Here is a 71,607-nt window from a genome sequence, read left to right on the forward strand (position 1 = left end):
AGAAGGTAGCGCAACTCCAAGCAAGGATTAAGAAGCTAATAACTCAACTAAGTAACCTTGGAGAAGAAGTAACGAACCGGGACTCGATTCGATATGCGCTCAACGCCTTCCCCAGAACTCCAGAATGAGCGTCTTTAGTAGATGCATACTACATCTCTAAGGACATTGAGGTAAGTACTTTAGAAAATTTGTTTTATACTTTTGAACTTCACGAATCTCGAGTTGCAGAGCCCAATGGAGTAGAGAAGACTAGTCAAAACATTGCCCTAAATGCAAGAATAAACGGTTCTAACTCCGAAGCCTCAATCGACGAATCTGAAGATGCATTAATAGTAAGATGATTTAATAAGTTTTTTAAATCTAACAAATTTAGATCACAGTCGAGTAAACATCATCAAAAGATAAGGACAGTCCGTTGCTACAATTGCAACGAAGAAGGACACATCAAGGATGACTGCCCGAAATTGAAGAGCAAGCAGAAAGAGAAGGAAAAGGTAAAGTACAAGAAGCCAGAATCCTCCAGATACAAGACCCTGAAGGCCACGTTCTCAGACTCATCCTCCGAGTCGGACATCGAAGAATTCTCGGGGTTAGCGCTAATAGCTAACCATCAGCTGGAAGAAGAGTCAAGCTCAGAAATGAGCATAGATCAAGGGGGAGGAACATCAGAGGAAGAAAGCTGCAGTGAAGGGGGAGCATCACCAAGTCAGGTAAGTAAGGTACGTAATCTAACCCCGACTCAGTCCTTTCAATTTATTAAGTCTCTTTCTAAAGATTTATTCAAATTAGAGAAAGAGAATGCTGACTTAAATAGAATTTTAGATAAATTAAAATAAGAAAATGATAATTTAAAATTAAAAATTGAAAATTTGAAAACTGATGCATGTTTTAAAACAAATATTTTTCAAAAGTCAAAACTTAGGATTTATGGAAAATTAAACTGGTATGTTAAACATCATCAAGGTCAACTTAGGAAAATTCCCAAGAATTATATACCCCCTAAGTTTCTAATTAATCCTGTAGGAAGGAACCTCTATTGGGTTCCAAAAGCTTTATTAGACTAAATTCCTTTTATTATTAAAGCTTCCAGCAAGAAAATTAAACGTTAAAATTTCTCTATGAGGCTTTGTCTAAGGAAGTGGTTGTTACTCCAATAATCAAGTAGGCCTAGTGTCTCGTCGCGATTTGGAAGCTGAAATATTGAAATAAAATATTCAATTAACTTTCTGAAAAAGTATTAAACTAGAATTAAATAATGCTTTGAAAGTTTTTCAAATATTGTCTTTGAAAATCTTCAAAATTTTTACTTAAATTTTTTTTCAAAATTCTAAAAATTCATTTTATTTAGAAATTTTTTCTGATAAATTCTAAAAAGTCATTTAACTTAGAATTTTTTTTTAAAATTCAAATAATTCGTTTTAGTTAGAATTTTTTTTGAAAAATTCTAAAGATTCTTTTTGCTCAGAAATTTTTCTAACTTAAGAATTTGCTAAATATTTTTTAAATAAATATCATATTCTCTTATTATTATCCCGTTTTTTGCTGTGATCAAAGGGGGAGAGAATTTTTTTCTGAGTTTTAAAAATATTTTTGAAAAATTCTGTTTAAACTCTTAATTAAATAGTTGTAATTTATTTTAATTGTAAATTTATGCTTAAAAATGTTAGTTTAGTAATTTCCTTAAAATTACTGTTTGTTTATTTTTACCCTAACCTAAACTTGTGTTGATGCACATCAAAAAGGGGGAGATTGTTAGACCCCGTGGTTGTTTTAATGTGATCAACCAAGTTGGTTAGGTCCTGCTTTGTGTTTGATCCCTGTGTCTGAGTGTGCAGGAGCCTAGGAGCGCAAGAAGTCGAGCAGAAGACGCAGCTGGCGAGAAGGACGGCACGAGAAGGGAGCCGACGGGCTCGGTGCGTCCGAAAGACGAGAGAGCTGCGGAAGAGTACACTGGTGGGCGAGAAGAACGTGCGCGACGTTCGAGGGGCGTTAAGCCGGGGAGGAAGGCTACTCGAGACGAAGGTCAGAAATTGGGTTCGGGTGAGCCCTTGGCCGAATCACCCAAGCTATCGAAGCATCGGAAGCCAAAGCAAAGGAACTGGAAAAGAAGCAAAAGCTAGAAAACCAGCTTGAAGGCGCCTTCATGAAGCATGAAGGCGCCCTCAACATGAAGGCACCTTCATGACTTGATGAAGGCGCCTTCAACAGGTCAAATGTGACCGTTTGCGCTTTGGATAAAGTTTTATCGGCCTACTCGATGGAGGCGCCTTAGACCTCTGTTGGAGGCGCCTTGAACATCCGAGATAAAATTTTCAGGAGCTATAAAAGGACCCCTAATCAACTCTTTAATCATTTCCTAGCAATAGTTCTGAGCCGTTAGAGTGTAAAAGGCTTCTCCGCTTCAGTAAAGGAGACTTTTTTCTAGTGCGCTTTTCATCGCCCTGGATTAACAACCTTCTTGGTTGTAACCAGGTTAACTGCTGAGTCTCTGTTTCATTTCTGTTTCTTTATTTCTGTGATTTTATTATTGCTATTGCACTTTTGAGTTGAAAATTTTGAGGAGGGTATAGTTTTTATTTTTCAGGCAATTCATCCCTCTCTTGTCGGCCTCCACTGCACCTACATTATACTCTACAATGTTAGGGTCGTTTGGTGCTAGAGGGGGGTGAATAGCTCGTCACACGTCTCATTGCTTACTTCTTAGTGATGATATGCAGCGGAATGAATAAGAAACAAAACTTACAACGCTAACACAAGGATTTACTTGGTATCCACCTCAAGATAAGGTGACTAATCCAAGGATCCACACACACGAGTACTCTTCACTAAGAAAATATTCATTCTTGGTAACTACCGGAGGTGGAGAAACCTCGTACAACACTCACACATACAACACTCAACACAAGAAGAAAAATACAATGAATACAAGTGTAAAACTCTCTCTTCTTGTTTACTTGTTGCTTATTGTTGCCTCTTGAACCTTGGAAGTGCACCAGCACTTGTCCCCAAGAGTCTCCAAGAACTGGTTGTGAGAGTCGAGGAAGAGCATGTGAAGATCAGGAGAAGTATTGCGGAGAAGAAGTTCTCCAACGGCTATATACCTCACGCTCCTAAGGCTCCCAATCGATTGCCACGTCAGATCTGCGTCACCCCAACCGTCCATCACTCACTTCCTGCGCAACGGTCGAATCTCAATTGATCGGTTGATCGATTGGAGAGGCCTGAATCGATCGACCGATCGATTCAGAGCGTCTCTGTGCTCTTTGCAGAAAATCCGGAATCGATTAACCAATCGATTCCATCTGCCTCGCGTTCTCGCGATAAAAACTGAGCCCAATCAATCGGCTAATCAATTGGCAGCTTTCAATCGATCAACTGATCAATTCAAAAGCTCATTGTTCGCTCAGAAACTCTCCCAATCGATTGGGAAAATTTTGATCGATTACTCAATCGATCAAGACAGTTTCTGCACTAAATCACGTCAACCAATCGATTAGCTGATCGATTGACCCCCCCCCCCCCCCCAATCAATTGGGCAATCAATTGGCAAGTAGAAAAATGTGTAGAGCTTGAAACGCGCTTCGTTTCTCATCCGAGATTATCTCATTCCGATATCTGAGTCAAAAGTTATGACCTTCGGAAGTTTACTATATCTGAACTTCCTAGTTCCATGCCAACTCCCTATTGGACTTACGACCGCTAAGACTTCGGTCAACTTTTGATCCATTTGGACTTTCTCTTTGCCAATTTATCGTTGGACTTTTGATCATCAAGTGTGATTCTTCTTGACCCACTTAGATTTACCGTCTCGTGCTAAGTGTCTGGTCCTCCATGACCCACTTGGACTTCCTTCCACCAGATGTCCGGTCACCCTTGACCTATCTGGATTTCCTTGTGCCAAGTATCCGGTCAATCCTTTGATCTACTTGGACTTCTCAATACCATGTGTCTGGTCAACCTTGACCCACCTGGATTTCCACGTGCTTGGCTTCACTCACCAGGTCTTTCCATCTGCCTAGCTTCACTCATTAGGACTTCTCATCTGCTTAGCTTCACTCGCCAGGACTTTCACCTAGCTTCACTTACTAGAGTTTTCACCTGACTTCACTCACTAGGTTTTCCTACTGCCCGGCTTCACTCACCGGGACTTCCACCTGCCTGGCTTTACTCACCAGGACTTTCACATCAAACTGGTCAAACCTTGACCAGAGGGGAATTGCTCCAACAATCTCCCCAATAGGACGATTACACCTGCAATCTCCACGTATTGTCAGTCTCCATATATTGTCAAGTATCGAAACCCAAACGTTAAGACTCAAGCTTGCGCCAACTCAAGCTTAGTCAACCTGATCAACCTTGACCAAAAGGATATTGCACCAATATACAATTAGTTGCTCATTCCTCTAACAAATAGGCAAGGACATCCGAATTAGGGGAAAATACTTCAACATCAAATCTAGACACTACAAAAAAACTGTAAATTAGGGACAAATTTAGGGACGAATTTTTCCAAAATTTTCGTCGCAAAATTTTTTGCGACGAATTTTGTGACGAAAATATATTCGTCGCAAATTAGTCGTTGCCACATTTTGCAACGAAAATAAAATATTCGTCCCAAATTTTGCAACGAACTAAAATTTTCGTCACAAATTTTGTTGCAAATCTACACTGCATAGTGTCTTCAAATTTGGGACGAAATTAGATTTTCGTCCCAAATTAGGGACAAATTCTGGTTTGTTCCAAATTTGGGACGAATTTCAGTTCGTCCCAAAATTCAAGCTCCCGTTTCATTCAATTTCGGGACGAAATTATTCGTCCCGAATTCGGGACGAACAGATATTCGTCCCGAATTAGGGACGAACCAAATTCGTCCCGAATTCGGGACGATTTTGGTTCGTCCCGAATTCGGGACGAAAAAATTCGTCCCGAATTAGGGACGAAAAAATTTCGTCCCGAATTCGGGACGAACCAAAATCGTCCCGAATTCGGGACGAATTTGGTTCGTCCCGAATTATCCCTAAAATATAGTAAATCAGAATAAATTAGATTTTGGAACGAACCTAAATTTCGTCCCAAATTAGGGACGAACTTTAGATTCGTCCCAAATTAGGGACGAAATCGGATTCGTCCCAAATGTGGAACGAACTCAAATTCGTCCCAAAATTTGTCCCAAAATACAATATCCAGCAACCAAACATTTTTCATTTCTTCATCCTATTTTACATATCAAATACATTCAAATATCTATACACATCCAAACAAACATTCAAACAACTTCATATCCAAACAAACATTCAAACAACTTCACATTCACACAACTTCACATCCAAACATTCAAATATTTATACCAAACTTCAACACACATCATATTTATACACATCCAAACTACATACAAATATATCAACTCATAATATTTACACATCCAAACTAACATTCAAATATATCAATTCAACAAACATCATATTTACACATGAAAACAAGAACTAGTTTGGTTCAACAACTCATAATCCAAATAACAAATACATCTAAGCATAAAATAAAATACTAATCGTCATGCTCCGAGAGCTTCATGCACCTTCTTCCATGCTTCGTTCTCCTTTTCCTACATCAAATTACAAATGAATAACTAACATTTATAACAATATATATATAGATCTAAAACATACATCAATGATATCATATTGAAATAAGACATCTAAAACTTATGCAACTAACAAGTAAAATATTGTCTTGTTTTAAAAAAAACTAAGAAAATTAACGATTCTATAATAAAGAAAATTAACTACAACATAAATGAAAATTAGAAATACAATTGGTAATACAATTTCGACCTGTACCTACATGTGCATATCTAGTGCTTCATCCTATCATATGTGCTCACATCTACATATATATACTTTCACATATTTTAATTTCTAACTGGGTTTGGATACCAAGCTAGTTGATCACTTTAATCCAACTTATGGTATGTTTCACTGATCTAGTTTATGTTTAATCCATGCAAACATAAACATTTACAATTAATGCTTAGGACATAAACAAGTCATACTTTGTTCATGCTAGAATCTTCCTGGAGCTAATGAGTTATTTCTTATCTATTAACTAAGGCAATCTAGATTCACTATATGCCTAATAAAAGCTAGTACAATTTTCACAACATAGCTCAAATGAAAGAAGGGGAATGATCATTATGAGGAGTTTATTGATTATTTTCCATTTTGAAGATGTTTATTATACAAACTTGCACTTCATTTATTTTGGATCTCCCTCCCTCACGTACATCTCTTTTACTATCAACTCAAAGAGTAAAGCATTGTTCACATGGAAAATAGGAAATTCTAATGAGTAATGGATTCTAATTAATATAATTAATAAAATTAAACTAAAGTTATTATAAATTTGTATAATAAATGTTAATCCTACTGATAATTAGTAAGTAGCTATATAGTGTTTGAATTTATCACATAAATGGTAGATTTGAATTTTGATTTTAGATTATAATTTAAAAAAAAAATTAAAAATAGATTGGAGTCTCTCAATGAAAACACAAGACGGCATAAGAAAAACAAGGAAATCTTTACTTTTATCTTTGCTCGTCTCATTCTTTAAATATCCTTGTGATTCCTAATGGCTACAAGGAAATCTTGATCATTCTCTTAAAGATAATAGAGGGGTAAACAAATTAACCAAAGTGGGAAATAAGTTTACTTACATTATGACATTACCTTTTCTTTCATCTCTTCAAGGCAAGCTTCAACTTTGCACAAAACCCAATAAATATTAGAAGATCACTTCAACATAAACAGTGGAGTTTCATAGCTAGAAGAAGTAAGAAAATAAAATAAGATTAACCAAATAAATCTAGAGATATGGTCTTAATACATAGTTATCATAATAGATCAAAGACTTAGATAGCAAAAAATTCCTTATGTAATCAAAAATACATGTATCAAATGTTTATGACATAATAAAATTATTGACACGTATATAACTAAATTGCATAGATTAGTAATAGACAGATAAAAAATATAAAACATGGCATAAAATGCAAAGTAGCAAGGTAAAGTAAAAATTTAAAAGAAACTATAACAATAAGTGTAAAAAAAAAATCTAATATAAAACTTACAATAATTTAACTAAGATTCACCACCATCGCCATCATCATGATCACCATCGTCACCGTCACCGGGAGGATTCTCACTTGGAGCAGAAATTAACTTGAAATGTCGTAAAATCAATTCTTAAAATTTTACCTTTCAAATGGATACATCCATCGAAAATGGACAGGTCCTCCAACTCTAGCCTCATATGGCAAGTGAACCAAAAGATGTTCCATGGAATCAAAAAATGAGGGTGGAAATATCCTTTCCAAATTACATAAAATAATTGGAATGTCTCTCTCTAACGTCTCCATGTGTGAGTGTCTCAAAACAGTTGAGCAAATATCGTGTAGAAAAATACTTAACTCTGTAATTGTACCCCATACAAAATTTGGTAATACTTCTTTAAAAGCAATAGGAATAAGCCTTTGCATAAATATATGACAGTCATGACTTTTCATACCAATCAATTTGTATTCTGTCATATCAACACATCTTCCAAGATTAGAAACAAAACCGTCTGGAAATTTTAAAAATTTCAGCCATTCACAAACAACACGCCTTTGATCTTTATTCAATGTATAAACTGCTTTTGGCTTTGGTCCCCTAATATTTTCATCGACATCAAGAGTGGGTCTTTTACAAATCAATCGCATATCTTTTCTAGCATTGAGATTGTCTTTGGTTTTCCCATTGATATCCATCACTGTATTTATCAGATTATCAAAAACATTCTTCTCAATATGCATTACATCAAGATTATGATGTATTAAATGACTATACCAATATGGCAAATCCCAAAAAATACTCCGTTTTGTCCATTTATGTGTACTTCCATAATCATATGTTGTACCATGTGGGTCTTCAATAACAGATGAAAAGTGTAGCACTCTGTACCAAATATCTTGACCTGTCAATCTTATTGGAGGAGGTGTTCTTTCAATTCTATTCCTAGTAAATTCATCTTTATTCCTTCTGAACTTATGATTTAGTGGTAAAAATTGTCTATGACAATCAAAATAACTCGGCTTCTTCCCATGTTTCAATCTAATTGATTTTGATCTCTCCATACATATTGGGCATCCTAAGATCCCAGCAGTACTCCAACCTGATAGCATACCATAAGCTGGAAAGTCATTTATGGTCCAAAGAAGAGCAGCTTTCATTATAAACATCTGATTAGTATGCACATCGTATGTAGGAGAACCTTCATCCCATAATTGTTTCAATTCTGCAATCAAAGGTTGCAAATAAACATCTATTAACTTCTTCGGATTTTGCGGCCCAGGTACAACCAATGTTAAAAACATATAAGGTGTTTTCATGCACATCCCAGGAGGAAGATTATACGGAGTTAAAATAACTGGCCAACATGAATAATTTTTCCCTGATTTGCCAAATGGAGCAAATCCATCTGCACAAAGACCTAATCTAATATTTCGAGTCTCCTTTGCAAATTCCGGATATGTTCTATCAAAATTTTTCCACGCCTCTGCATCTGATGGATGACACATTAGTCCATCTTTTGTTTGATGATTTGCATGCCACGTCATATGTTCAGCAGTTGTCTTTGATGCATAAAGTCTTTGTAACCTAGGAGTTAAAGGCAAATAAAACAATTGACTGTATGATTTACGTCGTTGTTGACTTCTTCTGATGATCTTGTACCTATCTTGATTACAGAATTTACAAACATCTGCATCTGCATCATCTCCCCAATATAACATACAACCATCTCTGCATACATCAATTCTTTCCACTGGAAGACCTAATTCTTTAATAAGTTTTTTCATATTGTAAAAATCATTAGGCAATATATTATCACGCGGCAATGCCTCTTCAAAAGTTTGAACAAACCTATTAAAACAATATTCTGACACATTACACTCAGCCTTGACATTCAACAGTTTTGCAGTGAGAGATAATTTGGTGTGAGTGTTACAACCAGCCCATAATGGTTCATCAGCAGCACTCAACACTTCTTGAAATTTAGTATATGTTTCATTAACACCTGGTACTTCTGCCTCCTCCAAAGGTGATGTATAAGTAGTAAACATTTGTTCAACTGGTGGAGGATAACTAGAACTTGTACCATGCATGTCAGGATTGAAATTATGACCTGCTGCATCAAGAACCATCCTCTGATATGGATTTAATTGATCATAATAACTCTGCTCACCACTAATTGAGACTTGTATGTTTCGTGCATAATCATCATCAGATATGAACGGTTCACCATGAGATGTCCAATTATAGTACTTCGGAGTAAATCCAAATCTACAAAGATGTTCTTCAACTTTATCGCAGAGTAAAAATTTTCCATTGTGACACTTTTTACAAGGACATCTTATCTTATTGCCATCCATATAATCAACTTGACTAGATGCAAAATTCAAAAAATATCGCAAGCCCGTGATAAATTCATCCGTTAAACCGCGACGATTAGGCAAGTTCTTGTTATACATCCAACTTCTTTCATTCTGCATTTTGTCTATTTCAAATAAACAATATTACTAATGATAATAAACTAATGATGAATATGTACTTAGTGTACATACAAATGAAATAATATATAACAAAGAAAACAATAACATCAAATATTATAATAAACACATTAATTTCATCCTTACACTAATGCTATAATGATTAAATTAAAATAACATATATAGATACATATACCTCACAACGAAGAACAAAGATGAGCGTCTATCCAAGCCACGTCAAATACAAATTAACCTGCATAAACAATAATATATTAGAGTACACAAGTAACTATATTATTTGACATCCACAAATAACATTAATTACTACACTATGGGGCTGCAAGCAGCAGCCCTAGAGGCCAACAGTGGCTGCTAGGGCGCGGCTGCCAACAACCAGCTAGGGCAGCGACTGCTAGCAGCCAGTAAGGCCTAGATCCGGCAAGGTGCAGCTGCAAGCGGGCTACCAGCGGCTGCCAACGGCCAGGAAGGGCGGATCCGGCAGCCACCAGCTACCAGCGACTGCGCCCTCGGCGCCCGGATCCGGTGGTTCCCAGTGGCTGCCTGCGCCAAGCAAGGCCCTCGGCGCCCGGATCCGGCGGTTCCCAGTGGCTGCCAGCGCCGAGCAAGGCCCGGATCCGGCGGCTTGCGGCTGCCGTGCATGGGTAGCCTCGACAACGAGGAACCCTAGCTGGCGATCGTAGTCAGCCGCACGATAAGGCGAGGCCGCAGCTGTCGAGCGAGGGGAAAGAAGTGAGAATACACGCCGGAGATGAGGACCCGAAGCTTACCTGCCGGAGAGCGTGGAATCGTGGCCGGAGAGGAACGTCCACTGTCGCCGCGCGTGAAAAGAAGGAAGAAGAGGCTGCTCGCGTGAAAGAGGGAAGAAAAAGTTAGCTCGTGACAAGAAGGAAGAGGAATAATCGGATCTGTAATTAGGGCAAATTTGGGGACGAATTTTATTTCGTCCCCTGGTTCGTCCCTATTCTGGGACGAACTCCAAAGTTCGTCCCAGATCTGGGACGAATTTGGAGTTCGTCCCAGATCTCATATTTTATTAAAATACAAAAGTAAACAATAAAAATACGGATGCATGACCTAGACACCTCAGAATGACACGAAACCAGTTCCTATGCGTTCGTATCGATCTCCTGATCGTAATGAAGGCCCCAAACATTTTTTCCACTCTATATTTTGGGGTTCATAAATTTTTTTATCAAAAATTTAAATAATCAATTTCAAAAATTAAAAAACCCGAAAATATTAGCTAAAAAAATAATATCGTGTCCTCATTATGATCATAAGATCGATACGAGCGCATAGAAATTTGTTCCGCGCCAATCCGAGTTCTATAGGTCAAGTTTTCATTTTTTGAAAGATTTTTTTCCTAATTTTCAAATATTCACAGTTTGGGACGAACTCCAAAGTTCGTCCCAGATCTGGGACGAATTTTGGAGTTCGTCCCAGATCTCTATTTTCTTAAAAATTCAAAATAAATTATTTCGAAAATAAAAAACTAACCTAGAGATCTCGGAATGACATGGAACAAATTTTCATGTGCTCTTATTGATCTCATGAACGCATTAGTGGCCTCAAACATTTTTTCAAAATCTTAACAAATATAGATCAGAAATTTTCTAATATCAAAATGACTTTACCTTATTCAAAACAACTCTTATTTTTACCAAGTCAGAGGTTCTATCAAATTTATATTTTTAATTTAATCTTCACTAACTATATTGGGTTTTTGAGTTCACCAATGTGGTCATGAGATCGATACGAGCGCATAGAAATTTGTTCCGCGCCATTCGGAGCTCTATAGGTCAAGTTTTTATTTTTTAAAAGATTTTTTTTACACTTTTCATATATTCACAGTTTGGGACGAACTCCAAAGTTCGTCCCAGATCTGGGACGAAATTTGGAGTTCGTCCCAGATCTCATATTTTATTAAAATACAAAAGAAAAAAATAAAAATACGGATGCATGACCTAGACACCTCAGAATGACACGAAACCAGTTCCTATGCGTTCGTATCGATCTTCTGATCGTAAGGAAGGCCCCAAACATTTTTTCCACTCTATATTTTGGGGTTCATAAATTTTTTTATCAAAAATTTAAATAATCAATTTCAAAAATTAAAAAACCCGAAAATATTAGCTAAAAAAAATATATCGTGTCCTCATTATGATCATAAGATCGATACGAGCGCATAGAAATTTGTTCCACGCCAATCTGAGTTCTATAGGTCAAGTTTTCATTTTTTGAAAGATTTTTTTCCTAATTTTCAAATATTCACAGTTTGGGACGAACTCCAAAGTTCGTCCCAGATCTGGGACGAATTTGGAGTTCGTCCCAGATCTCATATTTTATTAAAATACAAAAGTAAACAATAAAAATACGGATGCATGACCTAGACACCTCAGAATGACACGAAACCAGTTCCTATGCGTTCGTATCGATCTCCTGATCGTAATGAAGGCCCCAAACATTTTTTCCACTCTATATTTTGGGGTTCATAAATTTTTTTATCAAAAATTTAAATAATCAATTTCAAAAATTAAAAAACCCGAAAATATTAGCTAAAAAAATAATATCGTGTCCTCATTATGATCATAAGATCGATACGAGCGCATAGAAATTTGTTCCGCGCCAATCCGAGTTCTATAGGTCAAGTTTTCATTTTTTGAAAGATTTTTTTCCTAATTTTCAAATATTCACAGTTTGGGACGAACTCCAAAGTTCGTCCCAGATCTGGGACGAATTTTGGAGTTCGTCCCAGATCTCTATTTTCTTAAAAATTCAAAATAAATTATTTCGAAAATAAAAAACTAACCTAGAGATCTCGGAATGACATGGAACAAATTTTCATGTGCTCCTATTGATCTCATGAACGCATTAGTGGCCTCAAACATTTTTTCAAAATCTTAACAAATATAGATCAGAAATTTTCTAATATCAAAATGACTTTACCTTATTCAAAACAACTCTTATTTTTACCAAGTCATAGGTTCTATCAAATTTATATTTTTAATTTAATCTTCACTAACTATATTGGGTTTTCGAGTTCACCAATGTGGTCATGAGATCGATACGAGCGCATAGAAATTTGTTCCGCGCCATTCGGAGCTCTATAGGTCAAGTTTTTATTTTTTAAAAGATTTTTTTTACAATTTTCATATATTCACAGTTTGGGACGAACTCCAAAGTTCGTCCCAGATCTGGGACGAATTCTGGAGTTCGTCCCAGATCTGGGACGAATTCTGGAGTTCGTCCCAGATCTCATATTTTATTAAAATACAAAAGTAAACAATAAAAATACGGATGCATGACCCAGACACCTCAGAATGACACAAAACCAGTTCCTATGCGTTCATATCGATCTCCTGATCGTAATGAAGACCCCAAACATTTTTTCCACTCTATATTTTGGGGTTCATAAATTTTTTTATCAAAAATTTAAATAATCAATTTCAAAAATTAAAAAACCCGAAAATATTAGCTAAAAAAATAATATCGTGTCCTCATTATGATCATAAGATCGATACGAGCGCATAGAAATTTGTTCCGCGCCAATCCGAGTTCTATAGGTCAAGTTTTCATTTTTTGAAAGATTTTTTTCCTAATTTTCAAATATTCACAGTTTGGGACGAACTCCAAAGTTCGTCCCAGATCTGGGACGAATTTTGGAGTTCGTCCCAGATCTCTATTTTCTTAAAAATTCAAAATAAATTATTTTGAAAATAAAAAACTAACCTAGAGATCTCGGAATGACATGGAACAAATTTTCATGTGCTCTTATTGATCTCATGAACGCATTAGTGGCCTCAAACATTTTTTCAAAATCTTAACAAATATAGATCAGAAATTTTCTAATATCAAAATGACTTTACCTTATTCAAAACAACTCTTATTTTTACCAAGTCAGAGGTTCTATCAAATTTATATTTTTAATTTAATCTTCACTAACTATATTGGGTTTTCGAGTTCACCAATGTGGTCATGAGATCGATACGAGCGCATAGAAATTTGTTCCGCGCCATTCGGAGCTCTATAGGTCAAGTTTTTATTTTTTAAAAGATTTTTTTTACACTTTTCATATATTCACAGTTTGGGACGAACTCCAAAGTTCGTCCCAGATCTGGGACGAAATTTGGAGTTCGTCCCAGATCTCATATTTTATTAAAATACAAAAGAAAAAAATAAAAATACGGATGCATGACCTAGACACCTCAGAATGACACGAAACCAGTTCCTATGCGTTCGTATCGATCTTCTGATCGTAAGGAAGGCCCCAAACATTTTTTCCACTCTATATTTTGGGGTTCATAAATTTTTTTATCAAAAATTTAAATAATCAATTTCAAAAATTAAAAAACCCGAAAATATTAGCTAAAAAAATAATATCGTGTCCTCATTATGATCATAAGATCGATACGAGCGCATAGAAATTTGTTCCACGCCAATCTGAGTTCTATAGGTCAAGTTTTCATTTTTTGAAAGATTTTTTTCCTAATTTTCAAATATTCACAGTTTGGGACGAACTCCAAAGTTCGTCCCAGATCTGGGACGAATTTGGAGTTCGTCCCAGATCTCATATTTTATTAAAATACAAAAGTAAACAATAAAAATACGGATGCATGACCTAGACACCTCAGAATGACACGAAACCAGTTCCTATGCGTTCGTATCGATCTCCTGATCGTAATGAAGGCCCCAAACATTTTTTCCACTCTATATTTTGGGGTTCATAAATTTTTTTATCAAAAATTTAAATAATCAATTTCAAAAATTAAAAAACCCGAAAATATTAGCTAAAAAAATAATATCGTGTCCTCATTATGATCATAAGATCGATACGAGCGCATAGAAATTTGTTCCGCGCCAATCCGAGTTCTATAGGTCAAGTTTTCATTTTTTGAAAGATTTTTTTCCTAATTTTCAAATATTCACAGTTTGGGACGAACTCCAAAGTTCGTCCCAGATCTGGGACGAATTTTGGAGTTCGTCCCAGATCTCTATTTTCTTAAAAATTCAAAATAAATTATTTTGAAAATAAAAAACTAACCTAGAGATCTCGGAATGACATGGAACAAATTTTCATGTGCTCTTATTGATCTCATGAACGCATTAGTGGCCTCAAACATTTTTTCAAAATCTTAACAAATATAGATCAGAAATTTTCTAATATCAAAATGACTTTACCTTATTCAAAACAACTCTTATTTTTACCAAGTCAGAGGTTCTATCAAATTTATATTTTTAATTTAATCTTCACTAACTATATTGGGTTTTCGAGTTCACCAATGTGGTCATGAGATCGATACGAGCGCATAGAAATTTGTTCCGCGCCATTCGGAGCTCTATAGGTCAAGTTTTTATTTTTTAAAAGATTTTTTTTTCACTTTTCATATATTCACAGTTTGGGACGAACTCCAAAGTTCGTCCCAGATCTGGGACGAAATTTGGAGTTCGTCCCAGATCTCATATTTTATTAAAATACAAAAGAAAAAAATAAAAATACGGATGCATGACCTAGACACCTCAGAATGACACGAAACCAGTTCCTATGCGTTCGTATCGATCTTCTGATCGTAAGGAAGGCCCCAAACATTTTTTCCACTCTATATTTTGGGGTTCATAAATTTTTTTATCAAAAATTTAAATAATCAATTTCAAAAATTAAAAAACCCGAAAATATTAGCTAAAAAAATAATATCGTGTCCTCATTATGATCATAAGATCGATACGAGCGCATAGAAATTTGTTCCACGCCAATCTGAGTTCTATAGGTCAAGTTTTCATTTTTTGAAAGATTTTTTTCCTAATTTTCAAATATTCACAGTTTGGGACGAACTCCAAAGTTCGTCCCAGATCTGGGACGAATTTGGAGTTCGTCCCAGATCTCATATTTTATTAAAATACAAAAGTAAACAATAAAAATACGGATGCATGACCTAGACACCTCAGAATGACACGAAACCAGTTCCTATGCGTTCGTATCGATCTCCTGATCGTAATGAAGGCCCCAAACATTTTTTCCACTCTATATTTTGGGGTTCATAAATTTTTTTATCAAAAATTTAAATAATCAATTTCAAAAATTAAAAAACCCGAAAATATTAGCTAAAAAAATAATATCGTGTCCTCATTATGATCATAAGATCGATACGAGCGCATAGAAATTTGTTCCGTGCCAATCCGAGTTCTATAGGTCAAGTTTTCATTTTTTGAAAGATTTTTTTCCTAATTTTCAAATATTCACAGTTTGGGACGAACTCCAAAGTTCGTCCCAGATCTGGGACGAATTTTGGAGTTCGTCCCAGATCTCTATTTTCTTAAAAATTCAAAATAAATTATTTCGAAAATAAAAAACTAACCTAGAGATCTCGGAATGACATAGAACAAATTTTCATGTGCTCTTATTGATCTCATGAACGCATTAGTGGCCTCAAACATTTTTTCAAAATCTTAACAAATATAGATCAGAAATTTTCTAATATCAAAATGACTTTACCTTATTCAAAACAACTCTTATTTTTACCAAGTCATAGGTTCTATCAAATTTATATTTTTAATTTAATCTTCACTAACTATATTGGGTTTTCGAGTTCACCAATGTGGTCATGAGATCGATACGAGCGCATAGAAATTTGTTCCGCGCCATTCGGAGCTCTATAGGTCAAGTTTTTATTTTTTAAAAATTTTTTTTTACAATTTTCATGTATTCACAGTTTGGGACGAACTCCAAAGTTCGTCCTAGATCTGGGACGAAATTTGGAGTTCGTCCCAGATCTGGGACGAATTTTGGAGTTCGTCCCAGATCTCATATTTTATTAAAATACAGAAGAAAACAATAAAAATACGGATGCATGACCTAGACACCTCAGAATGAGACAAAACCAGTTCCTATGCGTTCGTATCGATCTCCTGATCGTAATGAAGGCCCCAAACATTTTTTCCACTCTATATTTTGGGGTTCATAAATTTTTTTATCAAAAATTTAAATAATCAATTTCAAAAATTAAAAAACCCGAAAATATTAGCTAAAAAAATAATATCGTGTCCTCATTATGATCATAAGATCGATACGAGCGCATAGAAATTTGTTCCGTGCCAATCCGAGTTCTATAGGTCAAGTTTTCATTTTTTGAAAGATTTTTTTCCTAATTTTCAAATATTCACAGTTTGGGACGAACTCCAAAGTTCGTCCCAGATCTGGGACGAATTTTGGAGTTCGTCCCAGATCTCTATTTTCTTAAAAATTCAAAATAAATTATTTCGAAAATAAAAAATTAACCTAGAGATCTCGGAATGACATGGAACAAATTTTCATGTGCTCTTATTGATCTCATGAACGCATTAGTGGCCTCAAACATTTTTTCAAAATCTTAACAAATATAGATCAGAAATTTTCTAATATCAAAATGACTTTACCTTATTCAAAACAACTCTTATTTTTACCAAGTCATAGGTTCTATCAAATTTATATTTTTAATTTAATCTTCACTAACTATATTGGGTTTTCGAGTTCACCAATGTGGTCATGAGATCGATACGAGCGCATAGAAATTTGTTCCGCGCCATTCGGAGCTCTATAGGTCAAGTTTTTATTTTTTAAAATTTTTTTTTTACAATTTTCATGTATTCACAGTTTGGGACGAACTCCAAAGTTCGTCCCAGATCTGGGACGAAATTTGGAGTTCGTCCCAGATCTGGGACGAATTTTGGAGTTCGTCCCAGATCTCATATTTTATTAAAATACAAAAGAAAAAAATAAAAATACGGATGCATGACCTAGACACCTCAGAATGACACGAAACCTGTTCCTATGCGTTCGTATCGATCTTCTGATCGTAATGAAGGCCCCAAACATTTTTTCCACTCTATATTTTGGGGTTCATAAATTTTTTTATCAAAAATTTAAATAATCAATTTCAAAAATTAAAAAACCCGAAAATATTAGCTAAAAAAATAATATCGTGTCCTCATTATGATCATAAGATCGATACGAGCGCATAGAAATTTGTTCCGCGCCAATCCGAGTTCTATAGGTCAAGTTTTCATTTTTTGAAAGATTTTCTTCCTAATTTTCAAATATTCACAGTTTGGGACGAACTCCAAAGTTCGTCCCAGATCTGGGACGAATTTGGAGTTCGTCCCAGATCTCATATTTTATTAAAATACAAAAGTAAACAATAAAAATACGGATGCATGACCTAGACACCTCAGAATGACACGAAACCAGTTCCTATGCGTTCGTATCGATCTCCTGATCGTAATGAAGGCCCCAAACATTTTTTCCACTCTATATTTTGGGGTTCATAAATTTTTTTATCAAAAATTTAAATAATCAATTTCAAAAATTAAAAAACCCGAAAATATTAGCTAAAAAAATAATATCGTGTCCTCATTATGATCATAAGATCGATACGAGCGCATAGAAATTTGTTCCGCGCCAATCCGAGTTCTATAGGTCGAGTTTTCATTTTTTGAAAGATTTTTTTCCTAATTTTCAAATATTCACAGTTTGGGACGAACTCCAAAGTTCGTCCCAGATCTGGGACGAATTTTGGAGTTCGTCCCAGATCTCTATTTTCTTAAAAATTCAAAATAAATTATTTCGAAAATAAAAAACTAACCTAGAGATCTCGGAATGACATGGAACAAATTTTCATGTGCTCTTATTGATCTCATGAACGCATTAGTGGCCTCAAACATTTTTTCAAAATCTTAACAAATATAGATCAGAAATTTTCTAATATCAAAATGACTTTACCTTATTCAAAACAACTCTTATTTTTACCAAGTCATAGGTTCTATCAAATTTATATTTTTAATTTAATCTTCACTAACTATATTGGGTTTTCGAGTTCACCAATGTGGTCATGAGATCGATACGAGCGCATAGAAATTTGTTCCGCGCCATTCGGAGCTCTATAGGTCAAGTTTTTATTTTTTAAAATTTTTTTTTTACAATTTTCATGTATTCACAGTTTGGGACGAACTCCAAAGTTCGTCCCAGATCTGGGACAAAATTTGGAGTTCGTCCCAGATCTGGGACGAATTTTGGAGTTCGTCCCAGATCTCATATTTTATTAAAATACAGAAGAAAACAATAAAAATACGGATGCATGACCTAGACACCTCAGAATGAGACAAAACCAGTTCCTATGCGTTCGTATCGATCTCCTGATCGTAATGAAGGCCCCAAACATTTTTTCCACTCTATATTTTGGGGTTCATAAATTTTTTTATCAAAAATTTAAATAATCAATTTCAAAAATTAAAAAACCCGAAAATATTAGCTAAAAAAATAATATCGTGTCCTCATTATGATCATAAGATCGATACGAGCGCATAGAAATTTGTTCCGCGCCAATCCGAGTTCTATAGGTCAAGTTTTCATTTTTTGAAAGATTTTTTTCCTAATTTTCAAATATTCACAGTTTGGGACGAACTCCAAAGTTCGTCCCAGATCTGGGACGAATTTTGGAGTTCGTCCCAGATCTCTATTTTCTTAAAAATTCAAAATAAATTATTTCGAAAATAAAAAACTAACCTAGAGATCTCGGAATGACATGGAACAAATTTTCATGTGCTCTTATTGATCTCATGAACGCATTAGTGGCCTCAAACATTTTTTCAAAATCTTAACAAATATAGATCAGAAATTTTCTAATATCAAAATGACTTTACCTTATTCAAAACAACTCTTATTTTTACCAAGTCATAGGTTCTATCAAATTTATATTTTTAATTTAATCTTCACTAACTATATTGGGTTTTCGAGTTCACCAATGTGGTCATGAGATCGATACGAGCGCATAGAAATTTGTTCCGCGCCATTCGGAGCTCTATAGGTCAAGTTTTTATTTTTTAAAAATTTTTTTTTACAATTTTCATGTATTCACAGTTTGGGACGAACTCCAAAGTTCGTCCCAGATCTGGGACGAATTTTGGAGTTCGTCCCAGATCTCATATTTTATTAAAATACAAAAGTAAACAATAAAAATACGGATGCATGACCTAGACACCTCAGAATGACACGAAACCAGTTCCTATGCGTTCGTATCGATCTCCTGATCGTAATGAAGGCCCCAAACATTTTTTCCACTCTATATTTTGGGGTTCATAAATTTTTTTATCAAAAATTTAAATAATCAATTTCAAAAATTAAAAAACCCGAAAATATTAGCTAAAAAAATAATATCGTGTCCTCATTATGATCATAAGATCGATACGAGCGCATAGAAATTTGTTCCGCGCCAATCCGAGTTCTATAGGTCAAGTTTTCATTTTTTGAAAGATTTTCTTCCTAATTTTCAAATATTCACAGTTTGGGACGAACTCCAAAGTTCGTCCCAGATCTGGGACGAATTCTGGAGTTCGTCCCAGATCTCTAATTTTATTAAATTACAAAAGTAAACCATAAAAATACGGATGCATGACCTAGACACCTCAGAATGACACGAAACCAGTTCCTATGCGTTCGTATCGATCTCCTGATCGTAATGATGGTCCCAAACATTTTTTCCACTCTATATTTTGGGGTTGATAATTTTTTTTTCAACAATTTAAATAATCATTTTCAAAAATAAAAAAACCCGAAAATATTAGCTAAAAAAATAATATCTTGTCATCATTATGATCATATGATCGATACGAGCGCATAGAAATTTGTTCCGTGCCAATCCAAGTTCTATAGGTCGAGTTTTCATTTTTTGAAAGATTTTTTTCCTAATTTTCAAATATTCACAGTTTGGGACGAACTCTAAAGTTCGTCCCAGATCTGGGACGAATTCTGGAGTTCGTCCCAGATATCTAATTTTATTAAATTACAAAAGTAAACAATAAAAATACGGATGCATGACCTAGACACCTCAGAATGACACGAAACCAGTTCCTATGCATTCGTATCGATCTCCTGATCGCAATGATGGTCCCAAACATTTTTTTCCACTCTATATTTTCGGGTTTAAAAATTTTTTATCAACAATTAAAATATTCATTTTCAAATTTTAAAAAACCCAAAAATATTAGTTAAAAAAATAATTTCATGTCGTCATTATGATCATAAGATCGATACAAATGTATAGAAATTTGTTTCGAGAAAAGAAAGCTTCTTGCGAATCCTTCGCTAGTTGTCTTAAAAACAGTAAATTAGGGACGAATTTGAAATTTCGTCCCTAAATTGCGTTAAATTTGGCGACAAATATATATTCGTTGCCAATTAGCAACAAATCCAGAGATTTGTCGCAAAATTGCATAATTTTTCCAACGAAATTTAGATTTTGACGCTGATTGGCAACGATTTCTGCGACGAAAAAATATTTGTTGTTAATATCCGACGAATTTATTTCGTTGCTATTTTAGTTGCTAATTAGCGACAAATTTGTTTTTTGTTGCAAATGCTGTTGCAAATTTGCAACGAATATTATTCGTTGCAAATTTTCGTCCCTAAATTACAATTTTTTTGTAGTGAGATACGAATGTTGATTTGGATGACTCTAAAGTCCGCATTCGTCCGATAGGGCAACAGGTAACAAAGAGGAAAGGCAAATCTAAAGCTAGAGAGAGCAACATAATGAAACATAACATCGACAAAGAATGTCAAGATATTAAAAAATATAAATAAAAAATGACTTTACGAAAAGTCGAGATCTTTTATAAGGATTATAAAATTCTTATGAAGTATACTAGTAAGATGACACCAAGAGAATTTTATTTATATGAGAAAATAGTTGAAAAAATTAAATATATGGCTTCGTGTAGATGTATTTAAGTTTATTTTGATATATTATTATAATTTATATCTTTTTATTTGATGCACTATAATATTTATATATTTTTTAATTATTAATATTATTTAATCTTAATAATTTATTAATTTAAATTTTATAAAAATTTAATAATATATAATGTAAAATATGAAAAAGATATGAGAATTTTATATATAATAAAAAATGTATGACCCATAAAATTATTGAGAGATTTTTTTTTAAGTAAAAAGAGGTATAAAATTTTTTATTTTTAATGTAGCAATGAAAAAGTTTTCAATAACTCTAATAATTATATATGAATGCCCTCAATTAAGGGTGTAAATTAACTGAATAATATGCTAAAAAATCTAAGTTTAAATTTGGTTCGAAATAGTTATATTCGAATTTGAGCACGATTCGAAATTTTAAAATTTTAAAATTTTATATTCAAGTTCGATTCAAATTAATGTTTGAGTTCGAATTCGACTCGAAAGATTCGAATATGTTCGTGAACTATTTAAATTTTAATTGAGGGTGTAAATTAACTGAATAATATGTTAAAAAATCTAAGTTTAAATTTGGTTCGAAATAGTTATATTTGAATTTTAGCACGATTCGAAATTTTAAAATTTTAAAATTTTATATTCAAGTTCGATTCAAATTAATGTTTGAGTTCGAATTCGACTTCGATCGTGAAATATCTAATAATATAATTTGAACTTAAATTCAGCTGAAAAAAAAAATTAGATTTAAATATAAATTAAATATTTTTCGAACTGACTCAATTTATTTATAACCCTCCCCCTTGATAACTCACCGACTTACTCATATGAGAACTCACCACCTTATCAACACAGAAAAAAAAAATTAAATTTAAATATAAATCAATTATTTTTCGAACCGATTCGATTTATTTATAGCCCTCCCCTCAACCTTATCAACACAGGTGAGTTAGATATTTACCAAACAAAGGAACTATTAATATGCTCTAACTACTGTGAATACCCTCACAATCTCAGCAAAATATATTTACCAAACAAAGGAACTATTAATACGCTCTAACTACTGTGAATACCTTCACAATCTCATCAACACAGATAAATAACTCACCAATTACTCATCCTAAAACTCACGACCTTATCAACACAGATGACAACTCACCCGACGGTCTCCATGCATTCTTAGTAATTTAAAAAAGTGGAATTGGATAATTAGTTGCTCTTGATTTACTTACTTCTACTGAATTTGGAAGTAGTTGATACAAGTGTTGGATGAATACTATAAAATTAACATACTAAACGCGCTCACATCTACTGAAATTTATTGATTATTGCAACGAAGACAGAGCACTCAAGCACCGCCGTAATACAAATTACATATCGACTACGCGCGTTGTCGTCCAGACGCGCATGATCCCTCTGCTCCGGCGGCGCTCATGCCCTCTTCAACTCCTCCGCCCAGCTCTACACCGCGTGCCCCGCTTCCCTCGTCTTCTGCCCCAGGTGTCCCGCCGTCTCCGCCACCCTACGCTTCGCGTAGTCTATCTGCTCCGGCCCCTGCTGCAGGGCCGCGCGCGCCTGCCTCATAGTGTAGGCCAGCGACGACACCCCGGTGCATCCCAGCGCCCCTGACGCCAGGAACCCCGTCACCGCCAGCGCCAACACCAGCGCCGCCGGAACCAGCACGGGGCTGAAGAGCAGGAACAGCGGCGCGAGCACGACGAGCCCCACGACGGAGCCGGCGAGGGCGAGACCCGACAGCGTGAGCAGGAGACCACCGAGGGGGAACATCGCAGCCACCGTCACCACCTGCGACGCCGTCGGGCCGTTATCCTGCAGCTTCCCCCTCACTACGTCGATCGGGTAGCGGTCGCCCATGAGCTCTATGCTTGCGATGACGCTGAGGCGGCCGGATTGAAACGAACGGTCGGCTTTATAGACATGCCGGAGGCCCGGAAGGGGAAGAGGATGACACGTGTCGAGGAAGGGACGACGCGTGGTGGCATTGGGCGTCCGGAATGGCATACGTGTCGTGGTGGGAACGAGGCGGGTGTAGTCAAGTGCTTTTCACCGCCGGCCGGCCCGGTCTACATTTTCCCCATGCGAGACCGAACCGGCACCAGTAATGGCTCTTAAATGATCGCCTCGAGCTATTTTCAAGGGAATTCAAGAGGCGCATGTGGTTGAACGATAAGTAGTTGAAACGATTAAAGAAAAAGGCATTTTAGCATTTATTTTTTTTTTAAAAAAAATGCAGGACCATGTTTTTGCTCTGAAAAAGGAGAATTATCAAAATGTATATGTAAATTTTTGCTTCCGGCGTGCTACACAAGTTGCAGACCGGAGCGCAACCTGAACATTGAGGATTCAGCGAATTGGCGGAAGGCCGAACTACAACCCTCGTACTCTTCGCGTGCTTCGTTAAATCTTCCAATGGCGGTCCCGTTGGCGTTGGTGGTGCTTCCCCTAGGCCTCCTCTTCCTCCTTTCCGGCTTGATAGTGAACCTCGTTCAGGTAGGTTAATTGGATTTCTCGTTCCGTGATTCGGGGGGCATTCTCCCCTTGTCTTGTCCCTTTTTGGTGTTGATTGATGGATTGGGGTTCCTCGGGGAGATCCGACAGCTTCGCTGTCCTTGTCCTTCGGGTCTGATTTTTAGCCGTTTCTATGAGTTCTGCTCCGAACTCGTTTTCGTCCCATCTTTCGCTTTCGTGTTCTTTTTTGTTCATCTTCTTAAATTTATTTTTCATTTTGCAGGCTACATTTTTTATTACAGTACGACCATTTTCAAAGAGTATGTATAGGAGAATTAACCGAGTGGTGGCTGAATTGCTGTGGATCGAGCTTATCTGGCTGGTTGATTGGTGGGCTGGTGTCAAGGTTAACTGTTAAAATCTTAAGATCGTATTTGATTATTTTTTCTATCCGTTGTTCATGGTTTCTCCTATTTTATGTATAATATTGTTTTTTTAAAAAAAAATATTGGATCCTTAAAGATGTTACCTAAACCTTGGGCACTGGTCACTACAAAAAGGAAACAACAATCTACTATACAACAAGCTGTTTTGATGGTTAACAATTAGGTTGTTATTACTCATCCGACACAAATGATGACAAATATGGATCTAGGTTGCTTTCTCGCACAAGCACAGCATCATTTTCATGTCAATCAGTCAGTTATGTTTTTGGCTCCAACAAACCAAATAATGGATCTTTTACCTGACAAAACATGACAAATGATGATTTTAGTGATCTTGTCGCATTCTCTTTTCAGCTTCCATCTTTAGTTGTTTAATTTTGATGTTTATTCATAATTGTGAGATCATCGGTTGTTGATGGAACCTTTACTTTACATTTCTTTATTTTAACGGTTCACTGTAGTATAATTAATGTAGTTTTCTGGTTCCAGGTTGAACTATATGCAGATTCCAAAACTTTCAAATTAATGGGTGAGGAATTAATGTCGAAAACCTATAAATTTTTGTTAGTCAACTGAGAATTGTATCATTTTCTTCTTTTCCTTTAGCTCCAAATGTTTGCACTTAATCTTCTTTGTGGTTTAGGTGTTTTCATGGTGAATTTTACAGGTAAAGAGCATGCACTTGTTATATGCAATCATAGAAGTGATATTGATTGGCTTGTTGGGTGGATTCTAGCTCAGGTTTTTTTTGTCTTTCTGCTTGTTTTTTACTCAGCTTGTAGTTCGTATTCAGTTGGTTCATGTTGTCGTTTCACTGGTCATGCATTTGTATTTGTCATAAGAAAGTATCAAGGTACTTGTGACTGCATGTTGATTCTGTGATTATTTTTGTATTTAACTTGATTTCCTAATTTCAGCGTTCAGGCTGCCTTGGCAGTGCATTAGCAGTCATGAAGAAGTCATCAAAGTTCCTTCCAGTGAGTATATGAATAGGACATTTGTCTCTTTCTCCTTCACTTTTAGTTTGTTTATTTCCTTCTTTAGTTGTCATGAAAAACAATGAAACTATGTACGTTAAAAAGTAAATGTATGATGATTCTTGAAGGTCATTGGATGGTCAATGTGGTTTACCGAATACCTCTTTCTGGAAAGAAGCTGGGCCAGGGATGAGAACACACTTCAGGTTTGGTTTGCTTGTGCTTGGATGTTCTGTTTTGGCTTGTTCTAATATCATTTGAATGACTGTTATTTGCAGTGTGGCTTAGAACGATTGAAAGACTTTCCAAGACCATTTTGGTTGGCTTTGTTTGTTGAGGGGACTCGCTTTACTCCAGAAAAACTATTAGCAGCACAAGAATATGCAGCTTCACAGGATCTGCCTATCCCTAGAAATGTTCTCATTCCTAGAACTAAGGTTTCTTTTAGCTTGTGGCCATCTACTATTGCCGGGAGAATTTTTCCTTCTTGCTTTTTGCTTTTTGCTTTTTGCCATGTTATTTCTGCATGTTTTGAACTGAATGAAGTTGATTGTGAGAGTAAATGTTTATTATGTTGGTTCCCCTTGTGGTAGCAGACCCCCATGACTCAAGTTAATTTGCTCATAATAGGTATTGATAGATAAACTTTGATTTCAGGGTTTTGTTTCAGCAGTAAAGATCATGCGACCTTTTGTTCCTGCTGTATATGATGTAACGGTGGCTATTCCTTCTGATCAACCTTCACCAACGATGCTTAGAATTCTGAAAGGGCAATCATCAGTGGTACGTACACAGAATTAGTGGCGTCCATAATATGCAGTTTTTTCGCATATGCATGCCAAGTATGCTAATATATATGTAGTTTAGTTATAGATTTGATGTCTAAGTTGTAGAATAGTAAGTTGTATGAATTTGTAAATGAACACAAGGAGAAGCATATATTTTGCAGTAAGGCTATGCTTATATGACAGTGAATATGTAATCATGTGCAAACTACCATAAACAAGTTTTCATCGCTTGCATTCACAAACATCCAAAAATATTTTAATTACAGCTCACAGTCAATTTGAGTTTAGCAAACCATTAACTTTTATTTGACGTGATCCTAAAATTTGTTTTAGTGATTTACAGTTAAAAAGTATAACTTAATGAAGAGCAACTATACTCATTAATGTTGGTCTGGTGTTAGACTCTATAGGCATGATAGAAATGTATTTCTTTTAGTGAAAACCATTATCAAACCAAACCTTCGAAATTTAAGTATTTACTAATATCAATGTGACAATGGGCTATCATTGAAACTTTTTAGAAAGTATGTCAGTCTGTGTATCAACTTATAAAATGACAAGTGGATATTGAAATGGTACCTATACTTTGGTCGGCAGTAAGATTTCAATCGTAAGAGCTATTTGGAAGAAAAGTATGTTAGTCAGTTCTACAGAATTTTAGTTGGTGGAAAATGCCTACAATTATATTTACACATTTTCATTCTGGGAAATCAAATTAATAGGTTTGTGGAGACTGCACTTACACTTTTTGCCGAACCTGCCTGTTGGTATCCTTTTGTGTAAGCTATAAATTTTTGCCTTCGCTATTTAGCCTTTGGTCCCAGTCTCATATTACTTTCTAATTTCTTCTAAATTCCTCTGAGTTTGGTCCATTACTTAATCAATTTGAAGTGCCTGATCTTTACCACTTCATGGAAAAATTATCCTTAAGGGAGAAGGAGAAAAGAAGCAAAGCATAGGAGGGAAGTTTAGGGGAGAAAACATATTGGGAGAGAAGAGGACAAAAAGTAGTTCTTGATCTCTATGAATTGATGGGATTTGCAATCAACCTCAAACTTTCTTTGGCATCAGCTTATGGGATTTGAGAGCATTTGTCTGATCTTTTATCCTATTCTAGAAAAAAATGCATGGTATCATATTCAGTAGAGAAATAATTTGAATGAAACAAGGCAGGCAGAGCAGCAACATGGCAGCGGTTTGGAGCATAGAATCAGACAAGGAATGGGTATCCTTATTGTGTGATTGGAACAGAATTTAGAAAATTTGGGAAATCGTACTGTTAATGCAGAGTTTTGTTACAACCTGGTCAGGAAGGGTCAGTTTACTGATCACGTGGAGTTTGAATTTTACTTGCTTTATTTACTTTGTTAATTTCTTATTTCACCTCTGTATATAGTGATTACATTCTTTAGATTTATTTTGCACTCTTCCTTGCATAAGCTTCACATGCCAACAACAGAATTTAATGTGGGCTGTGCAGGTGACATTAGTAATTTTCAGCTCTGTTCTCATCGAAATTCATTGTGCTTACAGGTACATGTCCATGTGAAGCGGCATCAATTAGCTGATCTTCCTGGAACTGATGAGGGAGTGTCACAGTGGTGTAAAGACATATTTGTAGCTAAGGCATAGTATTTCTTTTGGCAAGCCGTATAAGGGTTTGCTCCTTTGTTAATTTGGTCCATAATAGTTGAATATCCTTGGTTGTAGGATGATTTGCTATACCTTTAGGTTACGTTTTTCTTGCAGTATCATCAGACCAGGTTTTTTTTTGGCAGGATGCTTTCCTGGACAAATACAAATCAGAGGACAGCTTTGGGGTTGAACAAATGAAAATTGGTCGTCCTGTAAAATCATTGCTGGTAAGACATGAAAAAGATCAAGACTTTGAGTCTTGGGTTCTTAACATGCTATATCAGTATTAATTTGCCAATGTAGTTCCTGAATAACAATATATATAATTTCTTTCATGGTACATTGTTTATCTATGTATTTGCTCAGTAACCCAGAAGTAATAGCATTTACAAACCTTTGCTTGTAGTTATGATGATGCTATCCTGTTTTAGTAGTATTAAGAATGTGTCCGTCTGGTTCCACTAGAAGTTACTCTGATGATAATCCCAGTTAGCACTAGCAGTTACTCTGATGTAGAATAAGGTTGTGTTCCTGATGACAGAGTCATTTGGTGGTGGTTGCATTTTATGTTTCGTCCAATCTCATTTTCCCCATACTGGTAGCTTTGCTCATGCTGCCTTGTGGTTTAGATTTTTAAAAAGAGATGATATTAGTGTGGGAAAATGTGTTTGCTGACAAGGAAAAGGAAATTTAATGTTGTTGTTGTTGGGATTGAAACTATTGAGTTGTAGTTGGATAGTTGCCAATTTGTCTCCTGTTCGGCTTTAGGTCCCTCCTATCATGAAAAGAAATAATTGGTTGCTCAAGGTTTTGTTTAATCTAAATAGTTGAATTCTCTGTTTCCATCAATACGCACAATTACTCTCCACTGTGCTTGTTAAATTCAATCTTCCTATATTTATTTGATTCCTCAACTGATATTCTGGTTTCTTTTTCATGGTTAATCAACTTTACAAATAGGTGGTGTCATTTTGGATCTGCCTTCTGTCATATGCTGCTTTCAGATTCTTCAAATGGACCGAGTTACTGTCAACATGGAAAGGAGTTGCACTCACTGCGACTGGTCTTTTGCTGGTTACAGTAGTCATGCACATTTTTGTTAGGTTCTCCCAGTCTGAGCGTTCGGCCTCAGCCAAAGCTGCCCGGAACAGAGCTAAGAAGGACTAGGCAAACCATTCTCAAAGCGTATAATCAACTTTGCCGGTCCTAAATGTAGGAAATCTTATGTTCTGTCACTTCCGATTGCTAGTTGTGATTGCTATTTTGTTCTTATCTTTGTCCGAAATCTTCACCGCTTTTGTCATAGAATAAGTGCAAGGTCCAATCCTATCAAGTCATTTTCATTCAGATAATTTGGAGAAGTGCATTCTGCTAACTCCTTGTGAATGCCATCCGAACAATGCTATTTTCTAGCAGCTTGGGCCCAGCTATTTTTGCTGGTTTCCAGTTCAGTATGACGGTGAGTGTAACTTGTATTTCTATTAGTTAATGTTAAGCATAGTCAGTTTTATATGTTTATCAGCTGTACCTCCTCTCTCAAGGAACATCGGGCGTGGAAGAATAAGACGCTAAAAGGTCAATTTCAGGCCTACATATCAATACAAACTACTTGCCTATACCAATGAGCTCTCGCCACTGTTGTGTTCGTCGTGTTCTTTGGATTCGGATCGGTCCTTTGGATGAAATTTTGATTCTTTAAATTGTTGTGGTGCCGTGCCCGGCCCAAATAGTGTAGGCTAGGTGACATTTCTATGACTAAGGCATTTTGGATATGAATGTTCTACGTCTTGAAACTACAGGGATTAAATTGAAATTTGTCAACTATATAGGTGTGAAAAAATAGATTTCCCGACTTGCCATCACGTGCGCACGGTCCCCCCCGCCCCCAATCATCTTTCCAGCTGTAACGGACGGGTGTGACGTACAAGGGGAAGCTTAAAAATTAGATGCTCCTGCCGCGCACACGCGTCGTGCATCTGGCCATTAGACTCGGATCTGACGGACCAACGGATCCACCGTCGCAAACTTTAACGCCTCCTCTCATAGCAGAACCTATTATTTTAACCAGACTCCGAGAGTCCCACCCACTCTGCTACCTGGAGTTTTTTACTGTGGGGCCCCGGTTACATACGCTTTTGTTGATGTCGACCCCATCTCATGACTCCTGTCGCGAAGCGTGATTTGTAGTGTGCCCCGCTTCTTTATTCACCAGGAATCGCCGCTGCCACCCACAACCACCGCCTCCTCCACCTCAAGTCATGGCTTCATCGCCGGCTCACCGTCCCTTATTCAGATAGTCTTCCTCACGTCTTCTAGATCCATCGATCGATCGACTGGTAGAAGTTTTGCCCTTTTGCGATGGTCTCGCTCACCGACTCCCAGTGCACCAGGACTCAGCGCTACCATCATGGCCGGTCCATGCGGACCGTCCGCTCCTACCTCTTCCAGCCCGTCCCCCGCCCGCGCTCCTCCGCTGTCTCCGAGAACCTAACTGACTCAATCGTCGATTTCAAGCTACGGGAGCTCGCCGCCGCCGGAGTGGGTCCTTCCCACTCTGCTAATCCCGCCGCAGATCCCGAAGAGTTTCTCGAACTCTCCAGGGAGTTCTCCGACTGCTCCAGCTTTGACTCCGACATATCCGGCGAGCTCCAGAGGCTTGTCTCCTTTGCTAGATCTGAGGTGCCACAGAGCGTTGCGGCGTCTGACATCGAGGGGTTCGAGGGATCCGGGCTCGGCTCGTCGTCGGAGATCCTGGAGTACGCGTCGGTGGAAGGCGTCGAACCGGTGGTGCGCGCCTGCGTGGAGTGCTTGGGGTCGGCGTCGGTGGAAGCGAAGCGGGAGGCTGCCGCGAGGATCCGGCTCTTGGCGAAGCACCGGTCAGACTTCCGGACGCTGATCGGGGCGTCAGGGGCGATCCCGGCCTTGGTACCGCTGCTGCGCAGCATGGACCCTACCGCGCAAGAGAACGCGGCGACGGCTTTGCTAAACCTTTCGTTGGAGGAGGCCAACAAAGGGCGGATAGCGGCGGCTGGCGCGATCAAGCCGCTGGTGTACGCGCTGCGTACGGGGACGGCCTCAGCGAAACAGAACGCTGCATGCGCGCTGCTGAACCTTTCGATGATCGAGGAGAACCGGGCCACGATAGGCGCATGCGGGGCGATCCCCCCGTTGGTGGCGCTGCTCGTGAGTGGCTCGAGTCGGGGGAAGAAGGACGCCCTCACCACGCTCTACAAGCTGTGCTCCACTCGTCGGAACAAGGAGCGAGGGGTCAGCGCGGGCGCGGTGGCGCCTCTGGTGGGCATGATCAGTGAACCCGGAGGCGGCACGGCCGAGAAGGCAATGGTGGTGCTGGGAAGCCTGGCTGCTATCCCAGAGGGGCGAGAGGCGATAGTGGAGGCCGGCGGCATCCCGGCGCTGGTGGAGGCGATCGAAGCCGGGCCAGCAAGGGGGAAGGAATTCGCAGTGCACGCCCTGGTCTTGCTCTGCGCCGACAGCACCCAGAACCGCAGTCTCCTAGTCAGGGAAGGAGCCATCCCGCCGCTCGTAGCCCTTTCGCAGTGCGGATCCGCCCGGGCCAAGCTCAAGGTACGTACGCAACCTCCGCCGCCACCTTCCTCTGCCCCCAAACTCTTCCTCACAACCTAAAACGTGTTTGATGCATTATCTCGCAGGCAGAGACGCTTCTCTGCTACTTGCGCGAGCAGCGGCAGGACATGGCGAGGTAATTTCGTGCTTGTGGTTTAATGGAGAAACGGGGAGGTCCATCGTGCTAGCTGCATTCTTCTGGTGTATCATATGCGGTAAATTCTTCCCCGTTAATTACTGACTTATTCCTCAGTTTATTAGTTTCGACATTGATGTGTACAGAATGCTATCTGATGCTGTTCTAGGAATGGATTTGGATTGTAAGATTGTTGTCTTTTCGGTGTTCTCATCCAGATTCTGCTGCTTAATTGCTCTGTACCCTTTGTAAGAATTTGTTGAATGATGATGGTTTCTGTTCTCTCATTTTCAGAGTTATGGATCAATGTTCATACACTCTATACCACCAAGCTAAGATTCGTCTAAGCATATCATTAGGTTAGAAATTCAGATCAAGCATGCATGCAACACCAGAAAGACTGAGTTTTATATTCACTCAATATCATTATTTTTTGGATTAAAAAAATGGATCTAACTTAGGAAATGATTAGATCGATTGTGAGTTTGTGTAGCTACATAACTTTATATGCTTTCTATAAACCTTTTCACGTGTAACGTGGATCTTGTTCATTGATTTTTGTGTGCCTTTTTTTTTTCACTGTCGGATGAGATTTACATTGATACATGAAATATAAATAGATTCGGAGGACTCGCATGAATAATTTTATATTTAATAGGAAAATTTGTGTCTTGGAGATTGTTTGTCTGTATTGGAATGAAAAATGGTAAATTTTCAGGCGCACTTCAAATTTGATTGTGTTCAAAGACTCGTTCAAGTTTTATTCTCATATTTGATTCCAATTTTATCACTGATAATTAATGATTTTTTTCTTTTCTTTGTTTTTCCTCTCTTGTTCAACCATTCATTTCTTTTCTGTTCTCTCTCTTAATTTTATTATTTCTTTCCTCCAAAATTAATTTAATAAACACTCTAAATTTGTTTTTTTAATTTTAATAAAAAAATTTGAAAATATAAAAAAATTAATAAAACATCAAAAATATTTTTTCCTATTTTTTTAATATATTCTATTTTTAATATCTAATTATAACAATAATAAAATAAATTAATAAAGCTGGTTTTATTAATAAAAATAATAAAAATAAATAAAATAAATATTACTTTAGGGTGGGTCTTCAAAAATCAGCACTATAAATTAAAATTAAATATTAATATCGTTGAGGTGCATATTTTTGAATACCAACACTATAATGCCATGAAAAAAGTTTTAAATCGTTTTAAGCATGGTTCGAGAGGGCCTTAAAATAGTAAATGAGAATTTATTTAGACTTAGATTCACTTAATAAACATATAAAAGTTGGAATAAGTTCGATTAATCTCTCTAGGTCTATTAATGAATTTTGATCAAAATTCATTGATAGACCTAGGGGACTCACATTTCTAAAAATTTGAATGAGATGGAAGATGTGAATGTGTAGAAGGGATATATGATGAGAAATCCTAGTTTCGAGTCTCTTACATGAAGTTATAAATCTGTGCTAATTGACATAAAGTCTGAAACTTTCTAAACCTTCTAAGTAATGTTAGGAATCTTGTATGATGATGACAGAGGACACCCTTGAACTCTAGGGTACTACTGAAATCTATATGAGTCGTAATGAGTTTAATCAATGAGTTTTAAGCAAACTCATTGATAAATCTAAATGACTTGGATTTCTAAATTTTTGTAATGAGATGGAAGTGTGGAGTATATAGAAGGTAGATATAGTGAGAAATCTTAGTTCTGAGTCTCCTATATGAAGTTATAGGCCCGTTTCAATTGGCACAAAGTTTGAAACTTTCTAAACCTTCTGAGTAATGCTGAGAATATTTTACGATGATAGCAAAGAGCATCTTTGGACTCAAGGGAACTATAGAAACTGAAGAAGTTAGAATGATTCCGATCAGAACTCTTTAAGTTCGTTAATGAGTTTTGACTGAAATTTATTGATGGAGTTAGATGACTTCAATTTTTGAAATTTTATAATGAGATAAAAGTGTGAAGTGTGTAGAAAATATATATGATATTCAATCCTGTTATAATAGACGTAAGTAAAATTAAGATCTCATCTTAACTAGTACAGACTATAGTACTAATTTCGAAAGATTAATACTGTAGTAGTACTAGTCTTTCTAAATTCTAAACCAGTACCACAGTATTGATCAGAACCAACACTCTCGACTGTTCAATTTTAGTTCGACTCAGTATCTTAGTTTTTGAAACTTTCAACTCAGAATTCAAACTTTTATTTATCTTCACTAAACTCTCATTAATTAACATAATAGAATCAATCAATTGACTAGGATAATATGAACCAGATGTAGCATATAATGTGGAGTTTTAATTGAATATGACAAGTTAATCTTTTATCAATATAAAAATGTATGGACTTAGAGATAACAATAATGCAGAAAGTCCATTGGTTTAACAATTGAGTAATTCTATTACAAGAAACTATATTCCAGTATTTATCAAGTATTACCTTGATAAAAATATTGTTAGATATAAATGATGTGAATATAGAAGAGTTGAAAGAGGAAAGAGGTTTCATTGTGAATGGAATTTTAGTCCATATTGAGAGTTTTATAGTATGTTGGTTTGTTTATATTGATTCACATATATTGAAAATGTGAATAAATTCATGGGGAGAGTTTCTCTCTCACGGTGGAGGTGGAGCGAGTTTATTTCAAGAAAATTACGTCAATCGCAGGCCTCGGTTAATTCTCCCAGTCGACCTTTCTATCCCTAAAATTCCAGACAACCAATTATTTTATCCAACAAGTATTATACACTCATTTCTTTCTAAAATTGACCACAACAATTATTGGTATTAACAATATATTCTGTTGAATTTTTTAAGTGTTTATGTGAGACTTAGAGATTTGGAGAAGCCCTTTCCAGGTCAAAGTACCAAAAAAATGAAAATGGTAAATATTTACATTAAATCTGGAAGAAATGGAGAAATGCAGTCAATTCCTCAAGTTTTTTGAAAAAAATGAATGGTATCTGTTTCTACAAAAAGGCAAACAATAAATGGAATACTTATAACTTACGCTCATCTGCAGTTTGACCATGGATTTATGTCATTACCACTTAATCTTTCCACATTGAAAATAGGAATAATAACGAAAATAAAATTATCATATTAAATTAGAAACTAAGATATGCTATTTTGTCAAAATATAGGGTCGATAGTGCTGGTTCTGACAAATACTGTGGTACTAATTTATGAAGACCAGTATTACTATGATATTGATCTTTATAAATTAGTGTCATTATGATGTTGGTCAGTAAAAATTAACATCGCAATCTGTTAGTTGACATTCAATCATAACTTCATCTACATGTATTAAGATAAGGATTGGATATCATATATATTTTTTACACATTTTACATTTCCATCTTACAATAAAATTTCAGGAATTCAAGTTACTTAGGTCCATCAATAAATTTCGATCAAAACTCATTGATGAACTTAGAGAGTTTTGATCAGACTCATTCCAACTTCTTAGATTTTATACAATTCTTGGAGTCCAAAGGTGCTCTATGTTATCATCATAAAATTTTCTCAGCATTGTTCATAAGGTTTAGAGAATTTCAGACTTTATGCTAATTGACAAAGACCTATAACTTCATGTAAGAGACTTAGAACCAAGATTTCTCATCATATTTACCTTCTACACACTTTACACTTATATCTTATTATAAAAATTTAGAAATTCAAGTATTTAGGTCTATCAATGAGTTTTGATTAAAATCCATTGATGGACCTAGAAAACTTTGATCGGACTCATTCCAACGCATGTAAGTTTCTGTAGTGAACTAGAGTCCAAGGGTGCCCTCCATTTCAATTGTAAAATATTCCCAGCATTACTTAGAAAATTTAGAAAGTTTCAAACTTTGTGTCAATTGACACATGTCTATAACTTTGTGTAGGAAACTCAATACTAGGATTTCTCACTATATCTCTTTTCTACACACTTGCATCTTCCATCTCATTTCAAGTTTTTAGAAATCTGAATCCCCTAGTGTTGGGAATACAATTAAAGTTACACATTGAAAAGATATAAAAAAGATCATGGATTTAAAAGAATATAAGATATCTCCATTGATATGATGTCTTTTGGGTAGTCCAAAAGTAAAGTTATGAGGACTTAAGTTCAAAGTGGACAATATCATGTCATTATGGAGATATGTGAATATTCTTTGGACATAACAAATGGTATTAAAGTCATGGTCAAAATCAGATACCATGTGGGATGACCTTGGGTAAAGTTGTAGGAAGGCCTGAAGTAGGTCAGGGTAATCGGATACTTACGGTGAGGTCTGAAGTAGGTTAGGGTGATCAGATGTCTGTGAGAAGACCCAGAGTAGGTCAAAAGTGACTAGATACTCATAGGGAAGCCTCAGAGTAGGTCAGGGTGACCGTATGATTATGAGAAGACCCGGAATAGGTCAAGAGTGATCAAATGCTCGTGAGAAAGCCCGGAACAGGTCAAAATTGATTGGATACCCGCGGGGAGAACCGGACCATGAGAGTAATGATGATTCTTCGTTTGAGAGGAGAAATATTGGGGATACAATCAAAATCCCATATTGGAAAGATATGAAAAAAATTATGGGTTTAAAAAGATGTAACATATCTCTAATGACATAAGACCTTTTGGATAAAGTCTCAAAACAAAGTCATGAGGATTTAACCCCAAAGTGGACAATATTATGTCATTACGGAGATATGTGAATATCCTTTGAACGCAACACCTATGTTCATCAATGAGCTTGGGTCGAACTTGAGTCCAAATAAGCTCTGGTCCCAAATCAGCATCATAGTTTAAATACCAACATTGTTGTGGTTCTGATTTCCTAATACCAACACCAAAGTAATTGCTATTTTATTTTGTTATTTTTATTAAGAAAATCAGCTTTATTAATTTCATTTTATTATTCTTTTATAATTAGATATTAAAAATAGGAAAACATATTTTTGATGTTTTATTATTTTTTATTTTTTTTATTAATTTTTATTTTTTATTAATTTTTATTAAAGTTTAAAAAAATAAAAATAAACAAATTTAGAGTGTTGATTAAAGTTTAAATTAATTTTTGAGGAAATAAAAGAGAAGAAAATTAGAAGAGAGGAAAGAGAAGAAATTAAATGTTGCATGTAAATAAGAAAGTAAAGAGAAAATGAAAAATCATTAATTGTTTGAAGGATAAAATTGGAATCAAGTGTGCCTTATGTGAAGAATGAAACTTAGATGCGTATTTTGGCCAAAACCAAACTTGAAGTTTGGGAGTTTGTCAAATGAAAAACCTTCTGTATCAAGGTTCTTTGTGAAGTTTATTCTTTCAACATAAGTAATTTTTTACTTGGTTCGGAGCTTTCAATAACTCCTACTCCAAAATTCATACTCATTGAGTCTTCTGTTAGTCAATCACTATAATATTGAAGGGATTACAGGAATTTAAATAGTACAATGTTATAAACAAAATGTTAACGAGAATAAGTAGAGTAAAAACATGAGTATCGATTGTCGAAGTAGCCTTTCGGTGTCGTAAGAGCTTTCTCGGAGCAACGCGCAAGAACGAAAATCGTTTGAATTGATGTGTAGAAGCTACTGGTTGAACCCTCTTTTTATTGCCCCATCCAGACGCCTAGATCTACCCTCGGGCGCCTGGAGTGTGTTGTCGTGGATGTACCTCTTCGAAAGTTTATCTCGCAATCTTTATCCACCTCTACGCGTCCGGACCCGTCCGGGCACCTGGACCGTAACGTGTGCTGCCAAACAGTCATCACCACGTTAGCTAGTGGCCTCTTGTCGCACCCAGGTTGTTCGGGCACCTAGAGCAACTTCGGACGCTTGGAGCCTCTTTTTCATCTACTTTACAACTTTGATTCCCTGTAAAATACGTTAGTCCAAACAATAAAAATTATAGTTAGCACATTAAAAATATGATCAATTTATGACTTACATTTTTTCTTCCCGAGACCAGGATCTAGTCATGGTCTTAGCTTAGACTTCCCAAATGGCTCTAAACTGGACCGCGCGTATAGTCCCATCAGGACTCGTCCTCACTGGATCTCTCTCCTCTTGTGACTTAATTACCTCACTTACCATATATAGTCTCTTGACTTGCCTCTTGATTCACTAGGTTTTTTTGTCGGAATTGTACATCCGGTCTTCAGCCAATCGTCTGGAATCTAACATCCCGATTGGATTTCAGCCAACTATCAGGTCCTGGAGACCTAATTAGATTTCTTATTAGAATCGTACATTTGGACTTCAGCTTGGTGTCAGGTCCTTTAGACTCGTCAATTCCTATACACTCTAAAAAGATTAGATAACAATACATCTAAATTTAACCTATTTGTCATACATCAAAACCTGATTATTAGTGCAACTTGTACCCACAGTCGTTACCTCCCAAAGGGCGTGGGCAACGTAGTCGTTTAATCCCGGAAGATGTGGGCAATATAGTCATTTATTCTGGAAGATATGGCCAATGTAAGCGTCTATCTCGGAGCACGTGAAAAATGGGAGGGTATAGTACAGTTCTATAAAAGGACGTCTGCTCCCGTTGGCGGAGGTATACGCACACAATCATCTGGACCCTTTTAACTACTCCATTGCTTTCATCTTCTCGTAATCTTGAACTAATTTGAACGTCGAAGTGATCACGCTGAGTCCGATCTTGGAGCTCATCCTAACCCTTCCCTGAGTGTCTACAAGATCTTCGTGTAACACCTTCATCATCGTGTCACCGTAATTTTTTTCATGATAATTACCCTTCGTTGACTCACCGTATCACGGTTTAAGATAGGAAGAACACTTTCACCTAAAATGGTCAAATTTATTCAGGATGAGATGAGCATCCCCCGAAGCAAATCCTATCCTAGTTATGTGCTAGCAAAAATTTGGAAGAAATTTATTGATTATATGTTAAAATTTTAACAAGAACAATATTATTTTAGTACTGACATTTCGATAGGAGGAATTTAGATTAAAAAAAATGATACAATAGTATAATTTTAACATTGTAGTGTAAGAATACAAGTTATGAAGCATTATTAAATGGAATTTTAGCAAGCATGATAAGAGATTCTAAATCATGATTACTTAAAAAATGCATTTTTATATGGCTCTTTAAAGCATCAGCATCTTGATTAACATCTGGATTTTGTATTGTCAATCTAATTAAGCTGCCGTCTTGATCTGGAGTCCACACTGAGCAGATTTAAATCTAACTGCAAATTCAATAAATAAATGCTAATTAAAACCAACCATCTCAACATTATCAAATCAAAAGTAGGAGACACTCTCTGCCCCTCGTGCAGACCAGCATTAATTTGCTGATGAACCCTCCAACCTACCACATGTCTTCACAGTTCCTCACCAAATGAAGTCCGGCGCAAATTTATGAGCTACGAGACAGAAACATCTTCACTTCTTCCTTGTTATTAATTCAATGCTGTTTTCTTTTCCCATTTTATGATTGTCCAGTGCCCACTGTTCTGACTACAAATACTAGAGTTCCCTTCTTTTTGAACTGATGATCAACAGAGGTTCAGCTTGTGACTGCGTAATTGGTACACATCAAACATAACTGCACCTCGCAATCTGTAAAGACAGAAAAAGCCACGCCTGGTCCGTGATGATCTTCTGCAAATTGCAATTATTCATTATCACTCTAAAATTATGATTCTTTGGTTCTCGACAAGGGTTAGAGAAAAAGAGAGGAAAAGAGAGAGCTCGCTTTACAACTTTCATTGCTATGATTCTGTTTTTGAGGAGCATCAACAGTTTGAGCTGCAAAGCGTGGATGCATCACAAGATCGCAAGGCCCACCTGTCTGCCAGATTTGGCTCAGCTTAATTTAAGCTTTGTCACGCGTTAGATTCTGCCTCTTTTTTTTTCCTTCACGCCTGTTCTTCTTTGGTGCAGTGGAGTTAGTGTGCCACACTGATACTGTATTTATTCTACAGTTAGAAATTTTTTAACTTTGTGCAGTACAAAACTAAGCAAATTCAAGCTGAGTTCAAACACAATTTCGTGCCTTTTTGGCAATTGTTTTTCTTGACTAATCATTACTCACTTTGGAGGTCATAACCAAATTGACAAATGTCGAGAATTAAGTCATTGATGAGGGCTGATTTTGTGATGCAGAATAGTCAATCTTCGACGAGTTCGAGTGTTTATTTTTTTTACTATTTTAAATGTCAAGAATTTCGAATATTTTGTTAATTAAAAATGCCATGCAGTAGTGATGCGACACATAAAAGGGACTGTTTAAAATATGAATCGATCATTTTATTGGGAAGCCGCGAATGCAATTGGATATGAAGTGTGCATGTTTTGAAATGATTGATTAATTCTGCATTCAACGTAAAGAGAAACATAGTAAATATCTAGTGATCACGTGATTTTTCCACTCGCCATAATTTTGACAAAGAAAAAAAATAATAAACGTAGGTCTATCCCTATGAATCGATTGCTAGGCTCCATGCCCAGTTGACGTGACGTCTCGCTAGCCTCGTCTGTCCACAATCACCGCTATCGTCTTCTATGTACAATGTCGCGTCAATCATATGCTACAAATACTGATCCACAACGCGAAGGTTGATGACTAGGTCATCGATGAGTTATTATCATGGGAAAATTTGCATGGACTCTCAATCCTAATTTAAATTTTACATATCGTCTTCCTATTGTAAAATTTTATTTTCATTTCTTAATTAAATATAATAAATATTAATTTATTTAATTAATCCTTCCTATTTTTTAAATAAAAATAAATATAATTTTTCAATATATTAAAATAGAATCTAGTATATTTTCTATCAAATTAAGTATGACTTTTTTCACTCAATTAAATATAAAATATACTAGATTTTCTTTAAATGATGCTCAATTGGATGAAAATATACTATATTCTTTTTAAATAGTGTTAAATTTAGGAGGATTTTGTTGGTGCAGCGGCGAGGCCGGTGAGAAGGTGCAGTGTCTGCAAAAAATAAAATATTTTCCTTCTTTCCAACCAAGATTAGTAGCAATATCACAATTAAAATAAACTGAAATGAACAACTAATTGAAAAGAAAAGAGGCAAACAGATTTGACTTGGTTACAACGTAGGTGGTTGTTAATCCAAGACGGTTACAAATCTCTACTAGAAATATCTCATTCTCTGTAGGCGGAGAAACCTCTTACACTATTTAAAAAGTTTAAAAAATCTCTAGGAAATGATTACAGTAGTTGTTCTAAAGTTGTTGTGTCTTTCCTAGGTCCAGGGGTCCTTTTATAGCCCCTGAAAAATCTTATCTACTACTTGAGGGCGCCTCCAGTGAGGCAACGGATAAAGTTTCATCCGTTGCCAAACGGTGTATAAAGACTGGGTTGAGGGAGCCCTCAATAGGCATGAAAGGCACCCTCAAGACTTTATGGAGGGCGCCCTCTATACCTCATGGAGGGCGCCCTCAACCTGCAGCATATAAATAGCTCCAGCCTTCCTTTGGATCTTCCGCTGCTCCGTTCACTTGGGTGATTGCGACCAACCGAAATAGGGCTCACCCGAACCCAATTTCCGGCATTCTCCTCGAGCAGGCTTCCGCTCCAACTTCTTGTCCCTCGAACGTCGCACACATCCTTCTCGTCCACCGGTGTACTCGTTCGCAGCATTTCATCCCTCAGACGCACCGAGCCCGTCAGCTCTCTCCTGTATCGTCCTTCTCTCTAGCATCGTCTTCCGCTTGATTTCCTGTGCTCCTAAGCTCCTGCACACTTAGACACAAGGATTAAAACTAAACAGCACCCAACCTAACTTGGTTGATCACATCAAAACAACCACGGAGTCCAACAATCTTCCCTTTTTTGATGTGCATCAACCCAAATTCAAGTTAGGGTAATAACAGACAAGTAGTAAAAAAAATTAAGTATAAAGTTTGTAATAAAAGAAATTGCAACACCAAGTATAAAATAAACCGATTTGAATTCAGAATTTGAAAAAAAAATCTAACTCTCCCTACTCCCCTAAATTTGTACATATTTCTCCCCCTTTGATCACATCAAAAGAAATATGGAGATTTTTTTTTTTAAACTTGATTTAATAAAAAGAAGTAAAAGAAATTTTAAACAATTTCTAACTTATGGAGTTTTCCAAAAAAATTGATAAATATTGAAACCAATTATCTTAATTAATTTTACAAGCTTATCAGTTTGTCAATTAAATATCTAATTCAATAATCGACTTCCAGTCTGTGACGAGGTACTAGCCCTTCTTGGTTATTGGATCATCAACCACTTTTAGACAAAGCCTTTTAAAAATTTTAAACATTTAATCTTTTCTGAAAGCCTTAGAAAAAGTATTTAATCTAAGTAAGATTTTGGAACCCAATATAGGTTCCTTCCTATTGGGTTAACTAAGAATTTGGGGGGGGGGGGGGGGGGGAAATATTCTCTGGGAAATTTTCTAAGTTGACTTTGATGATATCTAATATACCAATTTAATTTACCATACATCTTAGGCTTTGATTTTTGAAAGTTATTCAAACATGCATGGTCATTTTTCAATTTTTCGATTTTCTAATTTTAGATTATCATATAATTGTAGAGGGCATGCTTTTGCTAAATTCAATTTTAATTCAGTATTTTCCTTTTCTAGTTTAACTAGATCTTTAGTAAGACTTTTAATAAATTTAAAAGGCTGTTTGGGAGATAGAGCACATACCTCACTTACCTCAATTCCTGATGCTTCCCCTTCATTGCTGCTTTCTTCCGATGGTCCTCCCCCTTCATCTATACTTATCTCTGAGCTGGTCTCATCTTCTTCTTGATGGATTGTCGTTAGGGCTAATCCGGCATATGCTTCAATTTCATATTCGGAGGATGACGACTCGTCCCACGTTGCTTTGAGGTTATGTTTGGATCGAGCTGGGTTCTTATTCTTTTCTTTGCCTTTGTTCTTCAGTTTCGAGTAGTTATCTCTGTCCTTCTTTGTTACAATTGTAGCATCGAACGGTCCTTTTGTTTCGATACTACTTTTTCATCTGTGACTTAAATTTATTAGATTTAATAAATTTATTGAACTTCCTTACCATTAGCGCTGCTTCATTTTCATCAATTGATTCTTTGAAGTCTGAATGATTGGTTCTCGCCTTCAGGGCAACGTTCTGACTTGGTCATTTTCTCTTTCTTGCGCACCGAGATTCGTGTAATTCGAAAGTAGAGAAAAGACTTTTTAAAGTACTTACCTCGAGATCCTTGGATATATAGTAGGAGTCTATTATAGTTATTCATTCGGGTGTTCTTGGGAATGTATTTAACGCATACCTTTGTGTGTCCCAATTTGTTACCGTTTATCCGAGGTTTGTTAGTCCGGTGATCAGCTCCTTGATTCTTCCGTGTAGTTGTGCTACTGATTCTCCTTCTTCCATCCGGAAGTTCGTTAGTTGATTTCGCAGCACGTCCCGTCTCGCAATCTTTGTTCCAGGAACTTCTCCCAAAGTTCCTTTGCTGAGTCGTAGCTACCAATTCGATTGACCTCCTCGGATGAAGAATGTTTAGCAGATGGAATTCTGCTTTACCATTCGCCACAAAGTGGCTTGCTCCTTCTTCGTCCACTGATATTCTTCTTTGTCTTTTGGAACTGTAAAATCATATTTCATTGTTAAAATAATTTTGAAATCTGTTTTGAAGAATATCTCCATTCGGCATTTCCATTGTGCGAAGTCTCCCTCGAACTTTGGTGGATGAATGCTTGTACCGGCCATCGTCTTGATCTTGATGTTTCAGTCGACGGTTAGTCCTTCTGAGGCGGTTGGGCTCTAATACCACTTGTTGGTGCAACGGCGAGGTTGGTGAGAGGGTGCAACGTCTACAAAAAATAAAACATTTCCCTTCTTTCCAACCAAGATTAGTAGCAATATCACAATTAAAATAAACTGAAATGAACAACTAATTGAAAAGAAAAGAGGCAAACAGATTTGACTTGGTTACAACCTAGGTGATTGTTAATCCAAGGCGATTGCAAAGCTCTACTAGAAATATCTCCTTCTCTGTAAGCGAAAAAGCCTCTTACACTCTTTGAAAAGCTCAGAAAATCTCTAGAAAATTATTACAGTAGTTGTTTTAAAGTTGTTATGTCTTTCCTAGGTCTAGGGGTTCTTTTATAGCCTTTGGAAAATCTTATCTACTGCTTGAGGGCGCCTCCAGCAAGGCAACGGATAAAGCTTTATCCGTTGCCAAACGGTCTAAAAAAATGGGTCAAGAGCACCCTCAAGGCTTTATGGAGGACGCCTTCTATACATGGAGGGCGCCCTCAACCTGTAGCATATAAATAGCTCCAGCCTTCCTCTGGATCTCCCGCTGCTCCGTTCGTTTGGGTGATTGTGGCCAACCGAAATAGGGCTCACCCGAACCCAATTTTTAGTCTTCTCCTCAAATAGGCTTCCACTCCGGCTTCTTGTCCCTCAAATGTCATGCACGTTCTTCTCGTCCATCGATGTATTCTTCCGCAGCATTTCGTCCCTCAGATGCACTGAGCCCGTCGGCTCTCTCCCGTCTCGTCTTTCTCGCTAGCTGTGTCTTCCGCTCAACTTCCTGTGCTCTTAAGCTCCTACACACTTAGACACAAGGATCAAAATCAAACAGGACCCAACCTAACTTGGTTGATCACATCTAAACTACCACGGGGGTCCAACAGATTTATATTAAGCGGAAAAAATTGTACTTAATTTGATAGAAAATATACTCGATTCTAGTTTAAAGTTATGAATTTAAGAGGAATTATACTCATTTTTGGACTTTTTGTACCTAAAAAAATATGAGGAACAATTAGATAATGTATTTGCATGAGAGAGTTGAAGCAAATAAAACTTTACATCTAGAGAGTGAAAATAAATTTTTTTGACATGGAGACTACATGTAAAGTTAAAATTGAAGTTATTGTTAGGATTTTTTTCTAATTTACTCTATTTTTATTATCAATTTAATTATCAAATAAGAATAATAATGTGATTAGAAGTCTGGATGAAGATAAATAAAAAGAGCAAAATTAGAATAATGGTCAAAAGTTTTTTTTAATATAAATATTTTGACACTCAAGTTAAGGGAAGTTAAGGGAGGAAAAGGATAAATATTAGATTTTGATATGTGTATGTATCTTAAATAGAAAAAAGATTACTTTTATAAGTAGACTTTTAATTTTTTATTTTTTTTAATGTTATCATTATTTAATTCACGATAATTATTTTTTTCTAAAATAATATGAGATTTACCTGATGATTTATTATTTTTCTGAAATGACCTACATCCTATGTCACCAAGAGACTAGGAAGTGAAAGAGGTAGTGACCCCAGAGTTGGGGGTTGGGTGGCCCGAGAGATCAGGAGGTTAAGGAGTTAGGAGGCTTAAGAGTCGGGAGTCAAAGGGCTAAAGAGTCGGAAGGTCTAAAAAATCAAGAGACTAAGAAATCGAGAGATATGAGAGTTCGGAGCTGAGAGGCTAAGGAGGGGTCGAAACTTTCTTTTTATGGAATCACCTCAATTGATTTTACTCTATGTGTCACTTAATATCATCCCTGATCAAATAGTCAAGAGATATTTTTAAATTAATAAATAAAACGACATCTAAAATTCAAATCCATATTGATTAATAATAATATATTATAATAATTAGGATCATAATTAATATAGTATTATAATAATTATAATTCATAATTATTATAATAAATATATAAATGTTCAATAATGTATTATTAACTGTATAATAGTTAATCTACTATGATATGAATGATTAAATAATTATTTCGAATGAGATTTTTAGTATCTTAAATTTTAAAATATTATTTAGTTAGATTAAAAAGTTCCAACTTAGTCCGTTAAAACTTAGTTGGTGCATGGTCGATGATTAATTTCAAGTTCAAACCCTTTTCGTGGAAATAATTTATTTGTGTCTATTAATTAAACTAATTCCTTAAAATATTTTTAATGAAAACAATATTTTTGAAAATTTGCCAATGACATTTTTGTAGTCAAATCTATTAATTGTTAGGCGGCTACAACGGATGACTCACCTTCTAGCCAAAATAAATTTCTCGCCTAACAACGGATGACTCACCTTCTGGCCAAAACAAATTTCTCGCCTTGCAATAAATTATTGTCGCATAATAAATGCAATAATTTCTCTTGGATGCCTAACAAAACTTGAAATTGTAAGGGAGAAAGTAAAATATTTTTTAAAAAAGTTAATTATTTAATGTAACCTGAGTTTCAATATTTGTCAGCATGTGATAGAGAATTTAAGTAACTCAAGAGATAACCTGATATTTATTTAGGAAAGCCTTTATTGAAGGTTAGATAACTAAAAGTTTTAACTCAAGATTAGACGAGAGTAAAATGTTAGTTGGGAATTAGGTAGTGAAAATCTTAGCGTGGTTATATAATAACAACTTAGTTATGAACTAGGTAGTAAAGATCTAGTTGAAAATTAAATAACGGAAGTCTTAATGGAGCTAGATAAAGAAAAGTCCAAGTATATCAAGGAGCATCATACATTAGCAAAGGAAATTTCTAACGATGGTTAGACAAAGGAAAACCCTAACTAAGGTTAGTCAAAGTACAAGTCCTCCGAGTGATTAGTTCTAGATGGGGTTAGACAAAGAAAAATTCAAATGAATCAAGGAGGATCGCACATTGACAAAGAAAAATCCTAAATGCAATTAGGCAAAGAGAAGTTCTAACTGATGTTAGATAGGGTGAAAGTCTACCAAATGACTCTAGAGGTTAGGTAAGTGGAAAATCCAAGTGGATTAAGAAGGACCACATTTGGTGATTGGAAGTCCTAACGGAGCTAAGCAATGCGAAAGTTCTGGCAGATCAAGGTTGACTGAATGCTAAGTAACGAGAAGTCTCAACAACTCACGGTTTACTTTGGGGTTGGGCAAAGGAGCCTACAACTCGAGTTTAGACTTTAGGGTTGGGCAATCGATTAGCTCAATCAATTAGCCCAAGGTCAATCGAGTGTCTAATCGATTGAGAGTATTTTGCAAAAACACAGTGAGGGTCAGAATCGATTGGGTCAATCGATTGAATAGGGTTTCTCGCAAACAGAAGATTAGGCAATTGATTGCCCTGAGATTCACGAGAAAACATACACTTAGTGAATTGATTGGGGCAATTGATTTAGTCTTTCCCAATCGATTGGACTAATCGATTGGGAACTTTGTCGCGAGAGAACATATAACTTGAGAATCAATTGTGCAATTGATTAAGTTGCTTTCTCTTGCGAACAGAAAGCTTTTGGATCGATTAGACAATTCATTAGAAGCTACCAAATTAATTGGTATGATTTACCAATTGATTATGATTTGAAAAAGTGTCATTCTACATGTTGTTTGATGGTTGATTGACATGACAATCAATTAGGGAAAAGCCTAATTGATTAGGAGACGAAAGTAGTTCGAAGAGTGTCCATATAAAGCATTCATCTAGGGTTTTCGTCATCGGTTCTTGGAACGTTGAGGGAGAAGTGCTACTGCATTTTCAACATATCAAGAGACATTTCCGTGCAACAAGACAGGAAGTTAAACAAGATCTCATTGCAAAGTATTTACTTTCATTTGCGCTTATATTCTTGTTGTATTCCTCGTGTTCGAGATTGTACGAAGCTTCTTCGCCTTCTGAAAGTTGTCGAGAATGAGTATATTCATAGTGGAGTTATGTGCACGGTGTGAATCCTTGGATAGTCACCTCAAGGATGTGAAAACCAAGTAAATCTAAGGTATTAGCATTGTAAAATATTCACTTCGAGTTTCCACTATAAATCATCAACGAAAAAGTGAACGAAATTATTCACCCCTAGCTCTCTACTTGTCCTAAGAGTTAACTTAATTTGATTTGTTTTCTCTATGATTCAGGAATAAAATCATCATTTTTTTTTAAGATGCACTAGTTATCCAGTTACCCGACTAATCTTGAGATGACCAATCAAATTCTATAAAAAATTATTCACTGATTATCAAGATAAATTAAAAAGTATTCATAAAAATCTATCCCAATGGTTAATCTCATTAAAAGAAAAATCTCTTACACCCACTACCATTTCGATCTTAATTTCTTTAATTATTTACTGAAGGTTTATCTATTACATCCCAAGACAATAAAAAAAACCACTATTACTTTTGCTAATAAAATTACGTTTGAATTCTATTTTCTTCGATAATAAAAATGGTTGAGAAATAAAATTTAAACCTAGAGAGAAGTGGGTTTTACTTTTGGAAAAGTTGACCCTTCAAGGCCTTTTGATGAACAAGAAAAAAAAAGAGAGAACTTTTCGACAATAATTTCATGAAAATATCCTTTGTCAAAATGAGACTAACGACCCATTCATCACTAGTCACCATCTTGTAAGTTGTACTTCTCCACTCGCAATCCTCCACCACCAAAAGAAAAAAAAGAAAGACAAAATTAAACCTTTTGAACTTCGTGTTTATGAGTTCTTGCTGGACTTTTCTGCTTGGAATTACATTGCAATCTTTTTATTTCACTTGGTAGAAGAACTCAGTAAACAATATTTCGATCCACTGACTTAACTTTAGAAAATCTTTAAAATGCATTTTACAAACTAAATTTTTATAGAATATATTAAAATTAATAGATTCAAAAATAAATAAATATCTAAATGATTAAAAAAACAATAAAATGAACATGCCTGCCTCGTGAGGAAGAAAGGCTACTGCAATTATTAGATTGGAGACCCTGGAGACAGGGCAGGACCCATTTCCTCAAGATTATTCTCTTCGATAAATATATTTTTCTCATTGGAAAAGATGAAGACAAATGGAAAGTACTCCAAAAGTATCCGTCGAAAATTGATCCCCGCTCTTGAATCCGGAGTTCGCCCGGATAGAACGGTGGCTTTCATTTTCACAGCAATTGAAAACTTTTGGCAGAGGGAGAGAGAGCAAATCCAAGTTTTACCTTTGAGGAATTACTTTTCTTTTGGCCTCTCTAAGCTGGTGAGAGAGGCGGTGGTGTTTCCGGAGCTTTTCGCCCTGTGCCCTGGTTTCGCTCCTTGGATTCTGGCGGTGCGGAGTTAATTTCTGGATTAAAGGTGAGTTTTTTATTGGGGGGCTTTGACGCTTTGTCCTGCTTTATGTGGTGCTTGTTAACTGCTTCATTCGTTTTTTATACTGGAACAACCCTTCCGCTCTGGTACCGTGCATTCTCGCTTAGATCTTCGTGCAACCCTGATCTGGATTTGGGGGGAAAGTTTGGTTTTTGCAAGTCTGTGAGCTTCCTGAGGTCTCAAAAAACTGGATTTTTGCTATCTAGGGTTTGCTAATCTGAACATACTGCTGCTAGTTCTTGGGTTATGAAACTAGTTCTTCGTTTATTCTGTCCAAGTTTTAATTTTTAATTTTTTTTGCCTGTTTCTAGCTCTTTCTTCTCAAATTAGTTTAATTAATTTTTTTTCTCGAGAAAGATTATTGTAGCAGAACATCTGTGCTTATTTAGATCAACTGCTTGTTTGCTAGTTTGTAATCCAGAGCTGCATAAGCCATGGAGTCCTTCCAAGCAGTTCCCCCAACCATCAGTTCCACTGCTGCTGCTGCCAACGGAGGTGGAGAGAAGTCGACAGCAGTTCCTGTCCTTGAGACCTCCAACAGTTTCAGCGATGAATTTAACCCTCAGGACTTCATCGGCTTTCTCGAAGTCTTTGTCCACCAAGCTCGTGACATCCACAACATCTGCATCTACCACAAGCAAGATGTCTTCGCTAAGCTTTGCCTCACCAGCAACCCCGACGTCACTGTCGCGACGCAGACGATCAACGGCGGAGGACGGAACCCGGTCTTCAACCAGAATCTCCGGCTCAACGTGAAGAACGTCGACTGTTCGATGAAATGCGAAATATGGATGCTAAGCAAGGCCAAGAATTATCTCGAAGACCAGTTGCTTGGGTTTGCTCTGGTGCCCCTTTCAGATGTCCTAATAGCCAACGGCAAGCTGGTACAGGAGTTCTCCCTATCTTCGACTGATCTTTTCCACTCCCCGGCTGGGTTTGTTCAGTTGTCAATTTCTTATGTTGGCACTTCTCCTGAAGTAGTGGCAATTCCAGCGTCTCTGAAATCATTGATTGTCGACACTACCTTGCCTGATGCTGAACCTGATGACTCGATTCCCTGCGATTATGAGAAAATTGAGTTTCCTGACTTGAAAGTCCACAATGAGAATCAGCTAATGGTTTCTGAATATTATGGGATTCCATGCTCCGACATGGAAACTCAGTGTTCGGATAGCTTTGTAACTGGAGAGAACGACGACTGCCCTGATGAGGAAGCAGGGGTGCTGATAGTGGAGAGCTTTTCCACTGTTAACTGTCATGATTCCGTCGGAAATCTAAAACACGATACTCCAGTGAGCAGTTTCTCGACCACTGAATCAACTGCGGTAGCCCCTGCTGCATCTCAATCTACCTCTGATCCGTTGTCGTCGACAGCTTCACCTAGCCCGAAAGTTAAGAGTTCCGAATCTATGGAAGGTGAGGCTGATTCATCTAGAGCACCATCAGATGATGCACTCTTCAAGCCTATTATCAAGATAGATGTGCCAGTGCAGCCAGTCGTCCAGCAGGACTTCGTCGATATCTACATGAAAAGTATGCAGCAGTTCACGGAGTCGTTGGCGAAGCTGAAACTTCCTATGGATATTGATAATAGTAGCACAGCTTCTGAAGATGGTAACTCAATCCATACTGCTGAAAATGGTAACTCAGCATCTGAGAAGACGCTGTCGACTCCGAAGAGCAATGGTTCCAGAGTTTTTTATGGAAGCAGGGCATTCTTCTGATCTCATGGAGTGAAGTTCTATGGTAAACTCAAGAGCTCCTACTTTAACTGATCAGTTTAGTTCTAAGCAGTGACTAAGAAACACTCTCTGTTCACCAGGATAATCAGAAAATAATATATGGGTTTGCTTAGATGAAAAATGTTCCAATGTACTGATGTTGTACCCCTTGTGTGATATGTTCTTTGTCTGTTGCTTTTGTGTTTTCTTTTTCTTCCCAAATCGTCTGCTGATTTTTAGTACAGTATGGTTCTAAATTATGCCCCCTTTGATCTAGATTAGAGAGTAGAGTTGTGCAATTTGATGTGATAATCATGGATCTGTGTGTTTGATGAGTGCAAACTTCATGTTTAGTTCTGAAACATGCAGTTGGATAATCAGGTGATTTTGTTTGTTTAGATTAATGAATCATGCGATATGTTCTAACCTCTTATTATCATGAATTCTTACTCTGTTTTACAAAGGTAGTTTTTATGTGCCTTTGCTACTGTCAATAATTCTTTCAGGAGCTTTTTTCCCTGGAAGTTTTACACCATATTTCAAGATAGCTAATGAATATAATGGGGAATCTCGTCAAGTGAAATTCATTTAAAGATTTGACACATGTTCTTGAACCACTGCAGCCACTGGCCTGGCTTCCAAGGGATTCCTTCTCATAAATACACTGCCTTCCACAGAAAAACTACCCTTAATATTTTTATTTGTACTAAACAGATAATCTCAATTAGACTATAAATGTAGACATAAATGCAAGTTAAGTATTTGAGAATCTATGGAAGACTGCAGCTATTGGTGAACAGAAGTAGAAGATGTAAACCAGCTTACTTCACAATAGTACTTGAATCCGGGAACACTTTAGTTGTTCAGGAAGATAGTTGACATGAGGAAACAAACACTTTGGATAGGAAGTAGCTAATAGACAGCATTTGACTGTACATGAAAAGAACTTCAAGCTGAAAAGTTGTAGATGAAGACCAATTGCAACTACAATTATAAAATAGTACCTGAAGCCGAGAGATATCACTGTTTGATAATCTGAGACAAATGTGTTACCAAGATCTTTACTGTATGTTTAAACTATAGTAACTCTTTGTTTTCTGAAGAAGAGTTCAATAAGCAAATGCCATGATGGCAGTCATGGCATTGAAGTAAATCATAATACCAGGCCGAAAAGCAAAGTCAGAAAGGTTTTGCAAAGCAGTGTTCTCTACTAGGGTTTGGGTAAACTATACCAAATCCATGACCAAAAGGTAGTGAACATAATTGTAGGCATTCTCATGATCCTTATGTTCATAGATTTTAGTAACTCATGTTGGTTGCTGGGCCTAATACAACCTTTCAAGAGACTTTCATTCCAACATAAACTAAATGGAGTTGTTGGGGTTTTGGATCTACTAGCTCTCGAATGGTTCAGATATGTAATTTTCTTTTATTTCTTCTATCCATATCACGTGTCTGGCCGTATTTGGTTGATCTATTAGCAACGGTTTATATTAGTAAATATAAAACGAGGAGGATATTGCTTGAATTTTACACAGCTACAAACAACCAAACAAGACTCGAAAGAAGTGAAAATCTCACCTATAATGTTTTTCAAGCAATGAAAAAATTCTTCTCTGAAGAAAAATCTTTCCCTATAGTTTTGATTGACTTGGGATTTTCTTCCACATTGTTTATACAGCTGGGACGTATACTAGGTTCTGGTTTTGATTCCTCTCCGACTTGAGTTAATCCTTAAGTGGAAGCTCACAACCACCCTTGCAGTGCAAGGGTGGTGGGTGCTACCTTTGCATGGCCTTAGTTTGCTTCAATACATTAACAATTTCATGCATGCATTTCTTGTTTGTTGTATAGAATGGTGATTGGATATCAATTAATGGCCTTCTCTGCATTTGTGGTAGTAAAAGGAAAAGGCTCAAATTCTATCGAGCAACACAGCTTCTAATTTTGAAGTATATTGCTTGTCAGTGGATGGGCCTCCTTCTGTTTGTATACCGAAAGAGGAGTTCCCAGGTACTTGCGTCATAAAGGCCAAAGCCAACCCCAAAGTATGGCACCTCAAGGAAATGAAAGGAACCATGATCAGTGTTCGTCACCTATAGTGGTCATTAAGACACTGGATCAGCTTAGGAGGCTTCATGATGGTGTCTATAATGATTAAAAGCCAGTTATAATGGCTTTTTAGTTGTAGATAGCAGCAGCCAGCAGCTGCTCCCTACTAGCCATCCTTATGACTTTGGAGACTTGTGGTTCAACAGCAGGCCATGGTTGGAGTCCTTGAAATTAAGTCCAAATTGAGTTCTTGAAAGAAAAAACAACCATAAGGCAGAGAAGGCATTTAATGGGTAAAACTCAAAGGCAAAAAAAAAAAAATTTTTTTTTGCAAAATACTCCTTCAGACTTGTATTTTGTATTCAAATGAGAAGGCCTTATGTCATTTGAGAATGCCACAATACTCTCACAAATTCCAAATTTGAAGTCTGGTCGGATAAATGTTTCTCTTCTCATTTCTAGCTCTGTTCATGGCTTTTTTCCTTTTTGTCTAAAAAGATATTAAAACAGAGCAAATGGAAAAGAATATTGCATGGTTCTTTCCAATCTCCCTCCACACTAAAAACAATTTTTTTCACACTAAAAACATTTTTTTTTTCACACCACTTGCACTAAGGACATGGAAGGCACCTTTGACCATCATATCTATCCGTGTTAAACACCTGAGACCACCATGTCATAGCTGGGCCCGTATTCACCGTGATTTACTCCCTCTCATACTTGTGGGGCCGGGTTGAGGGGGCCGCTGGGTTGACGGTTCCAACCTTTTGCAGCATGGAAGGTACCTTTGAGCACTATTCATCCGAAGGTCATGGAAGACACCTTCGGATACTGTTCACCCGAAGGTCATTTTCTTTCTTTTGTGTTGCAAAACAACATTAGTCCACTAACTCTGCAAGACATGTGTTAGGATATGATCCGGTGATAAGGACGGGGAATCCTCATTGGCGGAAGGTTAACGGCACGTGGAGGTCAAAGGTCAAGAGATTCAACCCTGAGATTGGCCGACCGGAAGAAGCGGGCTGACCGACCGGGCGATGCAGACCGACCAGCCATGAATCTCCCGAACCGAAGGAAGGCAACCCGACTGGGGGTCGGGTTTCCGATGCTCAAGGTAAAAAGGTTCAAGTGTCGAGCGGGATGTCCGTTCGGCCGGTACACAAGGCAACACAGGCGGGAGCAGTCTCATCCGAGCATACGACCGAGGCAGAAAGTATATGTCTGCCGAGCGGTCGACTCGCTCGGCCCTGGAACAGACAGGGAAAGCAAGAGGACAAAGGAGACAAGGAATAACATCATCCTCGAGACGCCTGCCGCCGACAAGCAGCAGAGTTGGCGGCCGAGTCGTACACAGGATCATACGGCGGAAGCTTCCACCGTCACATCCGGGATATGCTCGGACGGTTGCGGAATGACGCCAGAGGTACTTTTCTGACAGAGGCTTGTTAAGGTATGTTTGAGGAAGCGTGCACGCATAGAGAAGCGTGCCCGCGCCTCCCCGGGGTCCTATATAAGGACCCCCAGACGTCGACGAAGGTATGCGCAACTCTTTACTGTAGCCACATTACGCTGCCTCTCTCGTTGCCTGACTTGAGCATCGGAGGGCCGTCGTCGGGAAACCCCTCCCGGCTCGGCTTCTTTGCAGGTTCGCCGAAGAACTACACCACCAGTCGGAGACAGCGGAGCGTGCCACGTCCCCAGCGTCCGTCGACTCAACGCTCGGACAGGATCAAATTGGCGCCGTCTATGGGAACGCACCTGAATCCGAGTCGAGAAGATGGAAGAAGCTGAACGTCAACTTCTGGTAACGCTCTCTCCCTAAGAGCTCGATGTACTCGTCCAAGCGCGAGCAGCAAAGATCGTGGAGCAGCAGTAAAAAGCTCAGGCCGAGCGGGCAGCGCAGCAGGCGACATCAGCCTCGGGGGGCCGAGCGCCGCTTGAAGACAGGCAAGAGCAGCTCTCAATATGGGGGAAAAATAATGGGCCGGCCGACACTCAGATGGGGGCGCCGCCCGCCCCGATACCTTTTCATCGGGCTCTGTTCCAGACGCCCTCGGAGGTAGCGCAGGCCAATCAAGACAAGGGATCTTCATCGGATGAAGCACCCGTCCGGGACGTCAAAAAAGGAAAGGCGCCCCGAACAGGCTCGTCACCCGAGCGGATCAACCGGTAGTTTTCAGACGCCATTCTTCGCGATCCACTGCCGAAGCACTATGCGCCCCCCGCGATCGGGAAGTACAACGGGACAACCGACCCAGATGACCACCTGGGTAAGTTCAACAGCACCGCCACTCTGCATCAATACACAGATGGTGGGAAGTGCCGAGTGTTCCTCACCACGCTTTCGGGATCGGCGCATCGGTGGTTCCAGAGATTGCCGGACGGATCCATCACAAGTTTCAAGGAATTCCGAACGGCATTCCTCCATCATTTTGCAAGCAGCATGCGCCACCAGAAGACAAGCGTCAACCTGTTTGCCATCAAGCAAGGCGTGAGGGAGGCGCTCTGGGCGTACATCCAACTCTTCAACCAGGTGGCCATGGACATTCCAACGGTCACCTCGGAGACGATGATGAACGCGTTCACGCAAGGGCTTGTGGACGGTGACTTCTTCCGCTCGCTCATCCGGAAGCCGCCCAGGGACTACGACCACATGCTGCACAAGGCCAACGAATACATCAATGTGGAGGAAGCCCAGGCGGCGAGAAGAAAAGAAGCCCTGAGTGACCAACCAGTTTCCGCCGAGCGGAAGCTGCCCATCAGTCACCCACCACCCAGAGGACCGCGAGCCGAAGTCGCCCGTCCTTATCAGCACGCTCGGCCGCACGCCGTCCAGCAAGTCGCGGCTGATCGGCCCAAGCCCAGGGGGAAGGTATGGATCCTGATGTTTTGTTCACTCCATCAGTCGGCTACCTACAACACCCGCGACTGTTGGAGCCTCCCTCCCATCTCTCATCCCGCGCCGAGGAGTTACCGCCGCCGATCGTCTTCACCAGACCGACAACATCGACAACGGAGCCCCGTTCAAAGGATAGAAAGGAGATCCCCCGAGCGGCAGCATCGTCAGCAGTCCGGAGCTCACCATCGGGCATCACACGAACGACCTTGACCTTCCACTCGGGAGGAGGAAATTAGGGGCAACGCATCTCCGGGAGAGATCAACATCATTGTCGGAGGCCCGACCGGCGGAGATTCCAACAGAGCCAGAAAGGCACACGCAAGGCAGCTGAGGATCCACGCGGTCGGCTGCAGCCAGGAGAAGGCGAGCGGACCCGAGATCAGCTTCGGGCCCAGGGACCTCGAAGGAGTCGAAGTCCCACACGATGACGCCCTGATCGTCCGAGCGGTAATAGCTAACTATATTATTCACCGCATTTTCATTGACACAGGCTGCTCGGTCAACATAATATTCAAGAAGGCCTTCGACTAACTACAAATAGACCGAGCTGAACTCTTGCCAATGACGACCCCCCTCTACGGGTTTACTGGGAACGAAGTCTTGTCGGTCGGCCAGGTCTGGCTAGCTATCTCGTTGGGCGAGGAGCCGCTCAGAAGGACAAGGACCACCACCTTCATCGTGGTCGATGCTCCTTCGGCGTACAACGTGATCTTGGGACGACCGACTCTCAATGAATTCCGGGCGGTCGTCTCTACCTTCTGCCAGAAGATCAAGTTCCCGGTGGATGATCAAGTAGGGGAGGTGCGGGGAGATCAACTGGCCGCTCGAAGATGTTATGCGGAGATGGTCCGAGCCGAGGCTAGGTCCGCTCGGAAAGTACCGCGGGTCGAGGTAAATACTATAACAGAGAAACCACCTTCTTTGGTTTATGAAGAAAAGGAGGAGGTGCAGATTGATTCTTCACAGACCGGAGGCCACCACCTTCATAGCATCCGACCTGGAGGAGAAGCAGAAGGAGAAGTTGATCAAATGCTTACGGCGAAACTGCGACGTCTTCGCTTGGTCGACCCATGAGCTGCCAGGGGTCTCGCCAAGCGTAGCTCAGCATGAACTGCACTTCCGGCCGGACGCTCATCCGGTGAAGCAAAGGAAAAGAGACTTCAGCGCGGAGCAGAATGTAATCATCCGGGCGGAGGTCGAAAAGCTTCTAGAGGCCGGCCACATAAGGGAAGTGCAATTCCCAAGTTGGCTTGCCAATGTGCTTCTGGTCTCCAAGCCGGGCAACAAGTGGAGAGTCTGCATCGATTTCCAGGACTTGAACAAGGCATGCCCGAAGGACTTCTACCCCTTGCCCCGGATCGATCAACTGGTGGACTCCACGGCCGGGTGCGAACTGATATGCATGTTGGATGCATACCAAGGCTACCATCAAGTGCCGCTCGCCCGAGAAGACCAAGAGAAGGTTAGCTTCGTCACGGCGGACGGCACCTACTGCTACAATGTAATGTCGTTCGGACTGAAGAACGCAGGAGCCACCTACCGCGTCTGATGAACAAGGTCTTCAGGGAGCAGATCAGGCGCAACTTGGAAGTGTACGTGGACGACATACTTATCAAGTCCTTCCGGGCGGCTGATCTCTACGCGGACATTTTTCAAGATTCTTCCGGAGCTTGCCATTTTTCAAGATTCTCCATAAAGCCACCAAGTTCCAATGGGACGAGGAGTGCGATCAGGCATTCGAGGAATTGAAGACTTATCTGAATTCCTTACCCGTGTTGGCGAAACCAACCGTAGGTGAGCCGCTCCGCATTTATTTATCTTCAACTGAGCATGCTGTGGGCTCATCATTAGTAAGGTCGAGCGGTGAGGAACAGTCAGTGTACTTTTTAAGCTATATCTTAAAAGATGCCGAGTCTCGCTACACCGGTCTCGAGAAGTTGGCTTTTGCCTTGGTCCTTGCCGCTCGGAGGTTGCGCCCTTACTTTTTGGCCCACACCATTATTGTGATGACGAACAGCCCGCTAGCAAGGGTACTCCTGAACCCTGAAGCATCCGGACGACTCATCAAGTGGACAACGGAGCTGAGCAAATTTGACATCCAATACCAACCCCGCTCAGTGATCAAAGCATAGTCCTTGGCAGATTTCGTGACCGAGGTACAGAAGTCCGAGCCCGAAGCTACATGGAAGATATATGTGGACGGGTCGTCCACTCGGCTCGGAAGCGGAATTGAGATCATGCTACTCTCGCCTCAAGGAGAGCGGATGCATTTATCCGTCCGGCTGGACTATCGGGCAACAAATAATGAGGCAGAATACGAGGCCCTCATAGCCGGATTGCAGGCCGCACGACATGTTGGAGCCAGTCGAGTGGTGATCCACTCGGATTCCCAGCTTGCTGCTTAGCAACTCATGGACGCTTTTGAGATAAACAATGCAAAACTCAGATTATACGCGGAAGACTTTAAAAACTCAAGACCGGCTTCACCGAGGTAGTCGTCCTGAAGATTCCCCGAGCGAAGAACCAGGCGGCAGATGAGTTAGCCAAACTCGCAAGCTCAATATCGCCAGTCGTCATCCAGCAACCAATCGAGCAAGTATCTTTGGTACCGCACGTGGACCGGATGGATGGCCTCACATTTCCGAGGGATTGGAGAACAACGATCATGGAGTTTCTGCGCTCGGGCGCCACACCGTCCGATCTGGAGGAAGCCCAGCAACTGAGGAGGAGAGCTGGTCGGTTCATGCTCATCGGAGATCAACTTTATAAAAAGGCGTTCTCCCGACCTCTGCTGAAGTGTGTCAGTTCGGAAGACGCCGAGTACATTCTCCAGGAAGTGCACCAAGGATCTTGCGGAGGCCATCCGGGCGGCCGGTCCTTGGCTAGGAAGATCCTGCTGGCCGGATACTTCTGGCCAACGCTACACGAAGACACCGCTCGAACCGTCGCAATGTGTCTTTCCTGTCAGAAGTACCACAGCTGTTCCCATAGGCCGACGGAAGAAATGAAAGCGTCCACAGTGTCTTGCCCGTTCGACCAGTGGGGCATGGACATTGTAGGACCCTTCCCTATGGCGACTAGACAACGGAAGTTTCTACTGGTAACAGTAGATTACTTCTCCAAGTGGGTGGAGGCCGAGCCATTGGCCAAGATAACCGAGCAGATGGTCAAGAAATTCATCTGGCAGCACATCATCTGTCGGTTCGGCATCCCGCGTCGGCTCGTGTCGGACAACGGGCGGTAGTTCGTCGGAAAGAAGCTTGAGGAATGGTGCAATGGATATGGCATTGAGCAGCACTTCACGTCTGTGGCGTATCCCCAAAGCAATGGTCAAGCTGAAGTGGCCAACCGGGAGATACTCCGAATTCTTCGGGCTCGGCTCGACCACATCGGCGGAAGCTGGGTGGACGAACTGCCGGGGGTCTTATGGGCAATCCGCACGACCCCTAAGGAGGGAACGGGAGTAACACCGTTCCACCTAGTGTATGGAGGTGAGGCAGTCGTCCCAGTCGAAGTCGGCGTAGAGTCCGTCCGGATTCAGAACTATGACGAAACTAATTCCGAGCGGAGGCAGCTAGAATTGGACTTGATCGACGAGGAACGAGCCAAAGCGTCCGTCCGGCTGATGGCCTACAGGCAGAGAATGAAGCAGAACTACAACCGCCGCGTGATTCCTCGAGCATTACAGGTGGGTGACTTGGTCTGGAAGAAGGTGAAGCCGGTCGGGGACGTAGGCAAGCTGGAGGCTACCTGGGCGGGACCCTTCAAGGTCGTCGAGAAGCTCCGATCTGGAGCCTACTACTTGGAGGATGGGATGGACGGCGGCTGGATAGGCCATGGAGCCCAAACCACCTCCAGCCCTATCGGGTCGGATGAAAGGTGCGCCGATGTAACATATCTTCATAAATATTCTGTTTGGATGTATCTTTTGGCTGAAGGAATGAAAGTTATAAGAACAAAACAAAGACACGAGTATTGTACGACCAGCAGTTATCTGTATGAAGATACGGCGAAGACCCCGTGCCGTTCGGCTGGGCGTATATTATCCGAGCCAAATGCTCGATGACGAAGACCCCGTGCCGTTCGGCCGGGAATATATTATCCGAGCCATAGGCTCGATGGCGAAGACCCCGTGCCGTTAGGCCGGGCATATATTATCCGAGCCATAGGCTCGATGGCGAAGACCCCGTGCGATTCGGCCGGGCGTATATTATCCGAGCTATAAGCTCATTATTGAAGACCGTCGAGCTCCGACGTTAAACCCTAGAGTCGAACCGGGGACTATAAACCCTCCGGCCGGAAGACCGTCGAGCTCCGACGTTAAACCCTAGAGTCGAACTGGCGACTATAAACCCTCCGGCCGGAAGACCGTCGAGCTCCGACGTTAAATCTTAGAGTCAAACCGGTGACTATAAACCCCCCGGCCGGAAGACCATCGAGCAGCGACGTTAAATCTTAGAGTCGAACCGGCGACTATAAACCCTCCGGCTTGAAGACCGTCGAGCAGCGACGTTAAATCTTAGAGTCGAACCAGCGACTATAAACCCTCCGGCTTGAAGACCGTCGAGCAGCGACGTTAAATCTTAGAGTCGGACCGGCGACTATAAACCCTCCGGCTTGAAGACCGTCGAACAGCGATGTTAAATCTTAGAGTCAGACCGGCGACTATAAACCCTCCGGCTTGAAGCCGTCGAGCTCCGACGTTAAACCCTAGAGTCGAACCGGCGACTATAAACCCTCCGGCCGAAAAAAGATAATAAAAAGGTCGACCCGTAAGTCGAGAGGTCGATCGACCAAGTTACCAAAGGTACTTCGCGAACATCTAACGGGAATTTCATTTAAAGTGGGTATGTTCAGACGAGCGACCCGATTATCAAAAATACTTCTCGAGGGATTCCTTTGGAGAGCAGGACGAGAGACGATTAACTAGAAGGAAAGGTAGGGGGCGCAAACGGCGGCAGTTCGCGATCCGATCGGAAGACACAGGTATGGGCGATTTAACGGAAAAAGAAAAATGAGTAAGCTGACAAAAGGACGACATATCTTCATTAAAATTCAGGCCATTAAGAGTCGGTCGGAAGGATTACAAAAAACACTACTCAAGAAATTCATAAACGGTCTTCGGGATGGAGGAAAGAAGCGCCATGTAGTCTTCGGCCGGGATGGTTGCAGAGTTGGGAAGCTGGCCCTTGGACTTCAGATAGTCCGTCGTGGCAGAAATGGCCAACTCAAAGGCAGTATACATCCGCTCGCAGACCTTCTCAGAAAATTCGTTCGAGCGGATGTGCTGCAACTTCAAGGCTGCGACCCGGCCTGGCTCGGCCTCTTGGTATTCCTTGAAGGCAGCTTGGGAAGCTTCAAGGGACTCCTGCAAGGTATTCAGTTCGTCCTTATGTTTAATCGCCTCCCCCGAGCGGCTCGTCTTCTCGCCATCCAGCTGCTCCATCAACTCTTTGACTCGTTGCTCCAGGCCCCGCGCCTCGACATTCTTCTTCTCCAGATCGGCGATGGCTGTTTTCTTCCGATCGGTGGCTAGGCTTATTTTTCGGTCAAGTGTCTTGACCTGTCATTCGAGTTCGGCCAAAGTATGGGCCTGGTCGGTCGTCTTCTTTTGCTCAGCCTTCAACAAATCTTGCGTCTTCTTGAGCTCTTTCTACAGCTCAGTATATGAGGGGCCCTGGGAGGACGGGCCACCCGAGCTCTTCAGCTTCTTTAGCTCTTCGTCCACCATGACCAGCCGATTGGCGACCACGATCTCCTCCACTCATCTCTGACATAAACAAGATTATTAATAGCCGACTGAAAAGATGACGTAAAGGACTTTAGAAGAAAACACGCTCACCCCAGTGGCCTGCTGCATTTGGCTGTTGGCGAGGTTGGCGAGCGAAATTAACGCAACACGAGCCCGAGCATCGGCCCACATCTCGGCGAGGGGCCCCTTCATGGTGATCATATGCTCGGGCGCAGTCGGCCGATCAGACTCGGGCAAAAGCTCCTCGGTAGGAAGGTGCAAGGTAGCCCTGATGGTGCGGCTCCGGTCGGGAGTCGTGTGAGCCGAGGCAGAGGGAGCAGAGGCCGGGGCGGAGAACTTGGACAAAATCGCCGAGCGCTGGACCCGGCGGGAGGTAGGGGGAAGAGTGCTCACCGACACAACCTCAATAGGGTGGGCAGGCGAGTTTAGTTGAGACGGAGTCCGATCGGAGGATAGTGCCTCTACCATTGGTGTTTTTCCACGAGAACTGGATCCCGCCCGCTCGGATACACGAACAGCAGAAGTAGCTGATCGCAACGGTGTCTCCGTCCGACGCATTTTTTGTCTGAGCGGGCGCTCGTCTTCCCGACCGAAGCCTTCCTCTGGGGCGGCCGGTTCCCTGTCCGACGTAGCGCCTCCCGTCACCTCCACGGGGGAGGCCTGAGCGACCGACTCCTCCGCATTTGTCTCTCTCACCCTCGTGAGAGCCGACCGGAGTGATGCCCAGTTGCTCCATCTCTTTGGCGGCTGCCGCCTCGAGCGCCTCGGCTTTCTTCTTCAAAATACCGAGCATCACAGACTCCATAACGATATTCGCTACAAAGGAAAAAGAAGAAAATCAGTTAGCACTCAAAGTACATGTGCAAGTGAAATTCTTACCGAAGCTGCTCGGAAGTGGAGTGCGGCTCGGACTCAGGCCGAATATATACAGCACGCCTTCGGGCAGAAGCTTGTTGATATCGAGCTTCAGACCGGCCAGCATGTTCGCGGCCTCGAGATAATCCGGTCGGGTCTTAAATCTTTTCATCTCGGGAGAAGTAGGCGGTCCGACCTGCCATTTAGTTCGGAAGGGAGCCCGCTTGGGGAAACGAAGATAAAAGTAATACTCCTTCCAGTGTTTATTGGAGGAATGAAGTTTATCAAAGAAGACTAGACCAGGCCGAGCCTGGAATAGATAGGTACCCAGCTCGGACTGCTTGGGATAATAAAAATAGTAAAAAAAATTCGGTCGGAGAGGGATGCGGTGTATCTTGAACAATACCACCACACCACACAAAAGGCAGAAAGTATTGGGAACTAATTGGACGAGCGGAATGCCAAAGAAGTTGCAAATGTCGGCGAAGAAGGGATGAAGAGGAAATCGCAGACCGGCTGTGAATTGGTCGCGGAAAAAACAAATGGCTCCTCTCGGCGGTTTGTGAGGCTGAGCAATTGGTGAGGGTAGAATAAGTTCAAAGTCAGAAGGAATGTTAAAACCGTCAAGCAAAGCCTCGGCGTCACGCCGATCGAAGCGAGATTCCATGGTAGTATACCAGGGACCTAAAGTGGGTTCTACGGGTCGGGATGAACTGGCCATTATCCGATCGGGCAAGAAAACAAAAGCCAAGATAATAGAAAATGACACACGGCAAGGAGACGATGAAAGGGACAGCGACTAGAAGACGAGAACTCGACAAAAAAGACAAGGAAAACAGAGAGGAAAGGAGGAGGGACCTTACGAAGAGGTTGGGGATCGAAGGAAGACGGCGGGGAATCGTTGGAAAACGGTGAAGCGGAGTCGCTGGAACGCTGAAGCGCTGTAGAAAGGCGGCGGGACACGCGAAGGCAGAAGTGTGACGGAGGAGGAAGATGACGACTTTATAAGGTCGGGCCCGATCGGCCTCGACCGTCCGATGCAGGTCACAGGAACCGAGGCCCCCATCGGGCCGTTCATTTCAAACCGTCGATGTCCCATCGGACACATCGCCGAGCCGTACGATGACGCCAGCGGAGGCGCCACGTGGCACCGGGTCATAGGGGCGCATTCAATGAGCGCCATTACGGCGCACAGTGCGCGTGCTCGGTCTTAATGAGGAAGATTTGCATGAATCCCGAGGAGATCCAAAGGGCGTCAGCAATGACGGTCGGCACGGCAGCAGAGCCAGCGCTCGGAGGAGGCCGAGCGGCCGAGGGAGGAACATTTCAGAGGGGCAATGCGATGTCATTCAGGCCGACCGGCAGTCCAGTCAGTCGGACTTAACGCCTCCTTCGACTAGACTTGAAGGGGAGGCATGTGATCCGGTGATAAGGACGGGGGATCCTCATTGGCGGAAGGTCAACGGCACGTGGAGGTCAAAGGTCAAGAGATTCAACCCTAAGATCGGCCGACCGGATGAAGTGGGCTGACCGACCGGGCGATGCAGACCGACCGACCATGAATCTCTCGAACCGAAGGAAGGCAACCCGACTGGGGGTCGGGTTTCCGATGCTCAAGGTAAAATGGTTCAAGTGCCGAGCGGGATGTCCGTTCGGCCAGTACACAAGGCAACACAGGCGGGAGCAGTCTCATCCGAGCATACGACCGAGGCAGAAGTTATATGTCTGCCGAGCGGCCGACCCGCTCGGCCCTGGAATAGACAGGGAAAGCAAGAGGACAAAGGAGACAGAGGATAATATCATCCTCGAGACGCCTGCCGCCGACAAGCAGCAGAGTTGGCGGCCGAGTCGTACACAGGATCATACGGCGGAAGCTTCCACCATCACATCCGGGATATGCTCGGACGGTTGCGGAATGTCGCCAGAGGTACTTTTCTGACAGAGGCTTGTTAAGGTATGTTTGGGGAAGCGTGCACGCATAGAGAAGCGTGCCCGCGCCTCCCCGGGGTCCTATATAAGGACCCCCAGACATCGACGAAGGTATGTGCAACTCTTTACTGTAGCCACATTACGCTGGCTCTCTCGTTGCCTGACTTGAGCATCGGAGGGTCGTCGTCGGGAAACCCCTCCCGGCTTGGCTTCTTTGCAGGTTCGCCGGAGAACTACACCACCAGTCGGAGACAGCGGAGCGTGCCACGTCCCCAGCGTTCGTCGACTCAGCGCTCGGACAGGATCAGGATAAATAAACAAATAATAAAAAGAGTAATTAGTTCTTGTCCTCCCAGGACCAGGAATTAGTCAAGGTCTTAGTCTAGGGATCCCAAATGAACCTAAACTGGACCAACGCCTACTGTCCCTAAACTGGGATGTGTCCTCACAATCACTCTCCTCTAGTGACTTGCCTTTACTTACCTTTTGCCAGACATCCGGTCTACCCGTCGACCAGTCTGGACTTCGTGCCAGCTATCTGGTCGATCCGTTGACGTAGCTGGACTTCCCTGCAACACTGACTTAACACAAAAGATAAAATGGTAAAGTAAAACAGTGTTAACAGAATTCAAGATTCGCTGGTCCGATCGACCGCACGTGGTCGACTGGAAACCAGTCGGTCACCTATAACCTAGGGTTACCTCCCCTAGGGTTGCCCAGCTTCACTCACTGGAACTTCCATTGTCTGACTTCACTCACCAGGACTTCAACCACCTAGCTTCACTACTAGGGCCCGACTTCACTCACCAGGACTTCCATCACCTAGCTTCACTCACTAGGGCTTGACTTCACTCACCAGGACTTCCACTACCTGACTTCACTCACTATGGCCTAGCTTCACTCACCAGGACTTCCACCACCTAGCTTCACTCACTAAGGTCTGACTTCACTCACCAGGACTTCCACCACCTAGCTTCACTCACCAAGGCTTCACTCACCTAGCTTCACTCACCAAGGCTTCACTCACCTAGCTTCACTCATCAGGACTTCCATCACCTAGCTTTACTCACTAGGGCCTGACTTCACTCACCAGGACTTCCACCTTGCCTAACCTCTAGTTAGGACTAGTCACTCAGGAGATTTCTCACTTTCCTTGGGTTAGGACTTACCTTTGCTAGTCATCTAGTCCTAACTATACTTCTCTCTTCCAAACATCAAGTTCTGTTTGGATTAACCCTTGGTCAAATTGACCAGACTTAGGTATATTGTCAAACATCGAAACCCTAGAGGTTGATTGCACCAACACTTACGAGCCTCTACTCCCATTACACTCTGATCGGCTAATGTTGATCGGACATCTTAGGGGCCCAGCTCTTCCATCGGATGAAATCGGTGCCTAGCTCCCTGTTCAACTATTTATGGGACTCTATTCCTCATCACACTCAGATCGGCTGATGTCGATTGGATATTCTAGACTCCCAACTCCCCACTCCGAGGCCATTGAGGTCGAGCTCCTTGTCCAATTATTTATGGGGCTCTATTCCCCATCACACTCCGATTGCTTGATACCGATCGGACATCCTAAGGGCTCAGCTTCCCACTCAAAGGCTATCGAGACCCAATTTCTTTCTCAACTGTTTAACAGCCAAGTTACCCTCAATCGAAAACTAGGCTCCTTGTCTTCAGCCCATCTCCCTACTAATTGGACAAACAAATAGCGACCCATCGGGCTTTTTGGCCCACATACCCATTTTGTAATTAATACATCATGTGGATTTGTTAGAGATCAGGGAGATAGTATCTCTGCAGAGATACAAGATACTCATTACACATATATACAATATGACCACTTGGATAGGGTGATAAGTGGCGATTAGACATGACGTCTAGCAGTGATATGATGCCTTATTAATGTGGATATCAAAGACACACTATAAAAGAGGTCCCTCTTCGCCGGCGTAGGTACACAACTCCAAGATCCTTTTGAGAGGCTACTATTCTTCTTCTTTCCAAAGTATTGACTTATTGACTTGATCAGGAGTAGTCACGCCATGGACCTCTGGCCTACTTACTAATGGTCTTCTTTCCTCCTTGTACTTGCAGGCATTCCCAATTCGAAGTCTTCTTTCATTGAACCTTTCAGCCAGTTCACCGATAGTTCATCTCTCACCGTTTTTAGATGGATCAGTTACCTCTAGTTACATCTTGAACATATTTTGCCATAGGGAAGGTTTTTTGAGTGCATGAACATGTCTGTAGCTGATGCCAAGCTTGGCAGAAGCCTGCTGCAGACATTAGAAGCGTTAAATTCAGAGATGGACCATACGCAAGGTCAGAAGGGACTGATAGGGAGACACAAATTCTCTGACGGGAGTTGTTCAATTCAACTTGGTTGCTTCAACTCTACAGAGTCATCCATTCCACATAAACACACATCGGTGCAGTGTCACTGAAGGTTGGCAAACTGTGCTGCATTTTACTTGAAGGAGAATAAAATTTTGCATACTTGCTTTGTGTATAATCATGCGAAGAAATTTCTGGGAACCTGCAAAATGGTGTGTGTGTGTTTTTTTTTCTATTTATGCTCTTACCTTGACGCAGAGGGGGGATTTACATCATGCCAGTGTGGTTAATTAATCTAGATAATTTCCCCACCAGGCTGAAAATATAGTTTATAACTATTTGTCAATGTCCTATCCATTCAAGTGTTCTACCACTGTGAATATCTATTCTTTTGTTTTCTCCATTACCTTTTCCTTCCAGAAATAGTAAGTCCTTAAGGCCAATTTATTGAAATAGTTTGATATAAAATAAACACTTTGAATGAAGGTGCAAATGATATTTTACAATAATTAATAATGATATAAACTGTTCTTTAATATAAAGTTTTGATAGCATCATAGAATGGTCAAATTCAATGAATCAAGTTGGTAAATTCAATTTTTAGGTTTTTATTTGATTTTGTTTTTTCAAGAATGATGTATTTTGGCTTCAGAGGTCGTTTCCCCCAAGTTTTCAGTTGAAAAATTGATCCACTTTGATTGAAAAATGTTCTCAGCTGAGTGCTGACTAATCTTTTCAACCAACCAATAACAAAAATTGCTGAAAACATTTTTCTGGAAGTATTTTTCCTAATGGAGCCTAAATAAATATTTTCTACCATTGAGCTCTGAGTGGCCATTGACATACATTTTAGTTAAAAGAGACTGATTTTGAGGTAATCTACTAATCAATATCTGTTTGTTGCATGTGCAGGACTCCCAAACTATGCCATTTGAGAGGGAATCAGTAAAATCCTTGCAGGATCAACACACAGCATTTTCTGGGACTTTATATAACATACTTTCTCAGCTTGTAGTGGCCATAGGTTTCTTCCCTGGGGGATTTGCTTTTGGAGTATTCACAAAGTCCTCAAATAAACAATTGCAAAAGCATTATTATAGATCACACAGATAGAGCAAGAATTTCCTGGTTCTAGGCATCTTCCTGGGGCTTTCAGTCTCCTAATGGATATTTGCAAGTGTATTATATGAAAGGGTAAGAGCCTAAGAGGTAGAGGAGAGAAGAGAAAACATTAGCAAGTGAATTAAAAAAGAGCTTTAAATTTATTTGAGCAATGCTAGAGTTATAACTTAGAGGTCAACAAGGGATAAAACTCATGTAGCAAACCCCAAAGTTCACGAATATAAATGCATCATCGATTGTACAATAAGCATGAATTGTGTTGCCTTCAAGTTACAAGATCTATGCTTTATGTTGTCAAGGTTTGACATTATTGATCTTCATGTCTTATGTGAGCATAATATGATTTTGGTTTATCTATCTTCCTCCTGCCTTTGTTTGCCCCAATGCTCCATGTGTTGGAACATATGGCTTGTGATTTAAGATAAGCTTGAGTAAATGCACTTGGTAATTTGTTCTTTTCGTTCTGTATTAAGGACTGCCGTGCTTGATTCACATGGCCTTCTACTAAAGAAGTAACTAAGGAAATAGCAATCACTGCAACATCTGTGTTCACTACTAGAAAAAAAAAAGACCGTTATCAGATTTCTCATCGTCGAAGGGACAATTCCTATCATTAAAGCTCATCAATGATAGTACTAACTTTTATAGAAAGTTGTCGCTAACAGTGCCTGTCGAGAATTGATTATCGACGGAAAGCAAAATACCGTCGTTAATAAGTCTTAATGACGGTAAACACTACCCTTATCAGTGATAGTAATAATGGCTTCAACGGTCATATGTACTTTCGTTAATAATAATGAGGGTTATATGTACCGTCGTTAAAATTTTAATGTGGTTTAATTGTTTAACGACGGTTTAGCATACCGTCGATAATGACAGCAACGACGATAATTATATAGGTATTTATTTTGTCATAATTACATATACACAATTTACTATATAATAATGCGTGCCTGTTTGGTGTCCTCTCGGATGGGTCTAGTGGTTAGCGCATGAGGTGCTGTCACAATGAGGTCTGGGGTTCGAATCTCGGCAAAATCGAGGTAAATACCTCCCTTATGTGCTAGTCACTATTCAAAAGGCTAATAGCTGCTCGTGATTTATCTCCTCCGTGTTGGCCTTGCGACGGGTTGGCGGGCGTTGGGAAGAACATATTCACTTTTTTTTTGCCACAATGCACGCCTGTTTGGTGCATGACTATGGTCTCTTAGGGCACCTGGATCAAATCCAAACACTTGGATCTCAATCCAAGCAATCAAGGCGCATAGGTTAATATATATAACTCATTATCCCTAGTATTCAGACTTCCTAATTAGATTATAGTATTTAAGTTAAAATCTTTTAAAATTTTACTTCTAAGATTCAGACTTTTCAATTGGATTATAGTGTTCAAGTTAAAAGAAAAATTAAAAATAAAAAAATTGACGTTTACAAGGTATAGTAATGTATTTAGAGTTTATATTTGAGAAAATATTGATTTTTAAAAAATAAGAAAACTTAAGTAATCAGGACGTTTGGATTCAACGCAAGCGCCCTAATTGGGTGGTGTCGAGGCACCTGCATTCAATCTCGATGTCTAGACTGGCATCACGGATAATTGCACTGGCGACTATATATATATATATATAAATGCTAATAAAAATTAAAATGCTATATACTAAAAATCAAAACACCATATATAAATTTCATGACATTGTGCCTACATTATTAAACTTGTAAACTTAACTTCCATTTATATCAAAAGTCTTTATTCTCAAAACTCCAAAAGTCTACTTCACTTCCGACATACCTATAATAAATATATAAAAAATGAGTATCACCCTAAAATCTTTAAAAGAACTTAGAAATCTTAACATACAAGATATTAAATCTACAATTTAATTCAAACAAACAAGAGACGAGAACAAGAGAAGAATAGTAAATATTAAACAATTTAGCACAAACATTTCTTGATTTAAAAAAAACTTTAGAGCTTCATTTTTACCACTACAAAAAAATCAACTAAATTAGCTATGACTATATTTTTGTTGCAAATGGCTCTGTCACAGATTTTTATAACCAAAAAAATAAATTTGTCGTAAAATTTTATAACAAAAAATCAATTCGTCACTGATCAGGGATCACAGATGAAAAATAATCCTAAACCTTAATAGAAATCTTTTTTCGTCCTAGATTTGGTAGATTTTATAACAATTTTTTTCAGCATCACATATTTGCATTCTGTTCGTTCATACATATAAACCTAAACCTGTATACAATCACCATAAACAACAAAAATCCACATAACAAAATCAAACATCCCATATATATATATAACAAAATGAACCATAAACACCAATCATCCACTTAAAAATCAAACATCCCACCAAAGATCTAATGCAAACGATATATCATCGTACACATACAAAATCCAAAACATAAGTCAATCTACTCATCACATACATTGTTCCAGTCAAACTAGACAATGTAACATAAAATCCCATAACATATATCACGTAGTTCCTCTTCTTTTTCTTGAGCTTCCTCTTTTCCTGCATCAGAAAACAAACTTAGAAAAGTAAGATGGTTAAGATGAAAATACAGAGTATGAATTAGTTCTAGAGTCACCGTTTAACTTAAGAAGACAATGATATGGTTTGCTTTGGGGAAAATCCTCTTTCATTCTTATCTTCTTTAATTCTTCAATTAAAACATAATTATAGCATTGATTCAACTACTTCACACTTCTATATTACTAAAAAGTTATTGGGAAGTGGGGTGAGTGCGATTAAGGACTAAATCAATGTTACTGCATATGAGTTATATTGCCAAGATTTATACTTATTAAATCTATTACGTAATGACATTACATAAGGCAGTAATGAAGCACAGCATATGCACGTGGCTGAATGAGCTTCTTTCTAAAACCAGAAGTTTGATAAATATTTCTGGTTAATTTGTACCAAGAAGGTCATCCAGCATTCTATTCATAAGTCATGATGGCTAGTAGGTTCATTTTATTTTATTTTATATCCTTATCTTTATTACATAATGCAAGTTCTATCCAACGTTTTCACAGTAAATTTTCTACAACCTTTTGACCACAGAATGATAATGCCTTAACAAGAATATATGGAACCTGTGACAGTATATAACAACCTATAATAATTTATATGATCCCTATGCTTTCCCATCCAATTCTTTGCTTGTAGTATATTATACTTTCTTTTGATGTTGTCAGGAGCAAGTTAGAAGCTTTGAAATACCCATCGACCTTATCCTCTAATGGTTTTCATGCCATCTTGCATTATGCAAAGCTATTGAATTCTTGAACGTGCTTACCCATGTCGACTTGTTAATGCAGAAATGAGTTATTTCAAATCGTTTTACATATTGGCTATTCTGATATGGTTACTTTTTTTGCAGATTGCTAAGGAGAGATCCAATGGGTGCACTTGGATACTCAATTTCGGCGCCTTCCTTGATTAACATTGTTGTATCTACTGATGGTTGTCCTTATGAAATTGGTATGGTTGCTGCTATGAGGAATGGAGAAGTTCTGGGAAGTCAAACAGTCTTGAAAAGTGACCACTGCTCAGGATGTCAGAATCTTAGTTTGCATGAAAGAGTGGATGCTGCACCTAATTTTCGTCATGTTACAGGGTTTCCAGTTTATGGTGTCGCAAACCCAACAGTTGATGGTATTCAAGCTATGATTCAGCAAATTAGAAGTAATGGTGGATACTCTGTTTTCTGGCACAATATGAGAGAAGAACCTGTTATATATATAAATGGGGAACCCTTTGTGTTGCTTGAGGCGGAAAGGTCATACAAAGGCAAGCTTGAATACACGGTAATTTATTGCTCTATATGCTACACTTTAAGGAAGCTTCAATTGCTTGTAGTATGCTAGCTAAAGACTTGTTAACAAATACTCCAGAATTCGACAATCATGTTTCTTTTTGTTATGAATATCTAATTTTAGCTTACTCTCTTTGCACTATAGTCCAACCCTAATTGCAAATATCATCAATCACTCGAGTCCATATTATGTGTGCTTTTGTTTTTGTTCTTTATGGTGGTGAGTTGCCTACCCCTGTTTACACATGCTCAATCATTCAAATATATTATGTGCTTTGGAAGTTGCATAAGCCAAATATAATTTACCTGAACAACGATCTTACTGCTGTTTCCTATGGAGGATAGATACTGTGTTTATTTACTGAAATTGAAAATATCTAGTTTAGTTTGTGCCTCTTGCCCAGATTTATTGAACTAGGCCCCACCAGTATAATCCCAGCTCATTCAGGATGCAAGAAAAACCCCCACCAGTATAATCCCAGCTCATTCAGGATGCAAGAAAAAGCCCCCACTGGTATATTGAACTATCAAAACAATTACAACAGAGAAGTTTAAGAGAAGAGAGAAACCCCAAGAAAGACTAGATGAATACCTAGAAAAAATTACTTATAGGACC

General features: G+C 39.4%; 5 protein-coding genes across 19 annotated transcripts in view; 3 read left to right on the plus strand and 2 right to left on the minus strand.

Moving 5' to 3' along the window:
* Window positions 1–22,625: 22,625 nt before the first annotated feature.
* LOC122027246 (oleosin 18 kDa-like) lies at window positions 22,626–23,247 on the minus strand. Its single transcript, XM_042586173.1, has one exon. It carries the CDS (start codon window positions 23,214–23,216, stop codon window positions 22,803–22,805), a length of 414 nt encoding a protein of 137 aa, XP_042442107.1. The 5' UTR covers window positions 23,217–23,247; the 3' UTR covers window positions 22,626–22,802.
* A 128-nt stretch (window positions 23,248–23,375) lies between these two features.
* LOC122027245 (1-acyl-sn-glycerol-3-phosphate acyltransferase PLS1-like) lies at window positions 23,376–29,174 on the plus strand. Of its 2 annotated transcripts, XM_042586171.1 has the most exons (12): window positions 23,376–23,852; window positions 24,094–24,216; window positions 24,746–24,785; window positions 24,900–24,997; window positions 25,174–25,233; window positions 25,362–25,439; window positions 25,512–25,670; window positions 25,891–26,016; window positions 27,555–27,647; window positions 27,800–27,883; window positions 28,617–28,868; window positions 28,963–29,174. In XM_042586171.1, exons 1-11 carry the CDS (start codon window positions 23,772–23,774, stop codon window positions 28,821–28,823), a joined length of 1,149 nt encoding a protein of 382 aa, XP_042442105.1. In that variant the 5' UTR covers window positions 23,376–23,771; the 3' UTR covers window positions 28,824–28,868; window positions 28,963–29,174. The 2 variants fall into 2 exon arrangements, with proteins under 2 accessions (XP_042442105.1, XP_042442106.1); XM_042586172.1 differs by having other exon boundaries at window positions 23,391–23,852; window positions 24,924–24,997; window positions 28,617–29,174.
* A 631-nt stretch (window positions 29,175–29,805) lies between these two features.
* LOC122027244 (U-box domain-containing protein 4-like) lies at window positions 29,806–31,664 on the plus strand. 3 transcript variants are annotated; one of them, XR_006124330.1, is made up of 3 exons: window positions 29,806–31,241; window positions 31,328–31,456; window positions 31,524–31,664. XR_006124330.1 is itself a non-coding variant. In XM_042586170.1 (2 exons), the coding sequence occupies exons 1-2, from the start codon at window positions 30,015–30,017 to the stop codon at window positions 31,379–31,381; spliced, it is 1,281 nt and encodes a 426-aa protein (XP_042442104.1). In that variant the 5' UTR covers window positions 29,806–30,014; the 3' UTR covers window positions 31,382–31,664. The 3 variants fall into 3 exon arrangements, 1 of the variants encoding a protein (XP_042442104.1); XR_006124331.1 differs by having other exon boundaries at window positions 31,547–31,664; XM_042586170.1 differs by having other exon boundaries at window positions 31,328–31,664.
* A 16,521-nt stretch (window positions 31,665–48,185) lies between these two features.
* On the plus strand, window positions 48,186–50,561 carry LOC122027206. 4 transcript variants are annotated; one of them, XM_042586121.1, is made up of 2 exons: window positions 48,186–48,463; window positions 48,888–50,561. In XM_042586121.1, the coding sequence occupies exon 2, from the start codon at window positions 48,913–48,915 to the stop codon at window positions 50,200–50,202; it is 1,290 nt and encodes a 429-aa protein (XP_042442055.1). In that variant the 5' UTR covers window positions 48,186–48,463; window positions 48,888–48,912; the 3' UTR covers window positions 50,203–50,561. The 4 variants fall into 4 exon arrangements, with proteins under 4 accessions (XP_042442055.1, XP_042442054.1, XP_042442056.1 ...); XM_042586120.1 differs by lacking the exon at window positions 48,186–48,463 and adding an exon at window positions 48,493–48,654 and having other exon boundaries at window positions 48,888–50,441; XM_042586122.1 differs by lacking the exon at window positions 48,186–48,463 and adding an exon at window positions 48,502–48,685 and having other exon boundaries at window positions 48,888–50,441.
* Window positions 50,562–69,434: 18,873 nt separating this feature from the next.
* Window positions 69,435–71,607, minus strand: part of LOC122027062 — a 4,802-nt gene continuing 2,629 nt past the window's right edge. For 6 of the 9 annotated variants that reach the window (XR_006124272.1, XM_042585880.1, XM_042585878.1 and 3 more), the window contains exon 5: window positions 69,435–69,682. Coding sequence is in view for 8 of the 9 variants with exons in the window: in XM_042585880.1 (XP_042441814.1) it covers window positions 69,643–69,682 (40 nt within the window). In the remaining variant the exon portion in view is untranslated. Of the gene's footprint in view, window positions 71,516–71,607 lie in introns of all 9 variants that reach the window. The other 3 variants (XM_042585881.1, XM_042585877.1, XM_042585879.1) reach the window with 1 other exon arrangement.

Source organism: Zingiber officinale, chromosome 10A (assembly GCF_018446385.1).
Source record: "Zingiber officinale cultivar Zhangliang chromosome 10A, Zo_v1.1, whole genome shotgun sequence".
Lineage (NCBI taxonomy): Eukaryota > Viridiplantae > Streptophyta > Magnoliopsida > Zingiberales > Zingiberaceae > Zingiber > Zingiber officinale.

Bases quoted from the DNA above. Each gene is read 5' to 3' on its own strand.
- LOC122027244 (XM_042586170.1), top strand. From the start codon at position 30,015: ATGGTCTCGCTCACCGACTCCCAGTGCACCAGGACTCAGCGCTACCAT. The intron at 31,242-31,327 runs GTACGTACGCAA...ATTATCTCGCAG, and splicing joins CCGCCCGGGCCAAGCTCAAG to GCAGAGACGCTTCTCTGCTA.
- LOC122027206 (XM_042586121.1), top strand. From the start codon at position 48,913: ATGGAGTCCTTCCAAGCAGTTCCCCCAACCATCAGTTCCACTGCTGCT.
- LOC122027246 (XM_042586173.1), bottom strand. From the start codon at position 23,216: ATGGGCGACCGCTACCCGATCGACGTAGTGAGGGGGAAGCTGCAGGAT.
- LOC122027245 (XM_042586171.1), top strand. From the start codon at position 23,772: ATGGCGGTCCCGTTGGCGTTGGTGGTGCTTCCCCTAGGCCTCCTCTTC. The intron at 25,440-25,511 runs GTTTGGTTTGCT...TGTTATTTGCAG, and splicing joins GGGATGAGAACACACTTCAG to TGTGGCTTAGAACGATTGAA. The intron at 26,017-27,554 runs GTACGTACACAG...TTGTGCTTACAG, and splicing joins TGAAAGGGCAATCATCAGTG to GTACATGTCCATGTGAAGCG.